The sequence below is a fragment of the Mercenaria mercenaria genome, chromosome 15 (genome assembly GCF_021730395.1).
Source record: "Mercenaria mercenaria strain notata chromosome 15, MADL_Memer_1, whole genome shotgun sequence".
Lineage (NCBI taxonomy): Eukaryota > Metazoa > Mollusca > Bivalvia > Venerida > Veneridae > Mercenaria > Mercenaria mercenaria.
Window position 1 is genome coordinate 63,489,732 of NC_069375.1, and position 72,089 is coordinate 63,561,820.

Genomic DNA, 72,089 nt, shown 5'->3' on the forward strand with positions numbered 1-72,089 from the left:
TTCATCTGAAATTGTTTGGCTAAATATAATCTAATCTAAGTTTCGTAACAATAGCCGAAGGCATGATGCCTTTGTTTAGGTCGCAAAGTTAGTAAAACACAATTTAAATACTTAACCTTAAACTTTTTAACTCTGTATTTCTCCAGTCGCCATTGTGGCGTTATGTCAATCGGAAGAAGTGGTGGAAAGACTGAAAGGTGGTCAGGATGTAAGCAACGGTGACTTCTCCTTTACAGTGCAGATAAAGAGAAACGGGAAAGATGTATGACTGTAATGGTATACTTGTCGACAGAAAGTGGATAGTGACTTTAAAAACCTGCATAAATGAGAGGTAAACATCGCTAAATCTATAAAAGGGTTGCATACATTCTATACAATATTTTAATTGAGTCGCCTATGGTATAAGACGATACTAATATAGAAAATATAGACCGACTACTGCGTTATAATTTGTGCATGTGTATTTATTGCAAAACGCTTTGACAACCACATGCTTCTTTTAGAATTTTTATTAAACGCTTGCTCCGCAAAATGAACAAAAATTGTACAAAACTACATATAGCATCTAAAAAGAGATGAAAAATAAACCTTTGGTGACACGGCGTTCAAAATTGGAAATTTATCTCAATCATCGTTAGTTTCAAAATTACTTAACATGTAAAGAATGCAGATAATTATCAGAAGATTACAAAATAAAACCAACGAATGTTTATATTTGGACATTTTGCTTTTTAAATTACACAACAAAACTCATACATATTTCATAGAAGATAAACAATTGTCCTGTCTGTCCTTAGTTCATTGAAGACTTCTAGCGCGTTCTTGCAAAATCAGTTATGTATATGTTGATGTAAAGTGTGGCAAAGGCGTTTGCAATAAATACAACTGTAAGAAAATGAAACACTCCATGTCTTTTCTGTAAAATATGGGATTTTTTTTCTCATAGCGTCCAGCTGATGCTCCCTCAGGGCTACTGAAGGAGTTAATTGACGTTTAAAGCATGGGATTTATTTTATTTCCATATTGTAAATAATGCAATATAAAACATAATTTGTAAAAGTAGTTTATCATGGATCTACAATTAATTTTAACGAATGAGTTTATTGATTGTTGTAGGAACTTAGGTAAATACAAATTATTTTTCACATCCACGGATTCAAAATCAAGAAAATCAGACCTGGTGCGCACTATCAGATCGACTGTGGTATGTACTGCAAATAGTATCTGTTGTTAACAGTTTTAGTAATAAAGAGAGACAAAGTTCAATTAACAACAAAAAAAAAAATTCGATACCTTTACTCTACTTTTTCAAGTACTTTGGACTAATTCTTTATTTTAAATACGAATCTATTATCTGCAGCACTATGTACGTCGTTTGAGATCATTGTCAAGCCGTAAAGGCAATGCGATATTAAACTATTACCACAATAACTCAATTTATCTTTTATCATTTTTTTATCCTTAAAAGTACATATTTAACAAACAATTTACAAACATTTATCTCTATCCATATAGGAGTTTTGTTTTTATCTTGTTATTATCTTGTCGTAGCTAGTACATATATCTATTACTAAATTCATAACCGATTATAGACAAAGTTTCATTTATCTTGTATCTTGTATCTAGAACATAAGCACAAAGATTTGTATTATTGTAAACAGGAAGACGATGCCAATGACCATATAATTCTTGCGAAGCTTAACAAGAAGCTTCGAAGACGAATAGACGGAGTTCGACCTTTTGATCGATACATTTCCAATAATAAAAAAGGAAGGAAAATTAACAAAATGTAAAGCTGTTGGATTCTCCTGCAAGTTAAAGAACCATAAGGCCTTTGAAACTATATAATTGCTTGTTTAATCTTAAATCTTATGCATTTATGAGATATAAAAGCTTCATAAATCTATAAGGTCCAGAAGATGTGGAAAAGCATCACCCTTTGGAAACCTTTCTTTGTCAAAGAAAATTTTATATTTCACAGCTAATGGAAAAGTGTTCATGACAGTTGACATGAGAATAAAACCGGCTATCAAATGTCGTGATTCATTTTTCATACGTTTTTCCCTTTTTCTTTTTTTTCTTTTTAAATTTCAAGGCTGCTTTAATTGCCTTTTTATATATGTTTTAAATGACTGTAACCCGCGAGTGTTTGTTGCTGAAAATAAAGTACTCGCGATGCGCAATAAAACTTGTAAAAGGCAAGCGTGATGTATGTTTTTTCATGGTATTTACTAGGACATTTTCAACAACATTTCAGGCAGACGATGGGTCTCCAATCATGTGCAAGTTAGAAACTTCATCGAACAAAAAATGGTACCTGGTGGGCCTCACATCAGTTGGGAAAGGTTGTAAAGCAAACGGCATCAGAGGTGTGCGACTGTCTTACTACAAAGAATTCATAGTCTCTGTAAATAATTTAAGATCACTTATTTCTATTTTACAGTTATACATTTATTTCTGTTTTCTTATGATTTCCATTGTTATAAATTAATTGGCAAAATAATTCATATTTGTTACTATTTATTTCTTTTATTTTCTACGCACCGTATTTAAACGCTTACTAAAGTTTTTTACTCTGTTCTATGTTACTTCTTTCAATAATTTCAGATTATTTACGGAAAACGTCGTCCTGTGGATACAAAAGGTAAAATGAAACATTAATAGAGATACAGTGCAACCTCTGTAGAGCAACACCCTTTGGAAGATACAAATAATGACTGTTATGTAGAGGTTGTTGTTCTAGAGAGGTTAATTTGATAGTATATTTCAGCTTAGGAAAATGTTGATAATATTGTTATAGAGATGTTTCTGCTTAAGAGAGGGTCGCTCAGGAGAGAGTGTACTGTATATAGCTCAGACAGCAAGCTCTCGATTCTCTAGGTCGATTACAAATAGTAAATTAATTAGGAGGTCCTTTCGAAGCTAAGGACGCGGCTGGACAGAATCTTGAATAATGAAAAGCACATAACTATAAACATATTAGCTTATGAAAACACTCTCCTTTGAAAAAGAAAAGACAAACAAAGAAATTCGTGTATCACTTGACTCGTAGTACCGATTATTTTAGTTTTATGACTTCGAGGAATTTCCAACGATACATTTTAGAAATAGTTTTACGAAACTGGATGTCGAAATAATATTTGTAGTATTATCATAGGCACCAGTACAGTGTAATCTTTCTCCAGTTATAAACAATTTATTGGTAATTGTGAAAACCATGATTTAGTTTCACACAATTTTGAGGCAATATTTCCTTGTCTAAAGGACATTTCATATCTTTTATTTTACAATATTAAGTTCTCTTTACGTTTTGCATTGGTTAGGTATGCTTGTGGATAATCTGAGAAGGAACAGAGTGCGAAGTTTGAAATTAATTAGCCACGACGACATATTTTTGTCGTAGGCAACTTTTCAGCTTTTGATTGTAGAAGAAGACCATAGGTGACCGTGCATTAATTCTACCCGGGCAGGCACCTCGTTAGAACAAAGACCTTACATAATACAGCTGGGTGGCTTCCTCACGTGAAGTATGTAACGCCCCGAGTGAGGTTCATACCCAGGTCGATAAGGGGCAAGCGATATGAGGTCAGCTACTTTAACCACTTTGCCACGGAGTCCCCTTAGTTGTAAGTTTAATGGTTACTCTAGCAAACAGCTGGCGTTACACAGGTTGTCGATGAAATAGTTACTTTAACACAGAGCTGGCATCATACATGTTGGCCACATTGAAGATTGCTACTATATCACAGAGATGACGTCATACAAGTATTTAATTTCACGGTTACTAGCTGTCTTCATACAAGTTGCAGATTTAATGGTTGCTATAGCACAGATCTGGCGTCATTTCACGAAATTTTGATTCAACGGTTACCATAAAACTTACCTCATACAAATGATGACGTACTTAATTGATACTATAAAGTCTGCCACATACAACTGATGGCGTACTTAATTGTTACTATAAAGCTTGCATTATACAAGTGCTGACGTAATTCAAGTTGAAGATTTAATGGTGACTATTATGCTAGGATAATTCAAGAGGTGGTGTCATATATGTTGTATTATAGCAAAGAACGAGTGTCACACAATTTGTAATTTTAGTTGTTACTGTACAACATAGCGAAGAAGAGGCGCCATGCAAGATGTATATTTAATTTGAAGACTTGTATCGACTTTGATTAATTCTTGCAGGCGCAGCAGAACTAGGTGATGCTTGTGTGAGGGACGAGCAGTGTGTAACCAATACTACTTGCGAAGAAGGAACTTGTGAAGGTAGTTCAACAAACACATATTTACCCTAAAGGTATTTGCGACTCGGGTTCTTTAATGACTACACAAACCAGACAATAGTTTAAAGCAGTACATTTATACTCTTTCTTTCGGTCAAAGGCCAAGCGTAATGTTAAGAATCCCTCTATGATTCTCAACAGATCGGTAAAGAATGTTTCGGCAGTGTAATATGCACCAAAGTACAGAGAAGTATCAATATAGGGAGCATACCTGCAGGACATATCGATTACATACAAAGTGTCCATTTTACCCAGGAAATTTGTAATGACGTCAATCGAAGAAGCGGTACTTTTCTCACAATAATTTGACTTATAATGTAAGTTAAGTGTTGTAAATAGTGTGAATTTCAAAGTTTTTTTTCTAAGTATTTCAAACACAGTACAATGGCTTGCATTTCATCTGATTGCTGCAAACATGAAAACTGCTTATAACAAAGTACGCAGGAAGAAAATATATACGTACAAATAATATGTATATAGAAAGCAACCAAAGTTTGATCGAGGTAATGAAATGTGCACCTCACACCCAAACACCGACTTAAGCAAAACTCTATCATTCTGTAACATTTTGCATTTGATGTGGCACTCGTGAAATATATTTCAATCTTACACTGAAACGAACAATTATCACCTATTGTTAAAATTACACGTTTCTAATTGTTGTATATTTTTTATACAATTAACCCATTTAGCCTGCCTAACAGTATATATCGCAAGTACATGTAAATAAAAAATAGGTTTGTATTATTTTCCGTACTGAATGCAGTATATAGCACGGATAATGCATTGCATGAACTCCCTTGTTAACCATGATGAACAGTTGCCGATTAAATATTTCACATGAAATTCAATGTCAATAAACGCTTGGTGCACTGCTTTTTATATAGAATCGTTTTCATCTGCATTGTTTCTCTTCTTTAACAGAGAAAATATTCAAATAATGAACATATTTGATAATCCTCATGTACAATTATACAGTACAATACATGTACACGTAATATTTGGAGCCGTATCTATCCGAAAAAACATAAATAATTCGCCTGTACAGAACAATTAAAATAGTCTAATATGATCACTCATGTTCATTTCAGCCTGTGCCCAGGATGCATATGCTTGTGCTTTTGATGTCTCACAAAGTGCAAGATCCGAGTGCATTTTGTGTTCTAGGAAAGGTACGCAAATGACTTATAGAGGATCCAGGGATTTTTTAATACGTGGTTTATTCGTGTCAATGTAACCTTAAAATAGTTAAAATATATGCATGTGTGGGTGGGTTTAGATATATATAAAAGTAATATTGCATTATTTAAGTATTTTCTAATACAACATTTTGTGATGTTTGGAAAAATAAGTGTTTGATTATCCAATAGATCGTCGCCCTTGTTTGTATGAACGATAACTCGTGGTTAGGAATATGACTGTGTGAATTCTGAAGATATCTTTAAATTTCTAAAAAAACGTTATTTTTGTATTAATAAATACCATTATCAATTTCTGCTTATAACATTCTAGGTTAATATGAAATTGTACGCGTTTATCGTCATTTTAGTGTACAGTAATAACTGCAATAACAAAAATGATATGAGGAAACATGGTCAAAAGTTCCGCGGGAGAAGCTTCTTTTATAACATTTTCCTAAGTTACCATTTCTTGAAAATAAGGCCTTTTGTTAAAATGTTCTGACTCATTTTAGCTCATTTCAAATTTCTATATTTTTCATGCAGTTCAATGTCACAGACGTACGACTTTCTCATTTCAGAAAACTGTACGACTAGAGCTATTACCCCCGTATTTGGCATACATGTAGAGATTTTGAATCCACGAACCTGTTCATATCGCAATGTTACAGCTGGTTATAGCGAATATCCGGATCTTTGTGTAAAAGAGGAAGGTTGCATATACGCCTTCTTTGATGATTTTAACAATGGTTGCACGCTTCATCAGCCCAACTGTGCACTTCACATTACCAGTACCCTTACAGAAGTATTATTTCTTTATAAAAACTGTTAGACGCTCAGATACACAGGGCGTAGACTGTTGATCGGATATAAACATTCTTACGAAAATTCAGAAATTAAAAGTTTAACATTGTACCTTACTTAGCATCTCTGCTTCTTTGGTACAAATAGTTGAATCAAGTATATGTGCTAATTTATGTTCTAAAAAAGTGATGCGACATGAAAAGTACTTTTGGTGAAAATGTTTTCATTAAAACTAAACTTAAACTAGAAACTATAATTAAATCAATTAAACGTAAGAACTAGTCGTTGGTTTGTTTTTATCTTTATGAATACATATGGTTTTGTTTGAAATAATCCCATATTAGAGTTATTCTTAAACATGTATGATAAAAATTGGACCGTTCGATGAGAACACCTCTAATAGTAACATGTTATATTTGTTGCTTAATAAATAGTTAAAGAACAGTTAACCATCTCTGGCCTTAATCGTGGAGTTTGACATTTAGATTAACGAAAGTATGACGATAACTGCGTAATTTATTGGATGTCTTTATGTTTCTAATAAGGAACTGCGTTTTGAAAACGCAACATCATGCCCTCGGGTGTATAACCAAAGATGTTGATTTTTGACGGCAAAGATCATATAAGCCGCGCCATGAGAAAACCAACATAGTGGTTTTGAGACCAGCATGGATCCAGACCAGCCTGCCTGCGCATTCGCGCAGTCTTAGAACTTGTACAGAACTGCTTTTCACAAGTTTAAAATAGGCATTTTCTATTCATTCCATAACGCAAAAAATCTGTCCTATATTGACTTGTTCTTGTTAATATATTTGCGATATTGAACCTGTAAAAGTACGGTAAAAAAAACAAGAGCAATTTAGTTAAATAAATTGAACAATTCATCGAAGTATTGCAAAAAAACAAAGAAAAATATCAAACAGTGAGTGCCTCGCACCAAAAGCGCAGCCTCCTCAAAACGAACCCCCCAGCACGCAAACGCGTGCACTCCACACACACACTCAAAGCTTACACATCAGGACAAAACGAACAACAAACACACACACACACACACTCAAAGCCAACACATAAGGACAAGACGAACAATAAGCATACACACACGCGCGCACACAAAGTCAATACACAAGGACAAAACGAACAAACAAAGGAACACAGTGGGGCACCGCCTTGGAACGGTCAGTGGCAAAAGCACCACTGGGGAGCTTAAACCGGTTTATGGTGCGCACCTAACCTCACTCTTACCCCCACCATGTTCCAAAGACATGGGACAGTGTAAATAAAAGTAATCCCCTCCAGGTGAATCTCTAACACACGTAATGGAAACAAAAAGGCATGGCATGTAAAACACAAAAATGCTCGTGTATAAATATATAAAAAGCAAACCTTAAGAACCAAAAACGTATGTACTCAATGCCTTTTCAGAAGACAGAGCAACAAGAGAAACACCCTTAAGGGCCCGACGAAACAGGCCAGAAGGCAAATATCAAAACAGTTCAGTCCTGGTAGGATTTAAAAACTGCTCATCATAGAGTCCTCCCCCTCTTCCGTCAGACGCAATCAAAGAGGGAAGCGTAGTGTCCAACTGTAAACGGGTTGAACACTAAACATGCGGTATGTCTCAAAACAGTTGGGTCATAACCTCTTTTAATATAGCCACTTCTTGGTAAACGATAGGGAGTAATTCCTGACTTACCAACTCAGAATTTTATTTCTAAACTGTTATTTTTACAAATAATATATAAATCTACGCGTCTATATCATGACAAATAACCATTATATTCTTTAATTATTTGTTTTTTACTGTGTTATACTTCTTACGACTAAAGTAAAATAGATTATATCCCGTATCTTGTCACCAACAAGCCGTGAAGTGGTTTTATCTATGCCGACACATTTTGTAAATTAACAAAGCTACTTGTAGTGTACACTGGAATCCTGCAATCATTTGTTGGTCATCATGTTTTGTTTACACTTGATTAATACCAATCATAAAACGCACAATGCAATGTATTTTGACTGAATCACAAAACACAAAAGCTCATTTATACAGGCTATAAACTGGGTTTGATTAGAATCCTCCAAATATAATCCTTCCTTTCCAAAATCATCAGATTTTACGATGTCAGAAATGTCATGAATCGTCGGCACTTACCCTGTTTCCTGTTAAATTCTTTATCTTGCACGTAGATTATATGATCTTACAACAAACTTCTGGTAACAAATATGTTAATCCCTTTGTTTCACGATCATTTCAGTTCAAAGAAGATTTCAACGGCAATGGCGTTTCTCCCACACATAGTTATAGTTCCTCTATTGCCGCTTCTTACGGCTGGTTTCACGAGCCTAAACTAAATAGGAAAATGAAAACGGCCAGAAGACACTAAATTTACTCACGGAAACGAGATCTATAGCTGGAGCTAATAATCTGGCCTGATTTAATTACGCCAGCGATGAGGCAGCAATTTCGTTTGAATCAAAATCCATACCGGAAAATCTCTAGCAGGACATGGGATATATCCTGTCTGCAGGTGACATCCTTTGACCAATAGAAATGCAAGAAACTTGTAGATGGCAAGATAAATACGTATATAGTTCTGAACCAGATGAAATGTTCGTTCACATTGCTGATATTTTAATCTAATATGGATACCGTATGCAAAATTATAGTTCTGTACTTATTTTTTTATAGCACAGACAGTGTAAAATTGACTGTTAATTGCACATATCTGTCTGGATAGATTAATTAACTAGTTTAACTTCCTGGCATTTACATTCCACTTTCTCCTACACCGTGACGCTAACATATATATACGTGTAAAAGAAAAGATTGTGAATATTTATTGCAAATTAGTTATATGAGAAAACCAACATAGTGCATTTGCGACCAGCATGGATCCAGACCAGCCTGCGCATCAGAATTAATGCTGTTCGCTTTCAAAGCCTATTGCAATTAGAGAAACCGTTAGCGAACAGCATGGATCCTGACCAGACTGCGCGGATGTTTGTTTTCTCATGGTGCGGCTCAATTATACTCTTTTTTTCATTCTCTTGTTACATAAATCTGATATCATATGACTGTAAGTACCGCAAAATGCATTTGCCAAACATCTAAAATATTTATTGATTCAATCTGGACAGCTTTACATACCACAAAAAGTAGAACTCGTGGAAAACGCTATACAAAACTAATATTGTGTTTTCTGATTCAAGGTATAATAAACAGAAATCTTGTTCATCCTACCAATGCCATTAAAGGCGTATGCTAGAATTCCCTGTATATGAGATGGGCGAAAATTTTCCCAATAACAGAATTTCTTTAAACTTTGGATATTGAAGGACAATCATCTAAGAAACAAAAAAATGCAATAAAAATCATAGGTCACCGGATTCGAAAAAGAGTTATCTGCCCTTGAAAACGTCATTTTTGGGGGAAATGCCGTTTTCAAGGGCAGATAACTCTTTTTTGATACCGGTGACCTATGATTTTTATTGCATTGTATGAAAGATTATGACACAAACATAAGATTTTTTTTAGAATGAACACAAAACAACAGGAATTAATTGTATTAAGGTGATACTAGAATGAAAATCACACATTTATCACGATTCGCCCTGATTAGTAGGAACTCTTTAACATTATATTTTCTAACTAAAAAATCTGTACTGTGCTAGCTAGATGAAATACCCCGACATCAAAGAAACAGAAATAACAATATCATTGAGTCCGTGACTTGGGATACTATTTGCATTAAGAGGAAATCAACATAGATTCCTAGATTAGAGAAGGCGTTACCTATATATAGATATTGAAATGCTAGATCTTACAAATCAGACAAAATAAAAGCAGTGAAACTCTTCAGATCAAAGAAAATTATGAATCTCTGATTCTAATTTTAGAAATATTTTCTTTTATGCCTTCGCACTTCATTTGTTTTTAGGATTAGACAGAAATTCTTTTGATGTGGAAGCGTGAAATAGATTGCACCCACGACGGAATTGCTTTATCAGTGATTTATCTATTAATAGTGAACTTACCATTAGTCTGACTGAACACATGACTAGGAAATTTTCATTGATGCGCATACAATTTGATTGACTGTCTAACATAACTATTCGTAGTTGTATACGATGCGATAAGGAATTGTATTTAGTGATCTGAAACTGCTCAGATATTCCATTCTCGCATACCAGAGGTCTACCGTGTTTCCCCGGATGAACCTCTGGCACATTTCGCCGATATTTGTGGTTTGGTTACATTACAGGTAAAACGTTTCAGCCAATCAGCGTCGTTTCGCGACATAATGTAGCGAACCAATCAAAATCGTCCGTGAAAAGCGTGACCGCGTCCTTTCATATTGATGCCGACTTACGAGGAATATTATTTCTTCAGGTGAATTTCTTAACATCGAATAACAGAAATAAATCTTTATTAATCGCAATCATGAAATATCGCCTTTATCCATCGTTAGCAACTACCTTGCTTACATATTGTTTGAAATTTCAATTCGGCGTGCCAAATAGTGGCGAACATTGATTGGCTGAAACTTCTCCCGGTAGTAATTACGAGTGCGCATGCTCACCAAATAAACGACAGAAATAAATCAGAGGTTCGTCTCGGGATTTTGACGAACATCTGATGGATGGGAATGAGATATTTATACAGCTACCATTTATACCTTCTAAGGAGGAGCGATGACCCATTGATAAAGCAATAGTCCTCAATAACAAATTTCAGTCTGTATTCCCAAAACCAAAACCAATGAATCTAAAACAAGCCTGTGAATTTAAATTATTTGAAAATGGAAACCACAAGGAAAGTAATAGAATATGTGATATAAACATATCCTTAGATGGTGTTCTCAAACTCCTTAAAGAATTAAATCCCCAGAAAGCATCTGACCCGATCAACTATCTCCCAGATTGCTTAAAGAATTATGTTACGAAGTAGCTTCATCCCTCACTAAAGTTTTTTAGGCTTCTTTACAGACTGGCGTTGTTCCTTATGACTGGAGAACAGCAGTTGTTGTACCAGCATACATAAAAGGTCCTAAATCCAAAGCTAATATTTATCGACCTATCTCTTTAACATGCATAACCTCTAAATTAATGGAGAACATCCTGGTTTCAAATATCATGACTCATCTTGACTCTAAAAATCTACTTTCTCCATTCCAACATGGATTCCGTTCACAGTTGTGAGACTTAACTACTTTCATTCACCCAGGATTCTTTTCATAATTTAGAGGCTGGAAAGCTGGAAAACAAACTGATTTAATTGTAATAGATTTTTCAAAAGCATTCGATATAGTTAATCATGGATTTCTTTTATACAAACTTATGATAATTGGAATAAACAAAAAAGCAATTTTATATATAAGATCATTTCTTAGAAACAGAACTCAGACAGTAGCAGTAGAGGGTAGCAATTCAGATTCAGTGCCAGTAATGTCAGGAGTCCCCAAGGTTTGGGCCCTTGTCTTTTTCTACTTTTCTATGCTATAAAAATGACCTACCCAACGTAGTTAAGAGTAGAGTCAGACTTTTCGCAGATGACACTATCGTTTATTCAACTATTGATTCCTCATCTGACTCACAAAAACTGCAAAAAGGTCTTAACATATTAGAAGACTGGGAAAAGCAATGGTCTGTGGAATTCAACCCTGACAAATATGAGATTATTAGAATATCAAAAAAGAAAAACATCTTCAAATTTCCTTATAAACTTCAAAACACGGAACTTAAAGAAACAGAAAATGCTACATATCTTGGGGTTACCATCAGTGAAGATTTTAACTGGAAAAACATAAAGAAAATACATCGTCTTAAGCAAGAAACTCCATTAAAGGCAAAGAAAATCTCCTATATAAGTGCCCCCCCACTCCCCACTAAATGCCGGACATTTTCATCCCCAATAAACAGGATCCTGTCTGGTCCAGTCTGATAAGGGTCCATAAAACCCCTGTAGACTTGACATGTAGTCCATGTCAGAGGATCATAAATTTTATTGATATGTACAGACAGTTGGTTATTTCCGTGTTTTGCATTAAAGTGATTGAAATGCAGCTTTTGTTTCAGAATATAGGCAAAATAATTTCACTTGGTAATATACTAATTTTAATTGCTCAGTCATGTTGAGTAATGTCCTGACCAATTAAATTATAACTCTTACAGCAAAGCGATTCTCATCCTTTTAGAAAAAGAATAAAATGAATGTTTAAAACTGAAAAAGAGAAATAAGTTTTTTATTCAATTATTATGATCTTTTTATCTGAGTTACCTAATAAAACCAGAAAAAAGATCATTGCTGGATTTCATTAGAAATTAAAGAAGCGTTCAGTTGCATTTTTGATAAATAGAAAAGAAATATAGACAGAAGGATTTTATATATTAAAAATGCATTTGGGAATATATAGCTCCCTATGTGTCGCCTAAATACATTTTCTTTTATTTATAATAAAATCCAGAAATAAAGAGATATCATTGTTCAAAATACACATTAATTATTATTTATAAAAGGTGTCTGAATGCATTTTTTTATTTTTAATAGAACTCCAATAGTAATGAGATATTATTGTAATAAAACTTGATTTATTAAAAAATAAAAATACTGTTGTATCTGTCACTTAGTTTGTTTAGCCCTAATTTAATCAGGCTTAATAAACTTGTTCTAAAAGTGAGAACTGGTTTGCTATAAAGTTGAAAAATATCATATGCAATCCATGATAAGTAGATATACAGTAGCTGATTGTGATAAACAGAAGCTAGTCTATCAATGGTCCAGTCTTGTATATTGGCACTTACCGCCAATACGCAGACCATAGGCCACATACCTTGCATATCAGATTCAGTGCCTTTAAATTTATAGAAAGAAATGTTCAGAGTAATGATCAAAATCTGAAAGAAACAGCCTACAAAACTTATGTCAGGCCTCAATTAGAGTATTATAGTACAATTTGGCATCCATGGCAGAAAACATTAACATATGAAGTTGAACGGGTGCAAAGGGCTGCAGCTAGATATGTTTTAAACGAGTGTTCCCAAATTAGCAGTGTCACATCTATGCTTGAAGCTCTCAAATGTCGAACACTAGAAGAAAGAAGAAAACAAGATTCATTAATCATGTTGTATCAGTAACAACCTAGTATTTGTAGACCACAACCATCTTACTCAGTCAAGAAATCTCAACTACCTTATTCCTTTTTCGCGAACAATATACCATATGAACTCTTTCTTTCTCAGGACTATTCGTTACTGAAACAACTTGCTTTACAACATCAAGGCCAGTGAAAGCCTAGCAAGCTTCACTGTCAGTTTAAATACTTACATGCACTAATCCATCATGTTGTTTTTATTTTTAACATTTTATGTAGCAGTCTTACATTTTACGTTTTCATCATGTAACACAAGTTGTTTTAACAGATTGTCCCCGATCTCCCAGTTATAATCAGTAAACGATTGTTGGGAGTAACCCCGTAGATGTAGAAGTAGAAGTAGTGGATGAGGTTTCGGCTGCTCAACTTGGAGGTCGTGGGTTCGAGCCTGCTGGGATCACAACCACACCTTCTCATATGACACCAGCACTGGTTTTTCTAGGAAAGCGAATTCGATGGTTGTTCAAATAAGCTTGAATATTTTATCACAATCGAACAGAAATAAATTAGTATAAACTAAACAAATAAATGTCCTAAAAATCAAAACTTTTGAAATATTGCGATTTTCATTTCAAATTCAGTACTTTATTTCTATATCTAATCTAGTGAAGAAAATAGATCCTCATGTTTCTTTTGTTTGTCTGTATATAAATTATTACATTCAAATACGTAATGTTCACATCCACTGAAAAACTGCTTTTCTTTTAGCAGGCTGTATTCTTGGAATGTCCGTTTTCATATATATATGTCTTCGTTTTCAGATATGTTATGTTATCGATTGATTAATTATCAATATGTCATTTAATCAGACCTTTCCTCTGAATACAGATCTAGCATAACAGGATTTAAGGCCAAGAACTTTAAAATATAACTAAATATAACAGTACCATAAACTGTTGTATGGTTTTAATGCGTTGTCGTAAAAGGCCAAGGACATCTTGTATCTTACATTAAATTACAGTGATCATTATTTCCGGAACGTGCCGAAGACTTGCTCAATAGAACATATTGCTTAAAATCTTAGATTACAAAATAAAATGTATAATTTTCATTCCTCTTAATGAAACAAATAAAGACCTAGAGATGTATGACAAAAAGTTTCGAATTTTTGCACTTGTGTTGTATTATTGTTGTTAATTTCCAATTCTGTTTATGTTTTAGAAACAAAATTATTTGTCTTCTTTGCACATCGTGTTTGGAACATTAGTACATAGTTTGTCATTAACTTAATTAAAGAAATGGAAAATCAGTCAGCTTGAAATAAATCAAAGTAAGATAATAAGGACCACTCATTTCCAGAGTATGTATTTTGATAATAAACGACCAAATATCACATACAGGAGCACTTATATCATAATTCATGATATTCTTGAAATGGAAACCAGTTCATGGTACACAACACTTTACTTTCCCCCATTATATTCGACAATTTCCGTACCATTGCATACTTTCAGTATACGATATCAACATAATATGTCTGATCATGTTATCTACATAAGCAGTCAGAGAAATAGCATTTGTAGAATACGTAATCGAGCATAAAGTGCCGAGAGTCATCATATTTTAATCACTGTCGTATTGAAATAGGTACAGGACATTTTTTGTTACTACTTCCATATAAAGATCAAGCAGTTATTTACATTCATCATCCAATTTTCCTCTCTTGCAAAATATTTCTAATTTACGACAACTTGTTTTTAAATTAGCTAACCAATGTTTTTTCTGAAAATAATGAAAGTAGTAAACAGGGCTAAATGAAATACACGTTCGATGATATGCAAATCGCTTCTGAATGATCTCGTAAACAAGCACTTCCGCGAAATTACTTTCAATTCGCCATAATTATTTCTTGTTTTCAGAGAAAGAACTAAAAAAAAGCAATTTGTTTGATTGTGGAAATTATTCTATTTTTTTTAAATCGATAACCTCTCAGAGATTCCAAACATACCTTCAACACAGGAAAGATAAAATAATATAATGTAAATAATAAAATAATGTAATGTAAATAATACAAAAGCCAATAAGCCTATTAGGGTAATGTCTCCTTTCATGAAGATGCGCAGATAAATATCATTGGTTACCTGAATTTACTCATATAAATGGGAGTATACCCCGAGTAATTTTTTACAGAGTTTATATTATCTGATAAAGCGTGTAGTCATGTTGAAGATTTCAATTACCGGTATGAATAAATGAACAATTATCTAAATTTTCAAAGAGATAAGTATTTCACAAAATTAATTTGACTACGTAATTCAGATATAAATTTAAATATAGTAATTACTTAAAGAAATGTATAATCAAATTAATTTAAACATATAATGTTCGACTCTTGGCCATTATATTTGGTAAACATTTTATTTAAAAGGTTATGGTTGAACTGTTTTGAGACACATGTTTGTTGTTCAGTCAGTCCTTTCGCTTTTGGAATCTTACCCTTTCCTTTTCAGTTTCTGTCTGGCGGACCAATTCGAAGACTGCAATAAAAGGCACTCTAAGTTCCCGGATTTGCTTTTATATTTGTCTTACTTGTCTTTTGGACTGTTCCCTTGTTCTTTGTTATGTTTCTCCTGTTACATTGCATTCTGAAAAGGTGCACAGTACATGTATATGTAGTTTGTTAGGATATCTTGTATTATTATTTACATGTGCGTGTTGTTTTACATCACTGTAGAGTACATTTAATTTTCTGTAAATGTTTATATCATTAACATTCAAATGTACAGAAACAAGAAAAATAAAAATTAAACAAAAAAATAGCAATTTTAACATTTGTGTATTTGGTCCAATATATATAATCGATATCGAAAATCGGCGAATTATTTAATTCATGCATACATGTACATGTTATAATCTTATAAACTCTGTAATAAGACAACATTTTACAGATAAATTAATCAGCGTTTAAGTGATTTGATTTTAGTCAGCGTTTTAGTGATTTAATTGTAATAATCGTTTTAGTATTTTAATTGTAATAAGCGTTTTAGTAATTTAACTGTAATAAGCGTTCTAGTGATTTAATTGTAATCAGCGTTTTGGTGATTTAATTGTAAGTATCATTTTAGTGATATAATTGTTACAAGCGTTTTAATGATTTAATTGTAATCAGCGTTTTGGTGATTTAATTGTAATAATCGTTTTATTGATGTAATTGTAATAAGCGTTTTAGTGATTTAATTGTAATCAGCGTTTTAGTGATTGAATTGTAATAAGCGTTTTAGTGATTTAATTGTAATCAGCGTTTTGGTGATTTAATTGTCAAACGAATATACCTGATACAGTAAGTCAGCGGATTATTTTTATTTGCTTCTGTCGTATCCGGGTTCCAGTCATGTTGCATATTTAAAGAAAATGCCGACCGTTACTGGTATCTGACTGATCAACCAATTTCAAATTCGATCTTCAACGATATTTAGATAACAATGAGAATAATTTTGTGAGTGTTGAAAGCAATTTTACCCACGTGACTGACTCGCGGTATAGAGTGCTTACCTTTACCTTTACCGATACTGTCATGGTGAAGGATTTTTCTTGTTTTTACTGTAATATCGTATTTTGATCAAACATTGAATTGCAATAATTTGAAGAGATCATAATTTTGGAATTCAAAACATGCGTATTTATATTTTTTTCTTGTTACAACCAGTCTATCGGTTGATAAATGCCAACATGATTATTGGCTATCAAACTTATTTTGGTACTCCAGATGAACCGAAGGACCAACGAATAAAGGTAATTCATTCATTATGACATTCGAAAATTTCTGTTATTTAAGAAATAATATTATTAAGTTCCCAAACGTGGTTTATCGTAGAATAACCCGAGTTTTGAGTTCTTATGCGCAAGAACATATCACGAAGACCGTAGGCCTGAGTGATGTTTTATTTCGCACAAGAACGAAATACTCGGGTTATTCTACGATAAATCACACTTGGGAATTTGTTATTTCGATTCTAACACGACATACTAGTACAACAGTGTTAGAAAAAATGGTAACTGCTTTTTACTTTTTACGGCCGTGCTACGCACCCGGATCGGATGACGTCATTGCCCGCGAGTGGTTTATTGCAGAATACCCCGAGATAGATTTTGCTCTACATGTATGTAGGTTATTTGCCGGTCGTGTTAGAATTAACATTCTCTCCTTATGCTATTTGGCGTGATTCGGAGCTGAACGCATTTTCTATAAAAAGTTGAAAATCCCGAAACCTAGAATATCCAATCTGTCGATTGATATAACATAAAACATAAACGAATTTCTAAAATTCATAATATAATTTTCGATATGTTCAGAATACGCATTTTCTGTTCATTCCTTAGCGCAATATATCTTTCTAGATTGAGTCGTTCGTTTTCATATTCTTGCGATATTGAACCTGTAATGAATAAGGTGTATGATGCAAGACCAATAAAGGTAAAGGCATTGGCCATCACATTGAAAAGTAACATGTAGAGCAAAGCCACTTATTGGCAAACGACAGTGAGGGATTCGTGACTTGTCCGCTCAAATCAGAATTCTAGTACTTAACTACAATTTTTATAATGTTAAATAAATGTACGTGTCTAAAACACGGAAAATAACCATAAATATTCTATCATTATTTTTCGTTCTTTACTTTGTAATACTTCTTACGGCTAAAGTAAAATGGACGTAATAGGGTTTTCAAAATCCCATCAAATTTTCCTGTAATGCGTTTTCGTGACAATAAGAGCTAAAGTGAAAAAGCACACTTTCAAAGAGATCGTTTAGATAAACGTTTTGATATCAGATACAATACACTGTTTTGATCTTTTGATCAACGAATATCACACCACTGGCAATAATTATAAGGTAAAAAAACAACAACAGCAACAACAAACAACAACATAAGAAACAACAAAAAACCGCAACCCTTCTTGGATAATGCATTACCTTATATACGTAAATGTAGCCATGTATGAACATAATATATTAAATACGTTGACAACATCCTTCGAAAATTTGTTGTTTTGCAAATCACAGCTAATATTTACTTAAGAAACATTGAATAATTATATTTGAAATAACAACTAAAATTGAATAAACTGTTTCAGTCTTAAAAGAAGGTTTTATGTGGTATGAAAACCTTTTGTCGAAAGCATTTTCCTGGAACCGTCCGAAATAATATGTGACTAATTTAGAAATAGTGTTTCAAGATTAAGTTCAATTACTTTACGACATGTTAAACAAGCAAGAACCCTATTTTTATATGAATACCAGTTTATTTTAAACAATACTTATTGTTATACTTCCCTTGAATTCCCTAAATTAAATTCCTACAACCTAACCTACAACATTAAAATTCTTAATGTTACGAATAAAACAGCACGGTTTTATTCTTCAAAGTAGCACGTATATCTAAAAATGGATAGGTCTTCCCGATGAAAATGTTAATGTTACCCATGTAACATTATAATATCTAGTCGCAATCTAGATATCAGCTTTTCCTAGTAATCATTTTTTAAATATGCTTTGAAATATCATAAAACATCTGGTATATATAGGTTTTTCAGTGTAATGAAATAAATATCACATGCATTCAAGTATGTCAGCAGATATTCTGCACCTCGAAAAACGCTGTTTGCTGAAGCGACATATTTCTCTGATTCACAATTTAAGCTAAAACATATTTGAATCAAATGTACATTTTTGTATATAATATCATCTGTTTATTATGTCCTTGAGGGCATTTGTTTTGTTCTGTTTCTTGTGCAGAATACAGTGACATTATTTGCAAACCATTGGAACTTGTGCAAGCAAATAATGACTCTTAGAGATCGGTTTTATAAAAGTATCAACACCGATGCTCTATTTCTTTTCTGTTATTAAGACCTGATACAAACATCTTTCGAAGAAGGTTTGATGTATATGGCACCATGCTATTTTGTCGGAATACATTAATTCAAATGATGCTGATTTGCTACATAAATAATTCTCAGTTCTGCTAATTTTCAGTCTTATATTAGAAATTGAAAACATTAATAAGGAAATGGTATATATGTACATAAATGTATAAGACGTGAATAGATGTCCGTATATTGTTTTTTTTCATACCAGACTTTATACGACCTCAGATGATAAAAGTAGTACCCTATTAGCATAGTACTTGTGAAATATAACACCAAATCTTTCATTTTTGCCTGTATAGCAACAAGCGAGCGACGAAGACTGTGAGCTAATGTCAACAAAAAAGTTTCAAGTTTCGAGAGGATTTCAACTGATCGGAAATAAAACAGTTAAAAACCTTAATACATCTCTGCATCACGCTATGTCATTTACACTTGCTTTCAATTTGTAGTGTGACTAACACCGAATGACATTCATTCATTCCGAAACATACAGTTTAATGTTTACACGGTACCAATAACAGTACGCAAAGAACTCTCAGTAATTTCTCAACATATTATGCTCCATATAATAACTTAGTTTTGTCTCCCAATTCTGTTTTCAATGTTTTACACAATATAATATGAGCGGTAATTGCAACAGCATCCTGAAATAATTGCTTATCCAATATCACAATTATCTTGTAGAAGCATTTGTTTGATCGGTGATTTAACTCCCAAGTATTAGCTTTTAAGCTTGTTCCGAATTAATTCCAAAGTCCCTTGTCGGCAACAGCTGCAGTTATTCATTTTATTGTCGTATTATTGGCTGGAGTTCTATTGTCAAACAACAAAAAGTGGATATTATACTTTTTAAATCTGTACTTGTTTTTAATTCTCATTTGTTTACACACATTTTTTTTGCGACTGAACATGTTATATGGGTTAACAGAAATGTGTACATTTTGTACATCTATAACATTTTTTGTACGTTAATAAACATAAGCATATTATTCGATCCATTGTCTGACAGATTCTATATGACATGAAACAAGCGACATAATGAACATAACATTAGTTTAATATATGTTTCAGATATTTTCTGAACTGTGAATCTACTCGACCATTCTGTGTTTTCTTGATTAAAGAACGACGTAAAAACTGATTACCTCTGTTTTAAAATTCTACAGTTAATCCCTTTGACGATATTATCTATCTTACGATACACCCTTTTCCCTTTTGCTCCGCTCCGATGAATAATAGTTACTGGCTTTAAGAACATGATCATCTGCAGCTCTGCAATTATTATTCCATATGTATTGATAAAAGAGCCGTAAAAGTGTCTGATTTTATTGCTTTGTCTTGACATATTCTGATAACCTAATCTAGATTAATGTGTTCTGGCATTTTATGTGACGTAAAGTATCACGTTCGATGTTTACAAATGGATCACGCGCACTTATAGGTCAGTAAGTTATTTGCACGTTCGTCCTTACTGCCTGCATGTTTAGTGTTTTTCTTTTATTACATTTTTTGAAAGATAACATTTAGATAAAACGTACATGTTCGCGAAAAAATAGGCTTATGACTTGTTTTGAATGTATCCTAAATTGATATCCAAGGTCAAGTATTGCTAACTGATGTAATAACGTTTTCAGTTCTTTCATTTTTGATAGCTTAGTTCCTGAGACTGCCGATAATTTCAGTTTTAAAATTTTCTACTTTTAAGCATTTACTTATCTTACAATAAAAATGGTTTTGGTGTACACCAATCTTTCAATAGAATTGCTCAGGAGTGCACACTGCAATAAAAGCCAGATACCATGTTAATATTTATTATGTTTGCTGTTTCTTTATTTTATCAAATGCACTTAATCTGCTGTTATCTGAAATAAAGATGCATAATATTTCGGTCAAGAAGTACATTCATAGTGTTTTTACAATCTTATTAGTAACTTTATAACCTTTTTTGACAACTACAATAACACAACGCTTGCCTAGACAATACTATCTGGAATCTTGTTGATCGTGTTAATGGCTTCTTTATTCCTTAAATACGTCCCTAATGTAATTTTATTTTACCATTACATCTATGTTGTCATCTATAATTTGGCTTCCATTAACACTCGAAATAACTGTTTTCCTTAAAGGACATTACTCTGCGGATTTAGCACAGTAATCATGATTCTTGCATTAAAGCTAGGGATCCGGGAATGTAGCAACAGGAGAAAAAACCTATATAAGTAAAGCCATTGACGTCGTAAATACCTTGTTCATTTTAAATGTTGTGCCAGGACCGAAACTTCATTCTAGTACATATGAGCAGCTGAAAATTGCGTCTTGTTTCTTTCAATGAAACCTCTTATTGCAGCAAAAATGCAATTCAATCAAAAATATGTTTTGCTATTATTATAATAATAGATAAAACCCCTAAACAAACTGTCATTTTCCCTATATATCCAACAACTGGCATGCTTACTTACTTCACCAGTTTACATTTTTAGCGAAAAATTGACGGTTCAGTTTTCATCAATAATTCTGTATGTATTAATTGCATATAACTTGTGAGGTTTTTATTTTAGGAATCCTATTAGCAATTTTGAAAATATCATTCGGTTCTTTTTATTTAATGTTCACATAATTAATATCAATCTTTACAGCAAGGTAATTACTATTCATATTGAAAAAAAAATTATATGATATATAGTTATTCTTGAAATTTTGTTCCTTGTTACTCAATTCTAAGTGATACGCATAAATATTTTCGGTAACAACATGAAACGAAACTGATCGTTTGAAAAAAAAGAAGAAAATATGCTTTTGGTATTGCTGTTAATTTTTATGTTCCGGTTAAGGACATTTAGAGGATATATGCGGTTATCACGAACACAAAAATGTAAATAAAATGCGTAACGGTATCTTTCAAGTCATCACCTATGTATACAATACATCTAGCCTTTGTGCAACGTTTTTTTTGAAGCGGAAATACTGTAAAATCAATTAATTTCGTGGGCATGAATTGTCGTGGTTTTGGTCAAAACGGCAATTTCGTGGGGATATGAATTCGTGGGTTTCAACTTTTGAACATAAAATGAGTAGGAATTTAACTTGTTCGATGGGATTAAATTTCGTGGATTGACTCAACCACGAAATCCACGAAAATTAGTCCCCCATTCGAATATTAATAATTTCACAGTAGTTACACGACATGTTTAGTTCGAGCATTAATTTCTGCAGAAGCCCTGGGGATATACTGGCGACCTTGACCAATACCAGCAATACATAAGGCTTCTGTGGACGTTAATAAAAAAGACATGTATTACGAATATATAGTTGTTATATTGCATGTCAAGAATTTTGTTTCAATAATGGTTACTACTAAAAAAGGCATAAATTGTTTATTTTGATATATTTGTTTTTTATAATGGGACTATATCTTTTCACGCACAAATTAATATACATTGTTAAAAAGCTCAAAGTAAGCAGTGAACCCGTCATGATTCACCTATTCCAAAGAAGTTAAAATGGAAACTACTAGTGGCAAGCTGGTAACATCTGTATTATGGGGTTGCAAACTTGTAATCGTGGCAAAGATTCGTCTAAAAGGTTAACAAATAGCAAGAGATCATTAGTACAGTTGAGCTGAAAGTGAAAATAAAAGAAAAGTGGGGAGGGTAGTTTTTCTGCTACTTCATTTCAATACAAAAAGATTTAAAATGACCAAGACAACACATTCTTGACTAGTTTCGACCTTTATGTCTTCGTCAGAAATAACAACGTACAATACAAACGACGTCACGTCCGTTTGGACGCGAACGTCAACGTGACAAAAAGCGCAAATATAGAATATGTTTGTATTAATGTACATATAGATACGGATCATAATGATACGGCGGGTATTTATCGAAAACATATTTCTTCAATATGAAGTAGAGAAAAAAAATAAAACCCAACATATCTACATGACAAATTTTGAAGTATACATGTGAAGCATAAGCGAGAATTAACGATAGATCTACTTATAATTATATAAATAGTAAATTAACATTAATTTAAAAGCTAACCACACATATTATAATTACAGAAACAACCAAAAAATTAAAAACTTTCATTAAAATACGATTAAAGACAAAATGCAGTCAAACGGCGGAAAAGGGAACCTTGAAGCAGTAATAAGGGGAGGTAATAAAACGGCAATAAAATATCAAAGTGCTGGAAAATAGAGCCGATATATTCTTAACTTCTACAAAAATTATTAATATTATTTTAAAGTTAGAAAATACATTAAAAACAATACTATACAGTGAAAATATTTAAGCTGTAGGGATACTATGAAAAAGTTGGTATATAAGACAGTATTAAATGTTACTCGTTAACTGTATTCACACAGTAAACAATACGCTGGTGTTCATGCCAGATGGGTGCACGGTATTTAACCGGTGAATCCAGGACGTTTCACGTAATAATCTATCTAAATCATTATCGACAATGTCAATTGGTAAAAAACTGAAATCATCTAAATTGTGATGAGTACTGTTGAAATGGGCAGCCACACTGCTAGCATATGCTGGATCGCTGAAATTGTTAATGTCAAATTTATGACTGTTCATACGTTTAGAAACCTGTTGTCGTGTTTGACCACCATATTGCATGTTGCACTTTTTACAAGTTATGACATAAATGACATTTGATGATGTGCAGTCTGTATTAAATCTAAGTTTATACATAGAAGAATTAGAAGAACTAACGAATTCATCAGTTTCTACTATCTTGCTACAATGTGTACATCTAGGTCGGTAGCATTTGCTGGAACGGGCGCTGATGGGGGTAGGGGGCATTGCAGAATATCTAGACTTTACAAGGAAGTCTTTAAGATTTTTACCACGTTTGTATGCTAACACGGGTCTTGAGGAATGCAACTGTTGGACTGAGACATTTGGCGATAGTTTAAATAAATCCCAGTATTTATGTATGATACTAGCAATGTTAGGGAGGGAGGGATTATATTCAGTAACAAAAGGCACAATATCAACCTGATCAGAATTGTTATTGTATTTCAGAGCTTCGTCTTGTGTAACATTATGCATCTTGTTAAATGCAGCATCTATTACACTGTCTGGGTAATTTCTGGATTTGAAAAATTCACGTAGAGTGTCCAGAGATTTAGCAAATTGATTATCGTCAGATATAATACGACGATATCGCTTAGCCTGACTGTAGGGAATACCGTCTTTACAAGTCTTTGGATGATTAGAGGAGTAGAGAAGGTACTGATGGATGTTAGTATTTTTAACATGTACATTGGTGCATATGTTATTACTGGTATCTTTCGTAAGATCAACATCCATGAATGACACATGTTTCGTTGAAATTTCATACGTGAATTTAATAGAGCTATGTAATTCATTAAGGGCTTTAACAAAGCTATTCAGTTCGTCGAGTGAATGATCCCAGATCATGAAAACATCATCCAGAAATCGAAGCCACAATGTAGGTTTCAGCTGCTGGCTTTGTAAAAAGTCTTGCTCTAACTTACCCATGAACAATGATGCATAGGTAGGGGCGAACGGACTGCCCATGGCCGTCCCCATTGTTTGAATGTAATTATCACCATTGAATTGAAAATGGTTATTCTTAAGTGTAAGTTCAATAAGTTTACATATACTTTCTACGGACAAACTAGTATCAGACAGACTCTTGTCCCTGTTTAAGAAAAATCTGCAGGCTTCAATACCCTCATCATGTGGAATGTTCGTATATAGAGAGGTTACATCCAAAGTCACCAAATAACTGTTGGATGATAAACTGCAGTTCTTAAGTTTTGAAAGGAAATCCGAAGTATCTTTGACATACGAAGGTAATGATTGCATATGTGGTTGCAATACATAGTCTAGATATTTAGATATGTTATCAGTAGGGGAATTGCATGCAGATACTATAGGCCTACCTGGATATCCTAATGGCAACGAATTATCTTTACATTTATGTAGTTTGGGTAAAATGTAAAAATGGGGTATACGTATCTTTTCTGGAAAAGTGTCAAATTCCTCTTTCAAAAATTCTTCACATTCGGAAATTTCATCCATACATTCACATACATTACGTTTCACTGTTTCAGCAATATTGCTATCAAGTTTTTCATAATACTTGTCATTGTTGAGATGTCTATGTACTTCCTGTTGATACTCATCAGTGTTCATTATCACAATATTTGCCGATTTGTCTGCCTTTTTTATTACAATATCTCTGTCATTCGCTAGAGAATGTAAACTAGAGAGTTCTTCTTTTGTGATATTTGAATATCTCGACTGTTTTGATGACTGGAGTTCAATACATCAGTATAAATCTCTGCAGTAGCTGCAACTACTGAATATGACCTTGATCTATTCGCATATACCTTTATTTAATCGACTTAACGCTATAAAACTATTATGTCTGTCCTAAACAGAAATTTGGACTGCGTGGAAGACATTTCGAGGGCTGACCGGGAAACTATTGTATCTGACATTCTGACCAAAAATGGTTTTATTGCATTTTCTTAAGCCTTTAATTGTCCTGCATCTACTGCAAAAATATTATAAAAACTTTCCAACAATTTCTTGTTCTTTTTTTAATAATGTGAAAATATTGTATCTGCAACCATCAGCTTTTTTGATCGGGAAACTATTGTATCTGCCTCCTAGCACATACAATAGTTTCCCGGTAACATTTCCTGTTACAGTCTGATTTTGAAAAAATATTATTTGTGACATTATGGTCTGTAATTCAAACACCAAACAAGGAGAAAACTTGTTATTGTTGTTTAGGTTTTATGTGTATATTAAAGAACTAAAATAAATAATGGTTTACACTAATATTTTCACATAATATGATACAGATACAATAGTTTCACGGTAACTGCAAAGACACTGGTTATAAAATAAAATGTTGTATCTACAAACTTGTATGGGGTTTCAGGTCTTGATTTACTTAGAACAAGTTAATCCTTTATGCAAACAGTGAAGATCCTGATCATATGTCACGTTTTGTTGCGTCTAATGTTGGTCTGCAGTGTTTGCCAAAGTCCTCTTTCGCAGATGCTAAGCATGAATTGTTTAAATAAAACCTGTCCAGAAATGTTTCCCAGGACTGCTGACCTTCTACCAAGATGTTTCTGCCAAGTTATTTCAAACTGTTCTTCAAATCACCTGTTAATGTATACATTTATGTGGCAAAAAATTTGAAAAACTAGTCTAAAACCAGAAAGCCGAGAGCTTCTATATTTGGTATCACTCAGGTGAGCGTTTCATGACCCTGTGGATCCTGGAGTTATCTTAATTGTTGGAAAATTATTATTCTTTTCAGAAAGAACTCAGGTTGAAAGCTTCTAAGCTTATTTCCATTTTGCAGAAAATTAATGCTGAATACTATCACATAATTGAGCCATGTCATACAGAAAAGTGTCTTCATGACTTTGGGTAAATTTCTGACAAGACTTACTGTAGATCCAGGCTTTCCTGTGCATCTAGGTTGTTGAAATAATATGAGAAAATTGCTTCTTGAAACAGTTAAGGTCTTTTGTGACTTAGTAGCAAACAGTGTGGGCCCTGATCAGACTGCACATATGCCCAGACTGCATGATCTGGGCCCACACTGGTTGCAAAATCATAAAGAATACCAAAGGCAGTTGTTAGCGTAACATGGCTCTATTATAACCAAGTTAATTCATGCAGTCATTGCTTACTCTTTAATGGCTATGGACTTAATTGTTTATGAAAATATAGAAGATGAATGCGGCCAAGTGTCATTCTGTAATTTGACAAATGGCTTATCTTGTTCAAACTACAGCTTTTTACCTGTCCTTTACTTTTAAAAATGGCCGTATGACAAAATTTGGTCAATGATGCACTACTATAGAAATTTCCTTTGTGACTTCTCCCAGATTATTTTGTTCTGTCACATGGGAGGGTTGTCTGCTTCGGAGAGGGCAAGGACATGACAAAACGCCAAAGTTATTATGCATTTATCTCACATGCATGTGGTCATGTGCTTGCTTTCTGGCTTTTCATTTTACTGTATTATTTTTGAAATTTTAGTCTCAAATATTGATAAAGTTGATTGAAGGTATTGTAATTACATGAAGTTCTGGTAGAAACATCTAGTCAGTTTTGTCATTTTTTATTTTGACTATAAAGATTAAAAATTTTAAGATTGTCCACGAAAAAATGAAACATGTGCAAATCTCTGTTTTTTGAAAATGATTCTTGATAAGAATCTGTCTTTACCTTTCCAAAGTTTCTCTAAACTTCTGTAGCCGTAGCACAGATGATACAGAGAACAAAATCCCATAATTGTTCACATAAAGGTAAATTAGTTAGGTTACTAAGGTCGGGTTTTTTTTTTTACTGAGACTTTTCGGAAATTATTTTTGTGTCAAGAAATGAATACAAATAAGGAGGTTATGCCTTTATTTCTAACATCAGTGAACATCTTTAAAGAATAAACGTGCAGTTTTGCAATTTTTTATTAAAAATTTGAAAAATAAAACTCTCCAAAGCCATAAAAACATTTAGGGTCGCGTCAAAAATTTTGGGTAGGTTGGGATACTGGAAACAAACAATTTTTATGCCTTATACTGTCACTTCAAAAGGAACAGGACTCTGTTACCATGCCACTGAACATCAATGTTGGCTATAAGTTAAAACATATTACAAAAGTTCTGTAACAATATTACTGAATTAATGACTGTGGGATTCACTGACTGTCCTGAAAAATTAAATTACTGTTGAAGATATGAGATGGGCGAAACCGGTCCAAACTAAATTTATTTAGTTAATTTGAGCCGCACCATGAGAAAACCAACATAGTGCATTTGCGACCAGCATGGATCAAGACCAGCCTGTGCATCTGCGCAGTCTGGTCAGGATCCATACTGTTCCCTTTCAAACCCTATTGCAATTAGAGAAACTGTTAGTGACCAGCATAATCCTTACCAGACTGTGCGGATGCGCAGGCTGGTCTGGATCCATGCTGGTTGTAAATGCACTACGTTGGTTTTCCCATGATGCAGCTCGTTTATCCCCTTGTATAGCTTCATTTTAGCATAAATTAATTTCTTGTATGAAATTTATATCTGGATGTAATGTAATGTGTACAGTCAAGTATTAATGCATATGGTCGCAAAAAAAATTAGATTATTAAAGGTAATGATAAGCATATTTTTATTTTATTTGACCATCATTACTAGTAATGATGTATTAAGAATGGTAATACTAAGCTGTGTTTGTAAGAAAATATTCAGTTTTTTCTTTCTCCTGTAAAAATTACAAAAATGCAGATACAATAGTTTCCCGGTCAGTCCTCGATTTTTGAACTGATGATGTGGCCAATGACATTGATGTTGCCGTGACCATTTTAAAGGAGAAGGAAAGAATCTCGTTGAGTTAACCGTTAGAAAACATTTGATTTAACCGAAGTACCTGATGTACCATACTTTTGAACGAAACTAGGCAAACAAATTAAAGCAATGACTAATGTACGTCTTAGAACTAAACACTACCGCCATGTTAATGTATATGAATGTGTACACAATGGTTATGTACACACACAGAGTAGACACAGTAATACGAATTAATAACGAAGGCAAAACAAACATATAGAAAATCAAGATAGGCACCGCCTTTGAACGGAAACTGGCAGGTGTAAGCATAATTGAACAGTATATTCATCACGGGCAAAACATCATTTCCAGGAGAAGTGTTAATGTTCCCAATTTATTTTCTAAATAACTCTTAACGTTAAATTGTATTGCTTTATTTGTATTTGTTATACATTTCCTTTGTAAATATCATAATGCAAAAGCTTGCTTTTTCTGGTTGGTATTGAACATTTAATGACTGCATGTATTGAGTCAGAATTGACATTGAGCATTTAAAATGAGACAGGAAAGAAATTTGAAATAATTGTCTGCAATCTTTTTCAATTTATTGTATGACTAAGATATAAAATCGTTTTTTAAAACTTAATTTGTGCAGTTAATAACACAATGGCCGCCAATTTTAATTTGCCACGGACAATAATTGGCAAAAACGTCAAGTACTTCTACAAAGGCTTTGAACTTAAAAATCATACTGAATGATAGCCCATATCTACCTTTTAGCAGCCAACAACTTTCATCATTCTAATCTTATTATTTTAAGAAATATTGCTATTATAATATTCTGTTTCCCATGGGAAATGGCCGATTTCCTATGGGAAACGGTCATTTCCCATGGGAAAATTGCTTTCCCATGGGACAGTATTTTCCCATGGGAAACATTTGGGAAATCTTTCCCATCGGAATTTCCCATGGGAAAACCTTATTTTTTATTTTCATATAAACTATTAGATAAACATCATAGCTGTTTTATAAAAATACTTTTATGGCACTGGCTAGTTTATTTGTTTAAATAAAAGATAATTTAGTTTTCCCATGGGAAATAATTCCTTTGGGAATCCCGTAGGAAACTGTTCCCTTGGGAAAAGTTTCCCATGGGCATACTTTCCTGTAGGAAACTGTTCCCAAGGGAAGCGTTTCCCATGGGAATGCATTCCAATAGAAAATGTTTTCTGTATGGATTTTTCCCTAGGGAAGAGTTATGCAAAAAAAAAATGTAGCCAGCCTGCTTAGTTCGAAAGGGACAGCGCAGATCTACAGATCGCGTGGTCGTGAAATCGGTCCTCGGGCGAGGCGTCATCCGCACTATCTTCTCCACGACGATTTAATTAAAGACATTGTGTCTAAAAGCGGAAGTGTTATAAATTTAATCCTTTTTTAGGCTCGCTAAATAAAACAAATCGTTGACGCTTAAAGATTTTCTACTGGGGTAAAATACACTTTCACCTTCAAAAATGACCTTTTGGGCGAGATCATATACTAAGATTGATCTGGAAGTCGGAGCATCTCGGCTGATGATTCACTTTAGAAAATCTGTTAACACTGCACATTGCATAACGTGTAGGTTCGAACCCATGATGATTTTTAGAGTATAAGCAATTATATCTCAGTTAGTACGTATATATTCGAACCCATACCTACAATAAAGACATGATGTTCGGCGTTCAGTCTAAATCACTGCGACAAGTATTGGTTAATGTCATTTTAAGTGTAAACCATGTATTCAGGTAACTATAGCACCCTTAATTACACAACTTGAATTAAATAATAAAATGAAAGGCTCTATAGAAAGAATTTTTATCACATGCAAGATTTGTTATGCTGAAACATAAAATTTCTTCATTCTTTGTAGGGATAATGCATGTTTGTCGTGTTTCAACATATTATGCAGAATCCCGAGGAGTTCTAAATACATGTATGTTATTACACGAAATGGACATGACTTGAAACTATTTAAGCATAAAGCACATAAACGAATGCAGAATTAATATATAAACTCTACCTCAACCTCATTTAATTTCAATGAAATGCGCAGGGATATCTGTTGTTTCTTCACGCTGTCGTTATTTCCATTGCATTATAAATTCGTTATGGGCCGTAATACCTTAGCGCTTTACCACGGAACGTGCATATATCAGACTGTTTTATAACAGCACGTGAATCTTTTCTTAAAACATCCCCGAAAAGTGACTAGAACAGCAGTTTTTTGCTAGAATATCTACGAGCGACCAAGTAAATCAGAAGTAAAACGACGGTAACCTCTGAACTGCATTACACTGGTTTATTTTTTGGCTTTATTTCATTCACACGACGTAAAACATCAATAAAAATGTATGTGTAGTTGCAAATATGTAGCTACTTATATATTAATTTACTAGTGCACGTTCATATGTGTATGCATATTTGTAAGTATACAAGCACTCAGAATAAAGCGTGCATGCATAAAATTAAACGCCTATTATGGAACAAGTATATGCACACGCGTATTTTTTTGTATGTAGCATCCGTGCACTCATTATATTCATAAAACTAGTTACAAAAACTAGCAAAAATTGAAAGGAAGTTGAAGACATAGGCATATGAGCCAGAAATACAGGTCAAATATATCATATTTCGTCAGTCTGTCTTGCGGCAGGAGAGGATGACTGAGTTAACAGACTGCCCATACATAACTTTAGTGTACAATCTAGGTCGAAATCTGCTTTGCGTGTGCGCACATTTCAAAATACACGTGCAATTATATACAATGTAGAGGACATCACATGAGTGTCCTGTCACATGACTTTATTGCACGAGTTGAATAAAATGATAAGATGAGAAGGCCTGCCAAGCATTTTATGAGTTTAATAAAATCTATGCGGGAAGATTATTCTTATCACATGTTTTTTCTGCTTCCGAGGGATTCTGAAGATGTTATAAAACAAAATGAACATGCGCTAACGATATTCTGTCATAAAGCACAAAAATCTAGTAAATGAATACACTCTACCTCAACGTCATTCAATTTTAATAAATACGCATGAATATCTGCGTTTTTTCCCCTGTTGACGATGATTATTATCAACAAAATAAATACATATCTTAAACATACCACGGTAAGTACGCACGCATAGAATTGTGTTCTTGCCTACCTAGAAGGGAAAGTATACATTTGTCCGGGTACGCGCCGGGGACAGACATTCCTGTCTTTCGATAGGGAAAAATCTTGTATGAAATAGCGTGCACTAGCAGCGCCGTAGCCACACTGAGGCAAACCGAGGCAGTTGCCTCGGTCAGAATTTGAGGAGCAAAAAAAAAAAGAGTGAAAAGTAGGCCTTTCACACTGATGAAAATTTCAGTTATAAAAGTTCATAAAAGTATATTAATATCACGAGAATATAACATAATATAATCTGCCTCATGACATCATTGAGGCAAGGTGAGTAGAAATCCTAACAGCCATATTGATAGCCTTGTCCATGCCCTCTCCCCAAAGTTTGCTGAGAAGTGAGCTACTCATCAAAGTCGAACCCAATTATTTATTATTATTATCAAATTTAAATCCAAAAACGCACCAGAGGCCACTATTTCATACTGAATTTTCAAAATATTTCAGGGGAAAAGCCCCCTGAAAACGAGGGTGAACCCTCTCCCGTACCTTAAAAATGAGACCAAAAAAGGCACCAGAGGCCACCATTTTATACCTGTATTTCATTTCTTCCATGGGGAGAGCCCCCTGACCCCACTAACTTGAGAGGATTCTCCTACAGTACCTCACATTTAGACCAAACAATGCACCATAGGCCACCATTTCGTATCTGTATTTCAAAATTTTCCAGGAAGAGAACCCACTGACCACCACTAGAATGAAAGGGAACCCCCTCCCATACCTTAAAATTCAGACCAAAAATGCACCAGAGGCTACCATTTGATTTTCATACCTTTATTTTAAAATTTTCTAGTAGGAAACCACTTGACACCGACCCCAACACGGACACAGTCCCCACTCCTTGGTTATAAACTAATAAACTACTAGTATACTGAAAAATAGCATGTTGTATGTCTTTACTGGTGGTTTTCTGATTTTATTGCCTTTCAATTACAAAAATGATTGTATCCGAGACCATATTAGAATAGGTTAAATCCTCAATTAGCCTTGTTATAAATATATTTTTTCTTAAAATATGAACGTAGCTGTGAAATATAGGGCTAAAAGGACGATTTCACTGTGATATAAAACAGTTTGAGAGTGCTTTAGAACACACCAGAGACGTTCTGGGGAAAATCCGGGGGACATGCCCCCGGATCCCCCTAGATTGCCTCGGTTAAAATTTGTGTCTGGCTACGGCACTGACTAGGGTGACGTCACATAGTACTGGCACTATTGTGACGTCACAAAACTATATAAATGAAAGCTATCATAAAATATCCAAATCCACTTGTCTCCACGATCTATTTTGAACGTGATAGGCAAGAAAAATGATCTAACATGTTGCCTGTATAAGACAGCTGTGTCCCCAACCCTCTGGACAGCTTAGATAAAAAACCTCGCTAACGCTTGGTTTTCCATTTCACACTGTCCCTCGGGTAGTGAAAACCCCGTCTTACACAGATGGGCATGTAAGATTCTTATATTCTTGCCTTCCCAGCAGGGAAAATATACATTTGTTCGAGAACGTGCCAGGGATAGATAGATTCTATTCCTGTCTTTCCCTAGGGAAAAACCTTGTCTAAAATAGCGTGCACTTTGGTGACGTCACATAGCACTGGCACTATTATGACGTCATAAGCTATATAAATAAGAATGTGACTCAATGCAGACTTGGAGCGCCGGTATAAATTACAGACTCCGGTATATACCGGATTAACTAAATTTGAACGAAAATATCTTAAATGTATATATTTTGTAACCATGGTGATACTAACCCTAACCTTTAGTCAGTATTTTATGCATATTGTACACTAAATGCATGCGGACATGCAAAAATATGCATATGCATATGAAAAGTATTAAAAATGACAAAATGACAATAATTTAAAAACATAGACTAAAATGGTATCGGTAAAGTACAGTATAGAGTAAGCATATTTATCGATATGACACAGTTATGAAGTAGGCGCGGCCACTGGCACCAGATCATAAAGAAAATGCCTCCATACGTGTTATACCCTACCCCTAGGTATTCTATAAGAACCATGGTCGTGAACGGGAAAATATACTAACTTGTTTCAATCACGCATTTCATACCTAAAACACGCAGTGTGGTAAATGTGTACTATGGATCTCAAACAAGCGGTAATTTATCTTCCATTGTGTACCGGTCACATTTTTTCAATACATCTTATCTTAGAAAAACAACGCGTAGTTTATAGTAATTTCAACATTACACAAAAAACTTGCTTGAACTTCCCTGGTGAAGTTCCGTTCTAGATTACAAAACCATTCTGATTGGCTGTTGTGAAAAAGTATGTCAATCCTCATTTTACTACAAGTGTTCGTTAAAATGTGAAAATGCAGCAAAATGTGCAAAATAAATAAAATATACAAAACAGATGCAGACCAATATACGATTTCAAATTAAAGATCATATACGAGATGAATTTCATTCATCATTTCGAGTTTAAGTGTAAAATTGTGATTTCTTTTAAAATCTGTTTTTTGTTTTTGGCGCACTGCCGTGACCTCTAGACCGGATGTTCATTAGGGAAGTTCAAGCAAGTTTTTTCTGTAACGTTGACGAAAGCATAAAATATGATGATAATCTCAGAAATATGGAATATTGAGACAATGTGACTGGTGCACGATGGAAAATAAATTATCGCTTGTTCAATATACTAGGTACCCGAAATGCGCGTTTAAGTCAAAGAAGTATAAAATACACAGAATGGCAACTGGCTGTAATCTCGCGTGAGCTCGTGTCAGAGCGTGATTCGGCGTTATCTTACTAAAAACAAACATCGGCGAGCATGGAGTTACAATTTGTACATTTAAAACTACATTTAAAATACATGTTAGCTTCTAAAACAAAATTAGTTTAATGTGAAATGGTCTTAAGACACGAAGTACACGGTTTTTTTTGCCATCGCAAGAAGCATGGTCATACGGTGATAATTATTTTACCGATAAATAATTGCTTTCGCATACAAAATGGCGCGTGGAGATAGCCCCACTTCCGGTAAACGAGATCTCGTTTTTTTGTCACGGGAGGTTGGCGAGATTTGCTCTATATGCCTTTCAAGTTGCCAGTCTATTTATTTTTATAGCTCTTTGTTTAAGTTGAGAAATGTTCGATTGAAACGGGTTAGTGCACTTTCTCGTTCATGACCATGATTCTTATAGAATACCTAGGGGTAGGGTATAACACGTACGGTGGCATTTTCTTTATGATCTGGTGCCAGTGGGCGCGGCGTGAAATCTATAAATAACCCGTGTACTGACAACAATCGGACGTATATAAATGGTTTTTAGATTTGTTTTAAAGTTTTTAAAGTTTGGTGGTTAATAAAATAAAGCAGTAGAGTATAGATGTAGTTCATGGTCAGTGGCAGTTTTTCTCATGCGTTTCAGGAGTGTAAGAAAGGTAATCGCGGCTCTTACCCTGGATGAAAATTTTTTATAATTTTAATTATATATCTCATAATCTATTTATTATTTTGGCAATTTAGACACAATTCAGGGGGATATAACAGTTAAAACATTAAAAAAAAAAATACTCGAGCCAAGACCCAGACATGCTCCAAAACTAACACCCGGGTCTTGACGTAAGGTCCCCTTTATTTACGTCATATGAATCTAAGTCTTTGGAATCAATCCAGGAACCGACCTGTATCTGGCAACGGGTCTCAAAATCAAATCTCGCTGGGCCTACGATTGACTGGAAACAGTCATAACTACGCAGCGCAGCGTAAACAAATAAAAATGAATAAAACAAAACAAACTATTAGGGGTCCAATACATTAATTTCAAATAAATTCAGGTGGGAGTTGGCCGTTGGGGTACTCTTTCATATCCCGCCATTGATATGCTGGTGCCCTTAATTTTTGTGGAACCGGACCTGGAAAGCATCCTATAAAATGAGTCTTTCCTTAACGTTTTAGTGTCAGTATTTGATTCCCAGCATTTGTGGTAGTACGTCTTGTTCATTTTGAGAGAGAACTTCTGTAACTGCAGATCGATAATCAATAAATATATTCTTAATTTTCAAGCTATAAAAAGTAAATTAACGTTTACAGCTACCCTTTACATCAATACCATAGCAGTTTATTTCATTATCTGAAATGCCAAAACTATCGTCACATCAGTTGTATATAAACATGTCATTTTACATGTTTTTTCTTTTTTAATAGTTCAGCGAATAGACACAGACATTTTTATTTTCCTATATGACTCTCTACATACCAAAATGATACGTATAAAAAAATGTATTGATATGTTTTTAAAACACTGACTTTACTGATAGTGAATTAGTCCGTAGAAATCCTAGTGGGTTCGCTCCTTTGAACTTGCATTTGAATCACATTTTAAAATGAAAAAAAAAATCGTTGTCGTCCGGAATCTTGAGAGTCTGGTAACAGTAGGCAGTACCATGCGGACATTTCGATGTGCAACTTTAAGATCACTTCTGAAAACCATGTAAAACAAAAATACGCATTCTGAATTAGATATCAAATGTAATTCACTCCAACATTAGAAAATAGATATGAAAAGTATATTTTACATTGACCGTCTAAAGAATCACTATGTTAATATCAGCTGAATTATACTTAGGCCATTATAATATAATTATGCATGACTTACTGATTGCATAAATGCAAATTGCATCAATGGATACTTAAGGTCAATATCTAGTTTAAGCGGTATTTATCTAAGAATGAATGTGATTTTAATTAGGTTATGTGACATATAAATTGTATTGGGTTGTTTTCATTATTCAGACGTCCATATTTAAAAATAAGATGTATGATTTGTACTTTGTACTTATTTATATCTTCATGTGCTACCATCTATAAATAAAGATATTATAATGATGATGATAATAATAATCATTATTATTATTATTTTATTATCATTATTACTACTACTTCTACTCCTACTACTACTAGTAATATTAGTTACTATTATTATTAAAAATGTTAAAAGAGAACACAGAAGTTAACTTAATACATAAATTATGAATTTTCGTTACTACAACATTTATAACGTATATAAAAGCCAAAAAATATTTCTAAACAGAAATATATCCATAAGATTGATCTAATTAAAAAAGATAGCGATTAAAACTATGACAACCGAAACTATATCGGTACCTCTGATAAATTATGCGCAAATCGATAAATATTGGTAGCTCTTAAGCCCGCCCACGATAGAAAATCAATATTCTTATAAGATACTAGGCGTTAGTACCCGCCCCTTTAAACATTTAGACCAATGACAAGTTAGAGACGGTTTTGGCCCACTGATCATGGCAGGGGCTGACTTCACAGTGTATGCAAATTGTGCAATGTATAATTTACTTGTTTATTAATTTTTGTTAATTTACTAAACAAAAGGGAAAATACGATTTATTAAATAGTCATCTATGTGTAAAATACATGCCATATTTACTGCAAAATATTTATCACATCATTGTTTGGAACTGAACGCCGTTTTCCAACATTATATTAACTATATGGCTAGATTCGATCACACTGATCCGCCGTTACATGACTGAAATACTGTTGAAAAACGGCGTTAAACCCAAAACAAAAAAATCGATCACACTGTATAGTTCATGATTATGTAAAAAGGTTAATAAAGGAATTAGTTTGGTTTTTAGAACGACACCTTTTGATTACTTTGTGGGATATGACAAAATCGCAAAGACATAAATTTGCGTATTTATTAACGTCCTTGATTGCAGCCATACATTCTCGAATCATAGCTTTCAAAACTTATTTATTTGAAAAAAAAAAAACGAAAAGAAAATGAAAACGCATTTTTTAGGCCCGGTACAAGGCTCGAACATTTTAATCATTACAATGCGCTATTAACATCGTTTCTAATAAACTCTTTCAAAAAGAAGATAACTGGACCTAAAATTTGTTACGGAGAAAAAAAGAATGCATTCAATATGACAACTCATTCATGGTGATAAAGTTGCTTAGCTGAAAAAAATGTTTTACCTGCTGCACTTCGTCCTTACTAATAATTAGATAATTAAAGTCAAATAGTTTATTTATGTTGTTTTTTCATACGTGCTGCATGACAAAATAGTACATTATTCAAATATTTTAAAATGCGTACGCTTTTCTATACAGAAATACAAGTGACAATTTGATATATATATATACTAGTTTAATACATATATAATACTGATACAGTATGTCGAATTACAAATGACCTCAAGCATTTTAAATTTATTCTAAAGCGTAGAATACAAGACAAAGGATTATGATATAAGTTCACACAGCACCGCCAGCGAGATCGAAACGAGAGCGTGATTTCCTGGTATTACATACAGACGACTTTGTATAATAATTTTGTTACATCATATGTGACGCTATCATTTTATTATAATACCTGAATAGACATCGCTTAGATCTACCGGAGAGAAATGATACTCCAGCTTCTTCAAAAATTGATAAATTTATAGCAATAATGAACATCCTCAGGTAGTGTATATAAAGATTTAAGAACGACATACTATTTCGAATTTATTTAAGATAATTTTCGGGTTTATAATCCACAAATGTTACAAAATTCGACAATTCATTTTTAATACAATAAGAGAAAGTAATATGATATCAGAACTCCTGAAATCCTTTAAAATATGCTCGTTTATTGATTTGTAGTGTAGTACTTCTCGTTTTTAGCTGTCCATATTAAATGGAACATATATAAATGATATAACGACATAATTTCATAAGGGCGCAGCTTACTCAACATTTGGCCGAAGACTTGTACATTGCATTCTTACAGTTTTCAATTATTGCCTTCATATAATTATTTGACTAAAAATACCGGCAGACAATTAGAGCATGGAAACAACAAAAAGAAAAGTAAACGTGTGAACCTTTGCGATGGGCTCTTGTCTACCTTCTGTGATCTATCTATGTCGCATCTCCGAGATCGTTACATTTTTTTAAAAAGGTATTATTGCCCTGAGGCACTGAAAAATTGTCGGTGATTCTGTGATATATTCAGTCGCACTGTGGAAGGCGCATATAACTGCAATGCTATTTAACCTCATGTCTCAGAATTTTAATTGAAGAAAATAAATGATATTCAATTAATATTGTTATAAAGCATGCCATTTATATAACATATATTTTACACAAAAACATCAAATCAGAGGGCGGCGCTAAGTTTGTTTGTGATTTCTGTCACTTTAAAGTAACCTTAATACCTAGATGTATAATTATATAATATTTAGATAAAACGGTATCTTTATCATTAAATATCAGCATTTCTTTTTTAATCAAGACGATATTCGAAAAGGAATTTCTGCCTTTGCAGACATATTCAAGCACTTAAACATCTTTGAACTAAGACTTTCAGCTGAAAATTGCATGAGTGTTATATGTTATAGTATCAGTGACATAAACGTAGCTATTTTACATCTCTCATATAAAACTTATGTTTCCACAAAATATGTTTCCATGTAAGTTTTGATCATGTACATGCACTAACTGTCATAAATTATCGCACATGACTCAATAATAATTTACTTTTCCCATCTAATAAATGATTGCTACACAGCATGTATCTTTAAGTTGAGAATGTAAATAAGCGCAATTTACATTTCTTATTTACAACTTCAGTTTCAATTCACTTGTATGTTCGTTTTGTCAAAACAGTTAAGAGTTATCGTATATAAATCATTCCATGCCTTGACAATGTCATATTTATCCTTTTAATTGACAACACAAATTAAAATATACATTTTGCTTACAAGGCTAAATGTCTGTATTTTCGTATTGTTTTATTAATCTTTAAGAGATGGACTAGATCCAAATGCATAATTGGAAATATGAACAATTAACTCATAGTATCAAAATATTAACATGAATGTATAAACAATTACCTCATAGTATCAAAATATTAACACGAATGTATGTATAAACACTACTGTGGCTTTGGTACAAATTTGACGTACCTAATACGGGTATAGCAAAGCATGGTGCAAATGTTACAAATGGCATTTAATTTGTTAATCTAGCTATAGTTTATAATATTAGTGTTATTTCTAGAGCTCAAAAAGGGCAGGGTGCTGCCAAAAAGGGGCAGGGTGCTGTCCGAAAGGGGCAGGGTGCTCTTTTAGACGTGAAAGTTATCATATATATATAGCAGTAGTTGCATTTCTAGATGTCTATAGTTAATATGTATTCCATTTATCTTTATTGCACACTTAAAAGAAATGTCACAGAATAAAGTGGTAAATCTTCCCAAAACCAGTAACCAGTATATTATATAGTCAAGTTATTTTTTTCTACATTTAAAGTTAGTATATGAAAAAATACTATTTTAGTGTAATTTTAGCTTATTGAATGTCTTTAACCTGTTAACTAAACTATATTGCAGTATATGGCACAGCTTTGTAATTCAAATTCTAAAATAAATAGCAATGCTTGAATCATCACCTTGATATCATGTTGACGTCACGTCGACGTGATATTTAGCATCTAGAAATAACGTTTTCAATTTGATCAAATGAGAATGTCGCCCTCGTGAAATTACTACGCCCGGCCTATAACCGACCGTCGTGTATAAATAGCGCTAATTAAATACGGATTTGCTATAAATTATTTCTTAAATAAATTGTTGTCTTTCAACTGCATTGTCAAGTTTATTCTTGCGGGCACTCTTTCGTTCGCTATTTTGAATACAAGGCGTGTTCATTCCAACCAATGTCGACGTTTCATAGAAACGAATGAAATTAATGCAAACTCAATTTCAAGAAAGGTGAATTACATTTCTTTATTTATCAAAGACAAAGATCGTCTGGGTAAAAAGGTCTGTATGTTGTTTATCAGTAAGAAGAAATATTGTCTTGCACAGGCTTTTATATTAAATATATTAACAGTAAGTGCCTGTCAGATTACGTAAAAAAATCAAAATATCACGCATGTTCAATATTTTTATAGCTCTGAAGGAAACAATAAATGTCCAATACTGGTATTATGTGGTCTGATGCGCGTCTTCAAAAAAGTCATTTTGATGCTTATTTAGACATTCTTTAGATAAATTTGCTTTGTATCATGTTACATGTCTATGTGTTTTTATTTTCATTTCAGACAAATAACCCCACGCATATTAAATGAAAAGATCAAGCAAGATGTCATAAAGAAACACTGAACCGAATGCCAGAAATAAAGATGCAATGTTACCCTGCCTTTTAGTCTCTGAGATGTATTTATTAAATGTAAGCTTGGAGAAACGGTTAATAAAGATGCTTTAAATTGTTATATTCAGTATAAAAATGTGATAAAAATATCCTTAGATGAATTTACAGAATCGTTATCATTTCTGATTTAGTATTTGTCTCAAGATCAAGCAATTTAATACATAAATTTTGATCTTGTAACTGATTATTGGTTGTCATTGTTGATCTCGTATAACTGTCGGTAGCGAGGCTCTCTCGAAATAACCTCAAACAGTTACCATCTGCAAATACACCCAGAATCAGATTTTTTTTATCAATCTGCACATGCATACCGTATTCCAGACGTATTAGAGCAAATAGAATGAAACGACTGACAAAACTTTGTAGCACTTTTTTCTCATAGATGTGTACTTAAACGAAGCGCGGGAAATTAACGTTCGTAAACAGAAGTGACGTCATAGCAGTTCAAAAAGCACAACAACGTCGAATTGCCGACTATTTTAATCATTTGCGAAGTAACGTTATGCAACTGAAAATGATACTAGCAGGAAAAAAGAGAAGCTTTCAAGGAATTTCAATGTTATCAAAATGTACAAAAAAGGTACAAACGCTACAAATATGAAATTAGTCTTAAAACGGGCTGTTCACTGATAAAGGTATAACCGTGACCGTATCCATTTTAAAATGTTACTATATTATCTTTTTTGCAATCAAATGTCTTCGAACATTAACAATAGGTACGACATAAATTCATTTACAGCACGTGAGCCATCTGGCGCGTGGGTACCTGATCGAGCTGAGAGAAAGAGAGAGAGAGAGAGAGTGAGAGAGAGAGAGAGAGAGAGAGAGCGACACACACATACATACATACAATATTGGGTAAGATCTGACGTTTCGTGTGACCACAAGGAAACGCTAGTCAAGTGACACTGTGGAATAAATGCTTCGTTTAATACATTTCTAGACAATTATTGATTCAATTTTCCATGTGTAACATGAATTGTAGAAACGTGTCACAATACAATCTAATGTGAAAAATACGAAACCCTTTCTAGGACATGATACCAAATACTTTAAAAGAATGATAATAGTATAAAATATCCACAACCTTATATATCTTTTGATAATTCCTGTTGTAAATCTTTTACTGCAACATTAATACCAGATTGTATGCCATTCTGTCTGCTGTAGCCGATCTTTTCCATAAATCATTATGACATTCCTGATCCTTGCATAACATCATACATGCTTTGTTTCTTCCTTAAATGGTGACCTGAAAGGTAAATATTATTATCTAAGATTTGGTAAATTCCATGCAACTTTTCCTTCCAATATTGTATAAGCATAGTTACTTTGTATGAATGTGTATGTTTATGAATGTGTATGTAAGAAATCAACAAAGCTTATCATGTGACATTCGGCTGCGTATTTTTCTTCAATGGTTGATCATTTCTGAGAGTTAAACGATCAAGACACAAAATGACAGAAGATAACATGAATAATTTACCATAATTTTGAAATACATCTGCTATAAAAGTATCCAAAAGTATTTTTATTAATGACGTTTCAGATGCAATTTCTTTAAAAGGAAAATGATGGCCGTTCCTGACCTTTAAAAAATCCATTTAAAAGGCATTGGCAGCTTTTGTTTGTGATTTTAAGACGAAGATTTCTGTTTCATTAAACAAGTCATTATGTGAGAGAGAAACTTTCGATCTATGGAAAATAGAATACACCCCAAAAGTTTTAAATAAAAGTAGTTCAAACAGATTGAGAAGTTTTCTTTAGGATTTTTGTTTTTGTGTCAGTAATCAAATTTGTCATTTTGATCAGTGTGTGTGTGTGTGTGTGTGTGTGTGTGTGTTCGGGTTTAACGTCTTTTTCAACGATTTTTCAGTCATATAAACGACGGTGTCTACTTGTAGCAGTGAGCACAATGCCCAACGTTATAGTGCTGCCTCACTGGAATATCACGCCGTAGACACGTAGCATGATACCCCACCCAGTCACATTATACTGACACCGGGCTGACCAGTCCTAGCACTATCCTCTTAATGCTGAGCGCCAAGCGAGGAAGCTACTAGTACCATTTTTTACGTTTTTGGTATGACGCGGCCGAGGATCGAAGCCACGACCTCCCGCACTCGAAGCGGACGCTCTACCACTAGGCTACCGAGGCGGTTTGATCAGTAGCTTTACGTCATCATCTCAGGTGTGAATTTATTTATGGAAGAATGAAACTTCAATGATAAAGCGGCAAAATATTGTTTGACCAACCATGCTTTTATAATCAACTGGTGTTATACTACTTCACAAGTTATACTACGTCATAAGCTTAATTAATTTTTCTAGTGTTATGTCTCTAACTTTTATGGTCGTCTAAATCGAAACGAGATATCAGCATGCAAGCAAAATCAGACTCATTTGTACTTTGTTGGTAGAAAGCATGTTTACGTTGCAGATAAGAGAAAATGTTAAAAACTTTTACAAGAAACGAACAGCATAAGTAAAACAATCCCAAACCATCAGATATGGGAAATCTTAAATCTAAAAGAAGAACTGTTTGCTGCCGCAATGTTTAATTCGTATCGTGAGGACTGAGGTCCATTCATCAAACATGTAAAGGTTGATTACTGACTGTTACTACAATTTATTCTAGAGGCGTATTGCGGAAAGCAGTGCTTTATATAAGCTTGTCAGAATTGTTTTATGAATGGTTTTGTCTGTATAACGAAATAACCGTATTTAATGCAAGCATTTAACTATTCTATTATTGCACAGTCAGATGTGAACAGGCTATTAAAGGTCAGTCCACACTGTCGAGGCAGGATACTTTAATGGCCTATTCTTGCGTAGATAATGCTATTTCTGTAGATATAGTGTAATAATTACTGTCTGTTACACTGCAAAGTATTATCTAAGTTATTTTAAGTCAAATACATTTAGTTGCATCATTGAATGAATAGATACCAAAAATAAATGCGCTTATATCGCATTCTAAAATTATCATTATTTAAATAAGTCTATGTAATACAACATGGACAAATTTCATCTCTCTACATTGCAATACTTTAACGTATTAACAATGCCTATCAAAATTATGTAATATACGTGTTAACACAGTTTTGGAACTGGTACTAAACTTATTTTTAGAAATTTTGCCAGAGTCAAAACATTGATACATAGCTAGTTGTTTTCTTGTCCGAACTTCTGATTAATAACATCTCGTTACCATTATATTTACTAACGGAGCTTAACTGCATTAGTTAAATAAATTACACCGACATCAAAGGAACACAAATAACAATCACTGAGTCCAAGAATGAGGATACTAGTTGCATTTATTATAAGAGGAAATCAACATTGATTCCTAGATTAGAGAGTCATTATCTAAATATAGAAATTGAAATGTTAGATCTTATACATTTTTTTTGTAAATCAGGCAAACTAATAGATAAAAAACTCTTTAGATCAAAGAAGATTATGAACCTATTAATCTAATTTTAGAATTATTTTCATTTATGCCTTCACAATTCTTTACTTTAGAATGAAACCGCAGTGCGTTTGGTGTGGAAGTGTATTCTTGAGAAAACGCAATACCAAAACGTCTTTAAAACTAAGATAATTACTTGCTCGTCCGGCAGAATCGCTTCATGAGTGATTTATCTACAGCGAATTTACCATTAGTCTGGGCAAACATATGACTAGAAAATTTTGATTGATGCACATACTTGATTTAATTGACTGTCTGACAGCACTATTCATGGTTGTTTACGATTGATAAGGAATAACATTTATTGGTCTGCAACCCCTCATATATTCATACAGCTACTATTTGAGTAGATTTATTACTGTATACAATGTAACGTCCACATCCCTACATATTCTCTTTGAGTGTGTTTAGCTGACTCGCAAGACTGAACTCTAAAGATAAAATAAATATTATATAGATAAAATATAAGGTTACTGTCTTTCTTAACTTAAGTTTATCCGCCAAGTTGGAGAAAAGTTTAATCACCGCGAGGCTAAGTCTTTTATGTAAATAAGAAGGTGAAAATAGAGAACACATTTACATTGTGCATGTTTGGCGCCAAAAATTGTAGGTCGACGTGACGCAAACTTTTAACGTCTTTTATATACACAGTTGTAGATCAATTATAGCAGCACTTTCTCTCGGGGTCAGTATGACGCTAAATAATATGTCGACGTGACATCAGATTTCCGTATTTTAAAGGAAAAGTGCATGTATTTTTCATATAAGAAAACAAGATATGTCTTTTTTAACAGTACTATTTATTATAAAAACGTTTAGCATGCAAACTAGGTCAAACAGTAATAAACTTACAGGATGCATTTTAAATGTTTGAAGTGATTAGATTTTCTTGCACTGTAAAATATTCACATTCGTTATATTACATAACTGTAGTTTCCAGTAAAAAGTAGTTCAATTTACTTTTGTGGAAAATATATTGTCTTTTGCCCTTTGCCCTTCCCCTTAATTATTGTGACAAATCTATCTGGATTATACCTTATTCCCGTGGTTTAGTATTATTTTACCATGATTTTAAATAGAGATTGTACTATTTTAACATGCTATTACAGCAAATAGAAAAGCTAATATGTTAGTTGTGGCACAAATACTGCAAACAATATTTGTACTGCAGAAAATGACAAGACATAACACAATTAATTATTCCTTATATGGAAGAAAATCAGCAAGTTTCCTAGGTAACAACAATTCATTTGCAAATGCTTAAAAGAATATGATTTTCAAACTTATCTTGTAATAATGATTGTCGTTTAAAAGTCCATTATAATGCCACAGGCATTTATTCTTGATGCTTTATACTGAGGATTTCAATTACATTAATCATGCCACCATTAGATATGACCTTTAAATTTAAAAACAATATACCAGAATCATTTATGTAAAGGAAACAAGACGAAATAAAAAAGTACATACCGGCATTTTACTAATTTAGTCCAAGTTGCTTGAGGGACCACATCTATCGCGAAAACTTATTCAGTTGCTGTTTGTGTTGTTTTAGACAAAGCCTATGAAAAGCTTTACTTTTAAACTTAATCATTATTTGATGGACGTATACACGTGTTACGAACACTAAAACTTTTACAACCTATGCATTGCAAGTCTGATCATAGACTTTTCATCTGACAGTGTGTGCATGGGTGCCCATTCAATAACTAGGATAATGTTTACATATTTGCGAGTTTACAGAAATAAAAGAAAAATCATTTTCACTCGTTTCCGGGTATGCAGAAATAAAACAAAGATCATGTTACCCGTTTCTTATTATTCATTTTGATGGGTTTAACTTCGCACTGACACAATTACAGGTCATGCTTTGTTGATAAAGGAAGACCCCGGGTACTCCTCCGTACATTATTTCATCACGAGCGGGCAATCGAGTAGAACTGTTGACCTTCCGTAAGCCAACTGGATAGCTTCCTCACATGAATTATTCAGCGTCCCATGTGAGGCTCGTAATCAGCGACCTTAACCACCCGGCCACAGAGGCCCCTGCTACTCATTTTTATGTATATAGAATGTATACAGAGTTAAAGCAAGGATAATTTTACCCGCTTTTGTGTGTCATTTGGACTCTTTTTAATGTATATCCTTTCTTATAATTTTTGCAACTATTTCAAGTCCTTTCATGTTCTACGTGTTTATCTTATTGAAAAGCATGTTTTACAGTGAACATACTGTTTTTATAGGAGATTGTAGAAATATCTTAACTGTTCAAACTGGTAGAAAACAGATAAATACTCTCACGGAGATATATAGGATTCAGAATAGGTTAAACATTGTAATTTTGATAACAAGTGTTACTTTTTACCATTAAATATCTTTAGTGTTTAAACTTCTTTTTGAGAGAATATTACGCCAAAGATATTCAATTGCTAGCATATCATTAAGATAGTAAGCAGGTGTCACAGAACTGTTATATTTGTAACCGTATCTGAAACTGTGACAGGAAAGGCCGTACCGGCGACAGTAACCATCAGAACAAATCAACACCCTTTACAATATTTACAAATTTATTTACATAAGATGATTATTAACAATGAATAGATATGAAAAGAAAAAAAAAACTGATTATAAGAAAGAAAAAAAAAAGTTCAGTATCTCTAGATACAAAAGTTCTTATAGTCCATTCTAATCTGACGTGACACAGGTCTTTAATGTAATTGTGAACTTTAAGTAGCACAAACAAAATTTATCTCTAAATCCAGTCCCTTTAAACCGTGAATACGTTGATTCCGTGTTGGCTCCCTATGGTGGTAGGTGATTGCATCCCTGAGCTGACTTCAGAGGATAACAAAAATCAGCGTCTTTGCGGTTTACGGCACAACCATGGGACGAAAGCTCTGCGCTGGGAATATCACATCCAGGCGAGTGAAGACAAGTGAACCTCGGGCATTGTACTTCCGGGTTATGACATCACCAGGTAAATCGTCTGGCGGAAGAAGCTAAAATATATAACATATGGTAAGCACCATAGCAAAACAAATAAGTCAGGGCATAAAACTGCTCCTTTGGGTACACCATACCTCCGTAGGCTCCCATAAATAATACGTGCTACTTATACAAAACATATGTGCTACTAAGTTCAAACGTCACATGATTAAAATACGTCACTTATTACTTCCATTATTACAAAGATTACTTACTTAAAAGACTAAAGTTAAAGTATGAAAAAGATATGAAAAGTATATGATGAAACATTATAGATACGGACATGATAAACTGCAGCTATTATTTACAACTACAAATTAACAAAATTCAATATAAATCAAACGTTATATCATAGTTGGCATCCATATAATATCAAATGCCATACACTACAACGGACATTAATTAGATGTGCTATAGACTGGCACACAATTACAAATTACAATAATATATTACATACATGGTACTAGACTTGCCATATAGATTTATACATAACAATACAATGCAGTAATGGCGTTCCATAATTAACAAAATGTTTGACATAAGTTTTTGAAACAGTGCTTTATAAATATCATGTTACAAATTTCAGCATAAATCTAACATCTTATATAAACGAAACGTTTAGACTCCTCTTTCTAAATAATTTACAAAAGTCTGAAAAATTTAATAAATTATCCTGACATACTGAAACTAGCCAAAATCATGTGCCAAAAAGTAAATGTTACAGAATTCTGTAGAATGCACAAAAATTTACCAAATAAAAATCGTAATGCAAAAATCATACAAAAATCTAACAAATAAATTTCTTACCTCGATCGAGCATAAATTTCTAGCAAGAAAATAATTCAGACATAGATTCGTCTATAATGTCGTAAGGTGGTGTGCGCAAGGCATATCTAGCCCAGTCTATTTAAAGGGTAATGTCCCGCCAAATACTAAATTTCATGGGATTCACGGCTAAGCCGTGGACTCCGACTATTGTCATTTTCACGGGATTCACGATATAGCCGGGGAATCTAACTACTTTGGCGCGAATTTAAATTGACAATTTGAGGCCCATTATAGTGGTTTTGGGGATAAAAACATAAATTACTGAAGTTTATAAAATATCAACTTTCTTATTACTGAACCGAATTTAATGAAATTTACATGGAAATTTAAGTTATGAAATACAGAAAAACATGAGAGGTATTTCATGCGTGAAATCTGACATTTACCTCAATAACTCAAAAATTTACAAAAAGATGATGCAATACCTGCATTTACAATACATATAAAATAAGGCCCGTATGTCAATTTGTGACAGAAACTGACTTTTGAATTATTCAGATCGTGTGCTTTTTCCTTATATGTTTTACAGAAACGACTTCTATTTAGTTGGTAATTGTACTTGACAGGTTTGAGAGTGCATCATTATTTCATTATATAATGATGTTTGAATGTAAATATGAGCAAACGACTTCTTGTGTTGTCTAAGGGATTGCTTAGTATATTTGCTAATTCACCAGTTCGTTTAAGATGTGTGATGTACTCCGTTTTACGGCAGGCAGGTAGTCGTTTGGATTTCCGGCTCTACCCGGCTCTATCCTGAGTACTCCGATGTGAGGTTAACAACATGCCATATGTCCGGGAATTAAAGTCTGATAAACATTAGAAAATTCATGGGTAATAGCAATAAAAGAAGATATATACAACAATACTTTTTACTTATTTATGGAAGAAGTTGCATATAACTTGCATTTCAGCACTTGGTGTGATACACAATTGACTGTTTTGTACGTATCATATTAAAAGTTCTTTGTCTTCTTTTACGCTTTTTACTGAAATGTGTACGTTCACTGGTAATGAGAAGACTTAATTACAACAAGGAATTAAGACAAAAATTATAATACCGATTAACAGTGAATGCAAATGAATGTTTGTAAGGAAGAGATATATTTTGCTTATAACTGATCTTCCTGACGATTAAAATCCTATTTAAATTAATTGTGGAAATAAAGACAAAGCTCGCCTTCTTCGCCATTCACTTACTGGTATAAGGGAATATGTACAAGTCATTATTAGATATTATTTACTGGTACTTTCACTTAATAAGTTCACGCCCTAAAAGCTATTTGGTAGATTTGACTGATTGTAAATTTTGGAAAACTATAATTTATTTTGTGTTTACATGATAAACAAACACAGATACTTGACCAAGTAGTGCTCTAAATATGTTTCTGTCAACAAATGGTTCCAATTTACGAAATGCAGTCATGTGGAGTGTCATGATGTGGCAGAGTGTCCGTCGTAGGTTTAAGTGGTCGTAGGTTCGAAATCCGGTCAGGGGTTATGTGTGTGTGTGTGTATGTGCTTTTCAGTCAATAAACAACGCTGTCTACTTGTTGTAGTGAATACAATGACAAACTAAATAGCGCTGCCTCATTTGAATATCACGCCGTAGACACGTGACATGATACCCCGCCCAGTCACATTATACTGACCCCAGGCTAACAAACAATAGCATTATCCTTATAATGCTGACCCCCAAGCCAAGAAGCTACTAGAAACATTTTTTACGTCTTTGATATGACGCGGCCACAAGACCTCCCGCACACGAAGCTGACGCTCTATCACTAGGCTACTAGGCCGCGTTATATACTTGTAGTCTATTGCAACTTGTATTTGCATGATATCGGAACAATATATTTAACCATTATTTAGCATTACACATGATTTTTAATACAAAATAAAATACCCCCATATAAAAATACCCATTTTATTACGTCCCTTTAATGTTTCTGTTCTACATGTACAAAACATGTTGCTTTCACATTATGATAAAATATTCTATTAATTAAAAATATCAGATGCTCATTATTATGCAGTTTCGTTGATAAAATCATGAAGATATTTATTTATTTTTGTGAAATGTGTGGACATTTGTAAGTACATAAAAGCTTTTCAATATCTCTATGCCTATGTTTTGAGAAAATAGGTACTTTCTTTATAATATAAATATTGTATTGATTAATTTTTGACAATTCCTTTCCATTAAATTAATGCGATTGCTACTTATTAATACATTTGCAAATATGTAAAAGCATTTAAGTATGATCATACCTATGTCTTGAAAAAATGAGGTACTTTCTTTATATATTGATTTTTAAAAAAATATTTTTCTTTCAACTAAGTTCATGTGATTGCTTCTTATTAATACTATCTAATATCTTTGCAAACAAATATGTAGGCCATTGACTCTATCTGTTTTCAAAGTTCCAGGAAAGAGCTGTTACAACTATTTGTCTGTTTTCTCTTCCACTAAATATTATTGTGGTGAATGTCCTTCCCAACATTCCCCGTCTTACGTCTTTCATGTCACATCAGTATGTTTATCACGGAAGTAACTTGCAATAAATCAAACGAAATGAATCTTTTCTTAGACGGATTTTAGTTCAATTATAGAGAGATATGTCGGAAATGTAAGGCCATTGATAGTTTTACATCATTAGGCATACAACATTGTTTTTCAGAGAGTGTTTACTTCACACTTACATCTTTTGTTTATTTCTTCGGTCGTTTATTCAATTTAGACGGTCATATACGTGATAGAAGTGCATTGAAACACTTTACTTCAGTACAAGACGTGCACTTTATATCTTTAACATACTTAGAAATTATTTTGAATATCAGTGCGCTTTAAAAAAAAAGAAAGAAAAAAAAAAAGCACGAGCATGCCTGTTTTCTTAAAATCTGGACACTTAAGATTTATTTATTTATTTGTTCTGTTGGATTTAACGTCGCACCGACACAGTTAGGTCATATGGGATCTTTCCAGCTTTGATGGCGGAGAAAGACCCCAGGTGCCCTCCGTGCATTATTTTATCACGAGAGGGCACCTGGGTAGAATCACCGACTTTCCGTAAGCCAGCTGGCTTCCTCGCATGACGAATTCAACGCACCGAGTGAGGCTCGATCTCATGTCGGTGAGGGGCAAGTGATTTGTAGCCAGCGACGTTACCCACTCGGCCACGGAGACTCCCAGACAGTTAAGACTGGATTTTGTTTTGCATAAATTAAGAGTTCGGAAAATATGTCTACTGAATGTTCAGGTTATATTATATCTGCCAGAAGAAAGCTGCTAGTAAGTCCAGTTAATACGTTTAAATAGCAATGATATGTTTCGCAATCATTAGAATGTCTTTTGGTCGTAAATGTTTTACTTATCTTATAATTTGTTGAAGTATTTAAATCAAATTAAGATGATACAAGTAGTTTGTAATAGCAGAAAGTTTTATGTTGGCAGTTAGATAACTACTTATCAGATATAGATAATTGTTTCTTTATCTGACTAAATGTATATCCCCATGGCATAATCCTACATACTTTTAAATCGTGTCCATGGAAATCACTTCTCTGCAAAATACTTTTGTGTTGTAGTGATACGAGTTGTTTACACCTCAAATGGTATTGAGAAACATATTTTAAACTTTGTTTACATTTTACATTTTACATTGAATATATGCGTAGCAGAATTGTATTACGAATGAATTAATCTAATAATTTAATGTATTTGCCATAGGTAGTCTACAGAAAATAGAGGTATTCAATCTAAATTCATTTTCTAAAATAACAATTAATTAATATTCAAGATTTATGATAATCTGCCATTTATTCAGATACAACGAAGTTGTCATTCGTTGGTTCTAGCACAAATATCGTAGAGATGATTAGCCCAGCTTTGTTCCCAATCACAATCAAATACGATATATAACATTCATTAGTGAAAATCTCTCTGAAGACAATTTCAGAATATCAAACAAGGGAGACACGTTGTCAGAAAGAAATGAGCATAATTACTAGAAATATTTACTGAACATCAATATTATACACAATTAGCGATACAGTGGCTTCGCAATTTACTAAAAGTTGTTAATGACCAGAGACTATAATATATTTCAACTTTGTCACTTGAGTTTGTTGTACATTGTAATGTACACGGATATGTGAGTGTTAATACTATCATACCATTAGCCTTAAGTTAAGAAAAACAATATTGCATGAAAATAATTAATGCCCAACATAAGCATGTATCTGACTATCATAGTAAAATAAATTACCTATGAACTGTATACGGTTTATTTTTCTTATCTCTATATAATTTGTACCTGATTATACATAAGCTCATAAAGAAGTATACATTTTACTAGCAAGTTACTATCAAATTGAAATTGTATCACATTTCATTTGGTAAGTAAAAGAACAAGCCTTTAATTCAACACTAAGCCTGGAAGGGCAATGGGGGTAAGAGTGAGGTTAGGTGCACCATAAACCAGTTTAAGCTCCCCAGTGTTGGTTTTGCCACTGACTGTTTCAAGGCGGTGCCCCACTGTGTTCCTGTATTTGTTTGTTTTGTCCTTTTGTGTTCATTTTTGTGTATGGTGTGCAAGAGTTGTTCGTGTGTGTCTTTGGGGAAGGTGCGTTTTTTTAACGTGGCTTTCCCTGTTGGATATTCTTCCTTGTTTTTTATTAATGGCTCTATCATTGCAAACATTTGAATGCAAAACACTCTTCGTATTCGCTCTCGCCAGCAGTATATCGTCTGTTGTTTAAAACAATATGCATGGCTTAGCAAGATTGACAAGAAAATATATAAAGCTCAGAGGTCTGTTAATGCACAAAATTTCCTCGGCAAGTAAATGACTTATGTCTCGTGAAGATTACATTAGACAATATATATAAACGCTGTCACAGTATTATTCATTAAAGTGTGTTTACGAATGCATGATGTACCAGACAAGGAATTAAATGAGCCGCGCCATGAGAAAACTAACATAGTGCGTTTGCGACCAGTATGGATCCAGACCAGCCTTCGCATCTGCGCAGTCTGGTCAGGGTACATGCTGTTCGTTTTCAAAGTATATTGCAATAAGAGAAACCGTTAGCGAACAGCATGGATCCTGAACAGACTGCGCGGATGCATACTGGTCGCAAACGCACTATGTTGGTTTTCTCATGGCGCGGCTCAAATACAGACAATATTTAGTAGTGCTGTATCCCGTTAATCATATTGCACTTTATCATCTATTAACATGGTCAGAAAAAAGTTTTCGTAATATTTTACACAGATAAGTTTCATTTTCCCACTGTTCACTTTTCAAATATATTTAAGAACAAAACTGAAAACAAAAAATGAAACTAAATAATTTGACGCCTATTTCAATCAGTGACGTATTCAATGGTGTTGTATGTAATAATAATAATAATAATGATAATAATAATAATCTTGTTTAAACAAGCACTCATGACCGCACCCTGACCCATGAGGCCATTTTACCCCTATTGCCGAATACAATACCAGTGCTTAAAGCCTTACACGGAACGGCCAGACGGGCTGCAAAAAGAGGTTCAAATCCTTTGATTAATGGTACTATCACTTATTATTTTGTAAAAAGAAGTACCACAAACTACCCTACCAATAGATCCTGTACCAACCCTAGGTTCACATCCGGACATATATCTGACTCATGCGGGTACTATGATAAAACAGATGACCTTCTGTAAACTAGCTTCATGGCTTCCTCACATAAAATAATTCCGTATCCGAAGTAAAATTCCTAGCCCACGGCGGTGAGGGACAAGTGATTCCAAGTCAGGAATCGTAACAATTAAGCCGCGGAAAACCACCAAGAACAAAACAGTAGAGTGAATTATAGTATGTATTTGTGTATTTATTAGAATGTGTAACGTTGGGTAAATTGTCGATCGCGATGAACCGTAATGAACGCTCGCTAATGGAAGAATTCGTAACAACATACCTTCTGGTAAAAGCTGACGATGAATATAAATCTGGTCAATTTTTCTGCGTTCATTAATCTGAAATTCCTTAATTTACGGTCGTATAAGGTTGTATAAGGTTATGTTACAATTAATTGTACAAAAGAGAGCAGCGATGTAAAGTGAATAACTTACCATAATTCAGAAGGAAACTGGTTATAAAACTTATCAGGTGCAATGACCTGAAAGGAAAGTGATCGCATTACCTGATCGAAAAACAAGGATGGTCTCATTAAATAGAATATCTGTTATAAAGCTTTAGGCAGTTGTTGTTGGTACTGTTATTTTGGACGAATTCCATTAATTTAAAACCAATCCTGTCATCATGTTGCGAGGCCTTTAAATTTATCTTTTGATACATTGCATCTGCTTTTATAAAAGGTTGGATAATTCACGGAAAACAAAAACGCAAAGGAAACTCCGGTATTGACTGACCACAAAAAATAGATAAGTCAGTCCGTTGCACACGCACTACAGCTGAACTTTAAGAAACTTGTTTATCATTATGTCCGACATTAAATTTTTATTCGAATCTTTAAGTGAGAAGTTAGAAGAAAAAACCCACAAAAATGATGTAAGAGAAAACAAATGTAAAAAAGTAGATGTCTGGGATGTTTTGATCGTCTCCAAGATCTTATAATTATCTAAAATTGAAATGGTTGTTTCTGCTACAATCATGCAACATGTTTTGTATGTACACTTTTTAAAAAAGTGTCAATTTTTGTAGGTGAAGAGTAAAAATATTCAAACCATTTTCTTTCTTTTTTTATCCTAACCGGCAACATGTACATCAACCTCAAAACCATACCATACTATATTATGTTGGTTTATTTTGTCATTTGACAATGCAGTTTCTTTTTTAAGTTTTATCCTGATATTAAGATATGATATGAAACTGTCGAAACTAAGTGTCTTTGTGTTATTTTTGATTTGAAATATGTAAGATTTCATTAGGAATATGATAAAGTTTTATCACATTTTTTTCGTTTTACACTTCTTTCAGCGGTACCAAAACTGATTACCTCTGAACTGAATTGTGTTTTCAGATTTCTCTTATCCAGATATATGTGTAGTTTATTCCATAGTTGTTGTACGCAGTTACATTCCCAAAAAATGTGTTCTAGTGTTTCAACATGCATGTTGCAGAAAAAAAAAACATCAATTTGATTCTGTTAATTTGTAGTTAAATAATGATTTATTTGTTGGAAGAATTCTCATTAGATGTTTATATTGAAAACTTCGTATTTTTGTGTCTGTTATTGCTTTCTGCGGTTGCATGTATATATTTGACCAACAAGATGGGTTCTTTGGTATAATCGCTGACCATTTCTTTTCTGACTTAATAATTGATTTTGCTCCGTTTCTTATTTGCAGTTTATATAATTCTTTTGATTGTTTTAATTTGTCTACAAGTTGGTTATAATTAATATAAATTCCAATCCATATCGTTTGTTAATAAAACCTTTGTTTTGATGTGGGTATAAGTAATTCTTCGATTCATAAGTACATAATAAACTGGCAAAAAGACAAACAGTAGCTATGTTTATTAACCTTTAATAATATATACCATTTCAAATAATTATTGCAAGCAATTATATCTTGATCTCTGGGACGTATTCAATAAAACAATACGCTACATATAACTGTCACAGTATTCGGTATGTGTTTCTTGTCATGGGTCTCTTATTAGTTGGCTTATTTGCATTCAAAGCTTTCAAAGGCTTTCTTATATATTTTAATTCAAAGGAAACAACAATTGAAAGCATTATTTAACAGACAATTTTTCTCCACAGCTCTTAAGTACGATTTATTAATCTTAAAAAAGGCCTAATCCGAAGCGTCCACATCATATAGCATGTTCCTTTATGGTTAATAAAGGTCCACATTCATAAAAAGCATGCTGTAAATAATAACTTCAGTTTCTAGGAAATCAGAATGGTTCACATTATTCTTAATGGAAAATGTCTGCTGTAGCCGTCTTAAGACACATTACTAAACCACAGGCAGTTGTTGTTAGAAATTTTGTATGGAGAAATTCCATTATAGTTTACCTGACAACATGGTCGGCGAACTTCAAGTCACCATTGATAAAATACGTGTGTATATATGTTACACACATTCATGTAAAGAACTTGGTAAATTCTGATTTATAAACATATTACTAAAGTCATTGTAAAGTGTTTGCTAATTGTATATCAGGCATACATTTCCACAAACTCATTGAATTTTTTGATTATCGTACTGGAAACTAAACAAATATTATACTCTCCATAACAAAGAAAAAATGCTTCTTAAATTGTTCAAAGGAATTCTATATAGATCCGTCAGTCATAAGCATCTGTTAAAGTAAGACGGGAATGAATACAGTCACGAACTATTTTACTTTGTCTACTGCGCATACTTACTACGCAGTTAAAAGTTTGTTAACAATGCAGGATCTTAAATATCTTAATATCTATGCAGACACAACACAGGATCGATATAATCGATGAATTGATAGAAGATAAAGCTACTTCTTTCAAACATTTCTTTGTCCAGGTCATGGGTTTGTAAAGTAGATGTATTTTCAACCAGGAACACTAACTTAATGCCTAACAAAGTACTGCACTGAGGCGTGATTGGCTATAAACTAACGCAAGTCAAACACAGGAGTAGGTTGTTGATAACCGAAACCAATTATATGCTTTTCTGTTTTTAATATTTGCAAGTTATGTCCAATAGATAAAATCATTATCACACGAACCGTAAAACTACGGGCATAGAAAAAAAAACCCATTTTCCTCCGAAATTAAATCCCTAAAGCATGGAACATTCTATAAAATGCGATCGCACTTTTGTGTGTAAGGACTTACTAGTAGCTGTAAGAATAGCCCAAATGTTCATAGTGGAGAATTCAATTTGTGTTGGCATATTTGCTCTAAGGTCAATTAAACTTTTACCTAATAGATTTATACACTTTCTAAATATAATGAAAACGATACAATCATTTGAGAACTGATGCCAATTAATTTTCATAAAGAGTAACATGCCACTTTAGAAATAAACCGTGTGTGTATTATAGTACTAATAACCAGTTTAGAGAAAACGTTTCGGATCTCTTTCTTTTTAGCCGCCGTAGTATTAATTCGTATTAAGAGAGCTGAATTTATTTCCTTGCGCCGATAAAGGTTTATTTTCTTTCAGAAAGGTGGCAGGGGAGCGGTTTCGTAGTTTGGCCCCGGTCGATTTTCTGTATAAACAGGACAGGGTAGATATAAAGGCATATCTATCTTACTGGTTATTTATCATTATTAATTCTTTAATACATCTGGGGAATGAGGAACGGTTAATGATTCTACATGGCGGGTGTTTTTAAATTCCTAGCTCTGTACTTCCGGTTGAGGCTAAAACATAAACATTAGAACAAAAAGTCGACCAGACGCTCGGCTGTTATCCATCCACTTTTTTTTCAAGTGAAAATTAGGGAAATAAAGTGGTGGTTGGGAGACACATTCCACGCCACCTGGGTATGCATCTATATTCGCACTATACATATATGCTACGAAATTGGATTTAAAAATACAAAATAGATGAATGGCAGAGTTCAAAGTGAGGCCAGGTTAGGCTAATTTTGGTCTATAAAATTTGGGTGATTTGGCCAATTTTCACTACATCTGGCATGGAAAGCGACAGGTGCATAGGACCGGAGAGTCGTCTTTATGTAGTCTATAGTATCTGCAATAGTCCATAGTAGTTTCAAAGAAAAATAAGCAAAAACGAGATTTCTATGGATATTTCAACACTGGTACCCACATGTCAATGTGGAATTCGCAAATTTGCACTCCCCTGCCACCTTAAGGGAAATAGACAAATTTTTAAACCACTCAAATATTGACTTTTTGCATGTATTTAAACCCATTACGGAATGAACTGTAACCTATAGTGGTTTTTATTCATTTCTGAGTACTAAATTCGGCCTAGCGAGTCCCAAAATGGCAGTAGGTGGCCATATAATAATGAAGCTAAGGACCCCCAGCCAGTAGGATTCGTATCATAAAACGGCCAAAAGAAGAAATTAGTGCCTATATAATGACTATTCATGCCATTTTGTTTAAAAGCAACACATGTGTCTATATCTAGCAATGCCATTAAGCTATATAGTGACTGGGGTGGCCCCAAAGGTTGGATGGGTGGCCTTTAAAGGGTGTCCCGATAGGATAAGTACGGTAATCTGCATTTGTATACCAAAATTATGTTAAAAGTACATGGTTTTAACATTTGAAAGGCTTTAAAATGTAAATATCATGTGAAATTAACTTTAAAGGCAATAAATAGTTTTTCGGGGTTACTTTGATTCAGAATGCCAATTTTGGCTGATTTTTGCGTGGAGGGGTGGGCACTTTTGTTGGCTAATTCACCGGCTATCTTGCAAGGTACGGCAACACTTTTTGTTCAGTTGATATCACTATAAGTGTCTTAGGATTCAGGACAGGTTATATTTTATTTTATTTAAACATCTTAAAAACTTAAGGTGGCAGGGGAGCGGTTTCGTAGTTTGGCCCCGGTCGATTTTCTGTATAAACAGGACAGGGTAGATATAAAGGCATATCTATCTTACTGGTTATTTATCATTATTAATTCTTTAATATATCTTGGGAATGAGGAACGGTTAATGATTCTACATGGCGGGTGTTTTTAAATTCCTAGCTCTGTACTTCCGGTTGAGGCTAAAACATAAACATTAGAACAAAAAGTCGACCAGACTCTCGGCTGTTATCCATCCACTTTTTTTCAAGTGAAAATTAGGGAAATAAAGTGGTGGTTGGGAGACACATTCCACGCCACCTGGGTATGCATCTATATTCGCACTATACATATATGCTACGAAATTGGATTTAAAAATACAAAATAGATGAATGGCAGAGTTCAAAGTGAGGCCAGGTTAGGCTAATTTTGGTCTATAAAATTTGGGTGATTTGGCCAATTTTCACTACATCTGGCATGGAAAGCGACAGGTGCATAGGACCGGAGAGTCGTCTTTATGTAGTCTATAGTATCTGCAATAGTCCATAGTAGTTTCAAAGAAAAATAAGCAAAAACGAGATTTCTATGGATATTTCAACACTGGTACCCACATGTCAATGTGGAATTCGCAAATTTGCACTCCCCTGCCACCGAAGTGTAGCTTGTAAACCTGTACTATCATCAGTTCGTTATTAAGGTGAAATATAAACTCGACTTCTTTATTGTGAATTATTTGAATGGTTTTGTACAATACGTAGTCTAGACATCTGAATTTTTCTTTTCGTGCACTGTTACCACATTATTTTATTGTGTTAATAACTTTTTTACCACCTAGTCAATATTGAACCGATAGTGTGCTTTAATAGTCTTTTGGCGCATGATTATTTTGTAATTATTACTGTCTGGCATATTCTCTCGTATTGCCTAAGTTAGACTTAGTTTTACAGTGTCATAAAAATATGATATTTTTATTCACAATATAACATCTAAAAGCAATAGCTGTATTTCTAGAAAATTTAAATGTGCTGTCCCGACTGAGAAACATTTTTAACAGTATATCTGTTACAAAATTATCTGAGGGACTTCCGTGGCCGATTGGTTTAAGCCGCTGAATTCAAATCGCATGCTCTTTATCGCTATGGGTTCGAAACCTCATTTAGTCTGTAGAAATCTTTTATGTTGGGAAGCAGTCTAGCTTGCTTAGGAGGTAGGGGGGTTCTGTCCAGGTTCCCGCTCATGCCTGAAATGATGAATAACGGAAGGGCAGCTCGGGTGTTCCTCCAAAATCAAAAGCAGGAAAGTCGCCATTTGACATATAATTGTTTTCCATTCTATTTATTATTAATTACAGAGCATTAAACATTCATGATATACTTACAAGAACAGCACGCCATTTGTCAGGTTTTTATTAAATAGTTATTGAAAGAATGGACAGCGGTTCAGAGAAATCATTTTTAAAGTGATATGCAGCCATATTAGTAACCTCTAATAATAGTGCAATGCCATTAGCAAATACGACTTTACGGCAGTATAATATTTTATGAGAATAAAATACAGAAATTTGCTTTCTGACGGTTTTATATTAGTAACATAATGACCACTTATGTCTGCTTGATAGAAAAAATTTATCCGTAAAATTCAATTCCTACGACATAAATTCAGTGCTTGTTGTTCGATGGTAAATCAAGCTCCTGTACTTCTTATGTGTTCAGGTCTCATATCTTGTACGTTTGTAAACTTTTGATTTCTAGTGGATATATGTCAAGCTTGTTCGATATACAGACCTCAGATATACAGAGTCTTTTCAGTCTTCTGGTGTTTCTTGAGTTTAAAAATACAACTTTATTTGTCAGTACTATCTAAACAGTGTGTTTATAATTAAATGACTATTTTCTATTGAATGTAATTCTCAGTCAGAATTAAATCTCGAATTTTCTAGCACCATTGCAATCTCAAACTTGAGTGCCTGTTTTATATTACGGTGTCTATATTTCACAACTTATTCGTTTTGCAAGAGCTTGCTCAAAGATAGATGATTTTAATGACAGAAATCTTCATATCACCAAGAAATTGTTACAGCAGTGCTACCGTTATCATAAGCTACGAAAAGCTTTTAGTAAATTTTACTACAGATCGTCGGAACTGTTAGAAAAATACAATACGAACCTAAAAACACTTCTAAAACTTGGACTTACACACCCGGAATACAATGGAGATGTAGTTGATAAAATTCGGAAAATTAAAAATAGCCCTTATTTTAATCAAATATTTGTAAAATGGGTTAAAAGGTTTATCAAAAGAGGATACAATGCGAAAATCGTGAAGCACAGTGCATGTTTAGTGATTGACCCCTCTATAGTTAATTGCTACGCTTTCCTATTTGATGGTGCGATGACTAATAAAGTGTAAGACTCCATGATGCCTTTCTCCTAAATCCTATATAAAACGGACGGAGGGAGTTGATTTTTGTCTTACAGTTTTCTTAGTCGTGCCCTTAAAAGTTAGGCTCTTGTTGCTCTGACTTCAGACAATTTGTTGAGTACTTTGGTGTAATTATACCTTAGATTTACCTTAATTTTATGCTTTGCTTTTAAATTTATTTATCTGTTTTTTTAGCACTAATGTTAGAGCCTTTCTCAGCGGGGATTTTATTTACATTGTGTTGTCTAACTTGTTGAAGATAGGGTAAGTGCGAGGTTGGCATGCCCTAAACGCGTTTAAACCCCCACTTTGCTTTATATAGGTTACTGACCGTTCCAAGGCGGTGCCCCTATTTTCAACTGTTTGTTTTGTCTGTCTTGTATTGTCTGTTGCGTATATTTTCTTGTTTGTTGTAAGCGTTTTTTCCTCCTTCTCATTCCCCCTATTGCCCCTCCTTTCCCTTGCATTTACGCTCATTTTGCATTCCCTCCCCCTTTACTTTGAGTAAGTTTTCATGGCTCCCCTTTGGTTTGGCAACCGGAATCCTACGACGGTACACGATTGTTTTTTTTCTACTTGTGTGTGTCCGTTTGTATGCTTGTGAGTCTATAACGGTGCCCTATAGTTTCCTTATGTGTTGCTTGTTCGTTTTTCTATGTCATTCAGTTAGTCGTAGTTGTATGTTTATCTTTGGTACACGAGTGTCTGCGCTATCGTGGTGTACGTTGTAGTGTGACTGTTATTAAGGAACGTGGCATTCCCTTTGTATATTCGTCCTTGTTCAGCTTTCCCCTTCGGGTTCCTCCCCCCCCACCCCACCCCCGCGGCCCAATTTTGCCCCTTACTATTTCCTTCTCCGTCTAAAGCATAAATTAATATGTACTTGTTGGATGTTTGAAGCAACCCGTCTGAAATATTTTTCAATTACAGCTTCTTGTTGTTGTGGGCCTACTATGCAAATGCGTGGCTCTGTGGCTGTGTTTTTGGTGATCTGTGCTTCCGAGAAATCTACCCTTACCTCTTAGCTTTTATAGTCAGATTCTGATAACTTCATAGGAAACTCACGAAGATTCAAAAAAGACAATGTTCCACGCTGTTTCCTCTCGGACATGTTTATCAGACATTAAACTGAACTCGCCTTAAAAACTATTAATTGAATGCAGTATTCCACAGAAGGCAGATTCAGAAAAGATATGCCTTAAAGGAATGGTAATGATTTGATCTAAATGTATTACAAGGAACTTACTTTCAGTTGGTTTGTTTTCATATGCATATACTTTTCATATGCATAATCTTAATGGCTGTCAAAGACTGATGAGAAAAAATCAATTTCATATCGTCTGCAATGACAGATATATTAACACATTTATAGTTAATTGCTCATTTTGATCTTACATTAAATAGCCGCCGGTTTCTTTTTGCCTCGCCGGTTTTGGCAAATTCAGCTTATACTGATATCTGCTTCAAAAAAAAAAAAAAAAAAAAAAAAAAAGAAAGAAAAAAAAAAACAACAACAAAAAAACTTCCATACCTTTCTTTCCCTAATTATTAACTTGAGCTTTATTTTTATTGCAACAAAATCATTATGTGATACGAATGCTACAGAAATGAAAGTGCAGATGCTATTTCGAAGCAGAGAAACAATAAGCTCCTCAAGACAACAAACAGTTTTACTAAAAAATGAATGACGTAGTCACGATACCTCATTATTTATACATTGTCAATTAGTTGAATGAGTATTTGCTGCAAAAACACATGATATCTAACGTGATATCTAACAATGCTCTTTAATAAACAATATTGACGTAAATTGTAATATATCAATCTATGTGGATCCGTAGAAGATTGGAGAAATCTTATACAATAACTTCTGAAATTCCTTCATCCACAAGGTAAAAAAATCTCATAAGACCACAAAAGCTTTGTATTTTTCTGAAAACTATTTCTGACCAAGGAGAGGTTAATAAAAATTGTATAACTTGCTTCACAACCGACCTAAGATAAATCAGTTGAATTAAAATAAACAAAATTCCACATATGATTGTAGTTGTTCAAATCGCATAATCAAATTGTTAAATGTAAAACGTCGTAAAGTGTTCTTGCAAAAAAAATATGCCCTTCATAACTGTTTATGAAAAGAAAAATATTGCTTTGGTATTCAAAAGCAAAAAAAAAAAAAAAAAAAAAAAAAAAAAAAACATTCTGCATTTTGCTAAAAGACAGAGGTATCATTTTAAAGAAAATAGAATATCTTGTTAAAGCATATGGTGTTGCTTAAATGCAACAAACGGCTCGGCTATGGTTTAAGCAATATTTTTTTTCAAATGAATTACATGCAAATCATACAATATACACACTACAAAGTTATAGCTGTACAATATAACAAAACAAATTACAAATGTTGTTAATTATTGCTCACAGAATTGAGGAGAAAGCTTGGAGCTTATACTAATGCCTCGCTTCTGAAGGTCGTATAATGCTGCACTTACGGTGTTCAAACATTTCAGTTATATGGGTTTAAACCTACGTCAAACAAAAAAAAAATATGTAAAATAAAGGTTGATAATAAGAAATAAATAAAAACTTGGAATTAATAGTTTAGCAAGCATGAGCAGCATACGTACAATCATTATGATACTTGTAATAGTTGCAATGATATCAGGTATCGCATATAAAATGTTGGGTAGATAGGAAATAGTGAAAGATGAAAGATGTAGAGAAATGGAAAGAAAGAGTCAAGTTCCAGGTAAAAGCAAATGTGGGTTCTGTGTTTGAATCGTTGGGTTTCAGTGATGTAGTCATGTACATGCTGAAATATAATCGTGTTTGTGTTGTTGTCAAAAGTGTCATTTCCAAAAAGTAGAATATTTGTAGTGATTGGTGTTATGTTTGCTAGTTTGTTTAAGAGAGCACTTCTTTGATTTGTATATAGAGAACAGGACAGAAGACAATGGTTTGTATCCTCGATGACTCCACAATCACATAAAGTGCAATCAATGATGTTTTTAGAGAAGAGGTGTTGCTTAAGAGAGCTACAGTGCATGCGCAATCTTGCATGTTGTATTGAGGCGTCTCTATTTCCAGAATAGCAGAAATTTGGAACATTTGGATTGTGTTTATTAAGAGCTTGTTGAAGGCTTGTATTGATGGTGAGTTTTTTATATTGTCAGATAGGGAATTCCAAGAGGTAATTGTAGATGGTAAGAAAGAGTTTGCGAAGAGCTGACTATTACAGGGGATATTTCTTATATCTTCAGAGTTATGTAGGCCATACGGGGTGATGTGTCCTATGGTAATTGGAATCATGCCTGCGAGATATTAGGGCGTAAGTGAATGTACCATTTTGTAGAAAAGAATAAGCTTGTGGTTTCTTCTACGATCCTTTAAAGGTTAGAGTGCAGTTTCTTTATAGACTGCTGGAAAATGCCGAGCGTTTGTATACATTCTATTCAACGAGTTTAAAAGTTTCAACGTGGAATGACATGCACTACCAGGTAATATTCTTTTTATCTCTTACAAGGATTTCCTTCTGAAACATCAATACTTCTTCTTTATTACCTAACATCAACACGGTATTACACTACAATATGTAATACCAAAATTATGCAATAAGTATATTGGACTCCCACGACGTCAAACATGTTATAATACATGAAAGTTTTTTTCTTTCAAATAAAAGATCAGCTGGAAGGAGACAATGTTATATCGTCAATGTAAGGTAAGTTATAATGTTCTCATAAATAGTTTTTGAAGGTGCAAAACAAGTTGTTTTTTTTTTGTTTCATGAAACGTTCGCAAACATTAAAGTTTGCTAAAACACATAATTGATATAATATAATCTTAATTCAATTTCTAAATGTTTTCCTCTCCTACACATTATCTAAATGTATTTCATTTGTTCTATTCTTATATTTTCGTTATTCAAGGTTCTCTTTTATCCCCACTCTCCATTCTTATTTTTATGGAACTTTTTTCACAATACCATATTTAAAATTGAGAATAATGTAAATCTTCTGTAAGATAATATAACATGACGCCCCAGAATAAGAAGGACGTAAGTGTTAGTTACGCCCTTTTATGAATTATATATTTTTTGAAACTACATACATGTACCAAGGAGCATAATCCTATGAATATTTTCTTGTTATAAACTGCTGTGTTGACCAAGTACTCCAATAATAAAAGGGCGTAAGTAAACAGTTTTTCAGAACCATAGTAATAAAAGGGCGTATCTGCACTTAACTGTTATACCAGAAGGGTCCACTTAGTCTATAGAATTAGAAAGGCGTATTAGTCATAGACAGTTTGTTTTCTTCGTTTTGCCGAAAACTATGATTTTCCACTTACGCCCTGCTAATTCTGAGGCGTCGAGTTGCAGTCTTCAAACTTCTCGGATATTTTGGCACGATCTAACCTAGCCGTAAGGGCAACAGGTCAAACTTGACACAAATATGCATTGTAAATATTTCTTTTCACGTGTTTAAAATAATAAAACATGTTCCCGTCTTCTAATTCTAAATGGTTCTCAAACTAATATATTACTCAATAATTTTTATAACACTACATGTCTAGAGTTTGCAGTCATAAGAAAGTAACACTGAGACGTGTCTATCTATATCCGATTTTGGAAACGTGCTTAATGATAGCATGCAATTGTCTGTCGGTGGAACTATGGGCATAAATCCTTGGCTCTTGAATATTTCAGAAATATTTTTTTTTCTAGGGACGTATACAATATTTCGATATCATTGTTTTATATTGTTACACATGGAACAAACTACCAATACAGTTTTGATGTGGACATGTAAAACATAAGTTTATTTCCGCTATTTGATAGTAGTATAACATCTGGAGGAACTTTTGGCAGTTCGTTATAAATCATTATTATAAATATTTATTTATACTGTATTGTTGTACTTTATGCCATCCTGGTCTAAAACAGTTGCCGTCCGTCCTGCTGCAACTTCATTTTGTTCCAAACATATAATTATGTTTATTCCCATTCTTGTTTTCAAGCATAATTCTCTAGCTTTTAAAGCGCGGTAATTATTTACATCATAGAACAGTTATTAAATAACGTATAGAATAAGGAACTATTTTATAATGCAATGTCAGAAAATGAAAGTCAAGTTATTCAATAAAAGTCTAAGGTTACAGAGACTAACAGTCTTGTCTGCGTTACGTGGATTAAGTCTGTTCATGGGAGGAAATGAAATATTAAGACCAAGTATGCTCACAGCACAGCCTGTAGCGAATGTCTATATATATTTACATTAAATGCATTCCATCGCCCTTAAGATCCAGAAAATATGATAATACTGAATCAAAGCACTGACAGACTAATTAATACAATCATATTAAGATTTATTTTCTTACTAGGATATCTGTGACACAATACGAATGCACGACGTTTGATAAATTATCGTTGAACCGTAATGACTGCTGTTGGAAGAATTCGTAACAATATACCTTTAGATAAAAGAGTGACGATATCGAAACATAATTGCTGTCATTTTTTTTCTGTGTCCTTGACACTTCCTTACTTTAGTGTTATATAAGGTTTTGTTACAATAAATCATTAAGAAAATTTAGTAGCGGTACAATGTGAATAATTTACCATAATTCAGAAGGATATCGGTTTAAGAACTTATCAGAAACATTATTTCAGGTGCTATGTTTTAAAAGGAAAACGATCGCATTTCCTGATCGAGAAACAAGGCTTGTCTGTCTGCTAATAGAATATCCATTATAAAGCAACGGGCAGATTTATTAGTACTTCTATTTCCGGGGATTTCCATTACACTAATTCTGTCATCATGTGGTATGACCTTTAAATTAACCATTCATAAAATACATCTGCATTTAACTTGTTGTATTTTAAAAGAGGATTTTATATCCAGATTCCTCTTTTTCAGCCAAAACCTTAAAAAAATGCGCGTTTTTTTTCCAAATTCTGTTTGTCTCTCTTCGTAAATTTTTTAGCGAAGAAAAAATCAACACGCATTTCTACACACATTTAACCTCATCACCTAAAAATTTACGTGCTTTTTCCCCAATTTACAACATACTTTCTTCGTAAATTTTTCAACGGAAGTAAAAATCAACACATAAAATGACATGTCATGATACATTTATTTCAGATATATAATACATAATAAAAATCATTATTCATACTCTACAAAAGCAATGTTATTTGGAAATTTTCAAACATAATAAGCTTCGTTAATTTACGAACAACAGTCTAATGGCATTTCACAAGAAATAAAAACATACTTAAGTTTTAGCGCTAAGATATTATTAATTAAGACATGTTCGTAAATTTACGAATGGAATAAGTCGTAAAAATTTCATATCAACTAATACATAAATTGGATTTTAAAAGTCTTCAAAAGAAGTAGTTCGTAAATTTACGAAGTTTGCCAAAAGTGATGTTATTTGGAAATTTTCAAATATAATAAACTTCGTAAATTTACGAACAACCCTTTAATGGCACTTCATAAGAAATAAAAACATGCTTAAATTTTAGCGCTAAGATGTTATTAATTAAGACATGTTCGTAAATTTACGAATGGAATAAGTCGTAAAAATTTCATATAAACTAATACATAAATTGGATTTTAAAAGTCTTCAAAAGAAGTAGTTCGTAAATTTACGAAGTTTGCCAAGGCTTGGCACGAAATAAGGTAACATTAAAATGGAACAATCGGCTTTGTATAAAAAGAAATGTGCATTTGTCACTGTTTGTAAATTTACGAAGTAGCTTCTACTGATTCAAATTTCTATTTTTGCAAAAATCTGAAAAACTTCAAAAGTTCAACTTCGTAAATGTACGAACAAGATGAAAAAGTGTGAAAAACTTAAAAATGCGAAGAAATGTTAATCTGACATAATTTGTTAATTTTTGTAAAAGTAACAACTTCGTAAATTTACGAAGTAGCTTAAAGTAATACTAATTTCCTTTTTTGCAAAAACCTGAGACACTTCCACTTCGTAAATTTACGAACAAGATCAAAACTGTGAAAAATTTACAAATGCGAAGAAATGTAAATCTGACATAATTCATTAATTTATGTAAGAGTAACAGCTTCGTAAATTTACGAAGTAGCTCGAAGTGACTAAAATTTCTATTTTGCAAATATCTGAGATCTTAACTTCAAAAGTTCCACTTCGTAAATTTACGAACAAGATGAAAATTGTGAAAAAATTATAAAAGTGAAAAAATGTAAATCTGACATAATTTCTTAATTTATGCACAAGTAACAGCTTCGTAAATTTACGTAGCTGTTTGAAGTGATTAAAATTTCTATTTTGCAAATACTGAGAAACTTAAAAGTTCCTCTTTGAAAATTTACGAGAGAGATGAAAATTGTGAAAAATTTACAAATGCGAGGAATTGTAAATCTGACATAATTCGTAAATTTACGAAGTAGCTGAAAGTGATTTACTTGTTTATCATTCTTAAAAGTTTGAGAAACTTCAGGTTGACTTCATAAATTTACAAACAAAATTTGTAAAATGTTGAATAATTTACGGGAAAAAATGGGTTATGGAAGCTTGAATACATCTACACACGAATAATTGTTTCAGTCTGTTTCAAACGCGCTGCAGCTTAAAGTTTATGGAACTATTTTATCATTATATGTTGTAAGAATAATAGCAAAGCACTGATACTTACAACATAAAACAACTTAACGTGGGAACCTAGGAAAGGTACGGGTCGGAGTACAGAGATTTGATAAGCGTATGGTAATTATAGTTTACGAGATAACCATTGCAATATGCATTTCCCTTTACAAAAAATAAAGGGCCTTTGACTGGGAAGCTAGACCATTTTCATGAACAATTCATTTTTAATTGAATAATAAACCTTGGGACATATGCAGCAATATATTAACCAGTATGTTATGCAATCAAAGTGTTTCACACTTTTGTTAAATCTATTGGTAGAAAGCAGAATAAGGTTGTACGTAATTTGGTGATTTCTTCATGTTATATAAAAGTACTTATTATAACAGAAAAAATATATGTAATAGAAATATAAAGAATTTTTGAATTTCAAAAAAATACATTTTGTTTTCACAAATAAATTTCCTTGGTGATTGAACTGGACTAACCTAACTAATTATAGCCAACATCTTTATTTCGTTGATCATTATTTGATAATTACCTTCTAAAAGTATACTACAGAAAGCATTAATTTGTATTAAGAATGTAAATAAATGTTTGATATAATATTTTTGACAAATGGCCAAACGTAGTCTAGTCCAGACATCTGAATTGTTCTATTGGTGCACTACCAGATGTGCACTTATTCTAGATTTTCTGATACAGACATAAATTACTAGCCATTTAGTGTTGGTGATTAATTGCAATAGACAGGTCTTTTGTTGAAAGTGCCCTTTCCTACATCCTGTGTCCTACTCCTTGTAAAGCAGACAGTCTTATGTTAGCAAGGAAGTCTATACTGAAGGCCGGATATAGATAGATATTACTTTGTACGTCTGTCAATTAATTTCGTACGGCAAAATTCTATATAATTATTTTCAACTAGTGCTTATTTTCTGGGTTATCCATAGATATAAATTTTAACCTTTATCGCTTGTTAATATAACCTTTGTTTTGATGAGAATGTAATTACCTTTTCGATTCGTAACAACATATTAAAGCATCAAAGTGAGACAAAGACAAATATTAGTTTTATTACCATTACAGACAATTTCAAATATTTTAATGTAGGCAATTATATATAATTAAGCCTTGATCCCAATGACGTATTCAATGAAACTATGTTGTAAACTGTTAACACAAATACGTCAATAAAGCAACGAATGAACTATTGAAAGACGTATTGTCTTGTCAGACAATCAAAAAGGCACATAACCATTTTACTTTGGCTTTCTCTGCTTTTCAAAATAATTGTTTAAACGTTTTTCATCAGCTGGTTTAAACATGTTCTAGATTTGTCTCATTTTCATACAGTTGAAGTCCGTCCTATTTTCCGCGAGATATATGTACATAAATCGATTAATAGAAAATGAAGATCGGTGACCCTTTAAAACACGTCATGTCCAGTGGCTAATAATAAATTCATGATAAGTTTTAAAATCACGAGTATATACCAACGAAGGTAGAAATGACATTCAAAAGACTTAATTACTCTTTCATGAGACTCTTAAAATCAACGTATTTTGATATTTTCCTAGGGTTAATGTCCTGTATTATCTCGAACATTACATAGTAATAAAAAAGTCCATTGATGGAATTTAAAGATAACTATATAGCAGTGTTTCCCCTTGATTTTGTAAAAAAGATAGGAACCACAAACCATGGCACCGTCCTCTTGTACATGTCATTTTGGACATAACTTGTGCATATCTGGAAATAAAATATATTTTAAAATATACTCTCCTCATTCACAAGACAACCTGTTCGGTGGGGAATATAAAATCCCTGAATTTGCTTGACACTTTCTAAATATAATGAAAACGATACCATCACATTTGAGCATTTTGACCAATTAATTTTCATAAAGTGTTACACGTTTCCTTATTGATAGAAATAAACAGTGTATATATTATACTGACAACCAGTATTAAATTAGAGAAAACGTTTCAAATCTCTTTTATGTTGGCAGGTCTGAATTTATTTCAGTACGCCGGGTTTTACTAATTAGTTTCCTTCACAAGCGTACTTCGTAAACCTATGCTAGCATCAAATTGCCATTAAGATGGAACGTAAGTTTGACAAGATTTTCTTTTGTGATTTTTGATAAATGATTTTGTACCATACGTAGTCTAGACATTTGAACTCTTCTATAAGTGCGCAGTCAGATGTGCATATATCTCATTATTTTATCGTGTAAATAGGCCATCCAGTCAAGATAGATGAGAAAGTGTGCTTAAATAGCCTATTGGCGCGTAGTTATATTGTAATTATTTCTGTTTGGTATTACATAAAGTATTCCCTAAGTTAGATTCCGGCTATACACAGTGTAATAAAAATATGTATTGTTGCCTCAAGGTGATATTTTTATTCACAATGTATTACCTAAAGTCAATGAACATTTTGCAAAATATATATTTGTTGTCCTGACTGAGAAACAATTATGACATTAATTGAGTCTATGTATTTGTGAGGGCCATCATTCGCCCAGTAGTTAAGGACGGTTACTTTGAAGTGCTTGCCCCTCGCCTCCGTAGGTTCGAAACCTCGCTTGTGGTGTAAAAATCTTTCACGCGAGGAAGCCATCCAGCTGGCTAACAGACGGTCGTTGGTTCTAGTCAGGTGCCAGCTCATGCTTGAAGTAATGATTTATGAACGGGCGTCTAAGGTTTTCCTATTCAGTCAAAAGCTATAAAATGATACGACCTATAATTATATCAATGTGACGTTGAACCCAACAAAATATTTGTCTGCCTTTAAAAATTGATTTACAAAATACTGGTTATTGTTCTAAAAATATAAGAAAACATTTCAATATATATATTCAATACCTACCTAAATTGTGTATATATGAGCTTTTTCTATATACAGGCCTCCTGTTCCCAAATATTTTTAGTCTTTAAAGTTAGCTGAGTTTGCTGATAAAACTTATTTGTCCATTTTACCTAAATTATATGTTAAAAATGGAATGTTAGGGTAATGTAAGATAATAACTATTTTCAAGTGACTAAATAGTATTGATGGTAATTTCTATCCTAATTAAATCTCGAAATTCAGGTAAAATTTGCTGTCAAATTTTCAGTATCAAACGCATGTTATAAGTACAAGGATATAATTCAGAGACATCCGCAGATGTATGCATACGGCGGTGTTCATTGAACCTTCAATGATGCACAGAGTGCCATTCCAT